The sequence below is a fragment of the Molothrus aeneus genome, chromosome 2, assembly GCF_037042795.1.
Source record: "Molothrus aeneus isolate 106 chromosome 2, BPBGC_Maene_1.0, whole genome shotgun sequence".
NCBI classification, from domain to species: domain Eukaryota; kingdom Metazoa; phylum Chordata; class Aves; order Passeriformes; family Icteridae; genus Molothrus; species Molothrus aeneus.
In genome coordinates this window covers 115,750,107-115,822,195 of record NC_089647.1, presented here as the reverse complement: position 1 = coordinate 115,822,195, position 72,089 = coordinate 115,750,107, and positions in this window count along the sequence as shown.

Sequence of the window (72,089 nt, the reverse complement as noted above, 5' to 3'; positions counted from 1 at the left end):
TCTCATCCACCCCCTTGGAGTCACTGGTTATACTGGGACAACTGGGATGAACTGTACAGCACCAAGGGAAGGATAAAAAAGGAATTTCCCTTGGGATGGGGAATGTTCCCAGGGCCAATCCCCTGCTCTGAGCTTTCCACCTGGGGAAGAAAAGCAGGAGCTGCTCCAAACCATTCCAGGATGTTCCAATCTCCCTCAAAGCTGCTCTTCAGGATAAAATCCAGCTGCTCCATGCAATGGTTTAATAATAAATTGCATTTTCTGTACCTTTATAGCCCAAACACTCTTGGGGTGGATGCTGGAATTCCTCATCCCAGTCATTCTCTACAGGGAGAAAAACACCTTGGCTTAAAACAACAGAAATGATCAGAATTAAAACAAAACAAAACAAAAAAAAAACCCAAATAAAATATTTTAGGATATAATAGTGAAGCTGTTGGTGGTTTTGTTTTCTAAATTTCGAGATGGAATTACCTGATAACTGTGGGGAATCTTTGTATATTTTGCCATGAGAAATTGGTTTTGCCGTGCTGAGACTAAAAAGCAGAAATAAGATCAAGATCAGCTTTATTTAAAGTTAAAGATCAGTTAAAGATTTCCTCCCCAGAAATATACAAAATTGCTTGTTCTGTGTTTCCTGTTAAGCAAAACCTGTTTCACCCAGAAAAATGGAATATTGGTGGTCTCACTGAGATTTATGAGCAGGATTTGTCTTTAATGTCCAGCAAAAAATGTGAAAACAAAGATTTGAGGTGTGAAAACAAAGATTTGAGGTATAAAAACAAAACCAGAAAATCACTGAAATGTAGAATGAAAATTTATTTTGAATTCTGGGAGGAAATGTTGTAAAAACCAAACAAAATCAACCAAAAGAATTTTCAATTTATATAAAGCCTCTCTGTAAGTTCAGATACTCAAAAATAAATATTCTAAAAAGAAATAAATCAACAAATCAAAATATTAATGAATATTCTTGCTGCACACTGACACTGGTATAAGTAGAAGGATATTCATGTAATAAATAAAATATTTCTAGAAGAAATTTTCCATCAATCAACAACATTTCAAAAGAAAATCATGTCTAGACCACAGAAATTTTGTCTTGTTCATTTAAAAATCCAGCTCAAACTGTGGCTGTGCTCTGGTTTAAGCTGAGTCTAGGTTTTTATGAGTTATTCATTATTCATTATTTAATTCAGACGTACAATTAGCAGGCAGGTAGGCAGAATTCCATCAGAAATTATCCTTAAATACCCAAAAATTCAGGCTGCAGCCCAAAGTTTGAATGGAGATGAGGGTGAATTTAAAGGGAGCTTTTCTTGGATTAAAGGCCATGGAATGTTTTAGCCGTGGCTTAAAGTGAGTATTAATTGCTCATCAAGCATCAAAAATTCAAATAAAATCAAATTTTATCTGGTTTCAGCTTTTAAATCTAAGGTACGTAAGAGGATACAGTAAAAAAAATGAAGAAAACAGCAAAATCCTGAATAAAAAGGTTTTTAACTTATTTAAAGATCCTAACTAGGCTTGATTATAAAATAATCATTAACAGGGATTAAATTTGCAGTTTAGGTTAGAAATCCAGATTAAACTCCAATATTATCTTGATAAATAATATCTATTATCTGAAGAAAAATTTTGGACTTTTTTTCCTAGGGGTAAAACTCCTGGGCTAAAACATTTGTTGATATTTTCATTCTCAGCCTCTTCCCTGATAAACTGAATTTTCCTGTCCAGTTTTACCTCTGAGATTTAGGGATATAAGGTGACTCTTTCCAGTGAGGACCCTCCTGTTGGAATTCTGGTTTCTCAAACAATGGACCTCCCAATAAAATTAAATTCCTAATTCCATGTTCTCTCCATTCCCTACAATTTTTCCACCCAGACCTGTCAATGTTACCATTGTTTGGCTGTAATTTCCTGCAAAAAGTAAAATGTTATAAGTCAAAATTGCTCCCTGTCCTGAAAGTTTGAGAGAATTTTGTCCAATATATTAAAAAATAAACAAAAATAAAAAATATATAATAATAAATAAAAATTAATTAAAATTATAATAAAAATTAATATAAATATAAATATTTTAATTATTTTTTAGATTCATAATTTTGAATAAAGAATTTTTGCTATTAATTATTTAAATTATTTTGTTGAATAATTCACATATTTCTCATTTTTATTATGTTACTCAGCAGAGACATCCAGAACTCTGTCTTTAGCAAAGAATTTTAATATTTTGGAAAGAATTTAGCTGAAATAAAGAAAAAAACAATAAGAGAAATGTCAAGAAATTTCATTTATTTTACAACAAAACAGCTTTTTAGGCTGAATTCTGATGAAAAAAAACCCCACAGGGTGGGACTCCACTGGAAAATAAATGATAAAAAGAGAAAAAAAAAAAGGGTTTTAATACTGATATATTTCAGTTTAATGTTATTTTTTGGCACTTGGAGGGTTTTGAAGGAGCACAAAGATGCAGCTTCATCCTGGAAACTTCGAATTCTTCCCCCAAAGCCTTTTGTTTGCCCTAATATTCCATAATGCCAGGCTTTTAGAGTCAATAACCCATTAGTAATCAAGAGCTGTATCATTTATTAATTATGCCCCGTATTAATATTTAATCCTTTGGGTTGCCGAGCATCTTTCGAAATCTACTTTTTAATTACATTTAAAAAAAGATAAATCTTGGAGGCAACCATTAGAAAAGTCATTTTTCTGGGCATTATGGCTTCAATTACTTTGGAGCAGCTGCTTGGGAACTCTGTGGGATGGAGCACTTGGTAAAAGGAGCCATCTCAGCTCCTCTGAAAGCTTCAGGGGATATTGGAGCGCAGGGAATGGTCCCAAGAATTTCCTTGGAGCGCTCCAGGAGTCTGGAATGAGCCCTGGGAAGGTGGGGCAGGAAGGAGCTGCCAGGGATGAACGGCCTCAGTGAGGATCTTTGGGGCTTCCAAGAGTTTTCTGCCCCTTGGGTTGGGAATTGTCCAGAGTTGGATTCCTCAGCTTGGAGGAGCCATGGAAGGGTCAGGCAGTGAGGGCGATCCCTTGGAAGTGCCCAGATCATGGAATGGTTTGGGTTGGAAGGACCTCAAAGCCCACCCAGTGCCACCCCTGCCATGGCAGGGACACTTTCCACTGTCCCCAGTGCCCAGCCTGGCCTTGGGCACTGCCAGGGATCCAGGGGCAGCCCCAGCTGCTCTGGGAATTCCATCCCTGTGGAAACCCAGGGCACCAGGAATATTTCTGTGTCTGCTCTGGGGTGCCCTGACCCCCAGGGCAGCACTGACTCTGACCCTCATTCATGGAGAAAGTTTCCCAGACTTCCAGATAGACCAGAATCCACAAAAGTGTGAAACAGATTTTTATAGAGAGCAGTGCAGGTGCATCACTGGGTGAGAAATTGAGGGTTTGGGGTTTTTAGTGTGCTGTGGATGGAAGCAAGATGGAAGGCACAGGGTGTTGTCCTGGGTTTCTTCTTCATCGTGCTGCTTCCTCCTTCTTCTCCATGGGTTTGGGTGGCATTTTGTAATTGGGCAGAAAAGTCCCCATTGCAGCTCTTTGGGATCAGTTATTGGGTTAAAAGGGAAAATAATCCAGGTGTCAGTTCTTCATTGGATAGTTCAGTCTTAAAAAACCTTGTACCAAGAGATTGTTGGCCATTTTGTGCCTTCTAATGGAAAGCTGCAGAACTCACAGCAGTGAGACTGTTTTACTGATAACAAATAATAAACACCTGAGTCTTAACATGTATTACTGTCTCAAGTGCCTTCAATCCAGACTCAGAAAATTCAATACATCCCAGCCCCTGCCCACCCTGCCAGGGAACAATTCCTCATTGCCAAGATCCCACCCAGCCCTGCCCTCTGGCACTGGCAGCCATTCCCTGGGTGCTGTCCCTGCAGGCCTTGTCCCCAGTCCCTCTGCAGCTCTCCTGGAGCCCCTGCAGGCCCTGCCAGGGGCTCTGAGCTCTCCCTGGAGCTGCTCCTCTCCAGGTGAACAATTCCAGCTCTCCCAGAGCTGTGGGATGGTGGTGATCCTGCTCAGCAGAGCTGGAGCCCCTCATGGATCTTCTTTCCATGGAGCTTCCTGGTGGAAGCACAGAACGGGATAAAATCCAAGATCCCGGGAAGGCAAAACTTCCCTGCATAGAGATTTTATTAATAATAGAAGCCCATGAAGATGAAGATGATGATGATGATGATGATGATGATGATGATAGTGATGATGATAATAATAATAATAATAATAATAATAATAGTTCTTGACCAGAGCAGCTGTGGCTGCCCCTGGATCCCTGGCTGTGCCCAAGGCCAGGTTGGACACTGGGGCTGGGAGCACCTGGGACAGTTCAAGGTGTCCCTGCCATGGCAGGAGGAAGAACTGGATGTTCCTTAAAATCCCTGTATTTGATAACCAAACTCTGATTATTTGGGTGCCAATAAAGCAGAAAGTTTTTTTTTTGAAAGTTGTGGATTTTTGAAGGAGATTTTCTATTTTTGCGCAAGAGTTCCAGGAAGAACTTATTGAAATTAATCTCTTCAGTCACAGAAGAAAAAAAAATGTCATTTTTTTCTGAGCACCATTTATTGGAGAATCCCAGTGAATAAGGAAAGACAACCAGAGCATTAAAGATTAATTATTTGCAGAGTTAAAAGCAGGTTCCTTAAGGAATATACATTAAATCCCAAAGGGAATATTCTTACTGGGAGCCTCATGCCCTTAACTCAATGAAATTATTCCTGCTTTATATCCCAAACCAAGACAGAACAAAGTTCTGGATGTGTTTCCATGAGGTAAAAATGCTCCTGATATAAAAAGTGCCTCAAAGCTGCAGCCTTGGATATTCCATATTCCATTATTTCATTTAATAATGACCTCAAACCCAAACAGAGACTGCAGCAAAGAAATTTAGCACCTCATTCCCTGTAAATATTTACATTCATATCCAAAGTTTGTAATGATTTCCTCTACTTCAAACATAGAATCCCTCCTTGCTCCAAATAAGGCATAATTAGCACAAAAATAAAGGGTTTTATGAAGATATTTTAGTTGGAAGTCACTTATGTCACCAAAAGATAAATATTTTCCTTTCACAAACACATTTTTGTGTCAAAATACCAGGAAAGAGGAGGAATTTGTGTCAATCTACATTAAAAAAGTCAGGAAAGAGGAGGAATTGGTGTCAATCTACACAAACATATATAAGGAAAGAAGAGGAATTTGTGTCAATCTACATTAAAAAAAATCAGGAAAGAGGAGGATCTGTTCCTCCCATTTGCATATTATTAAAACAAGTTTTAAAATTCCATATGGATTTATATGTTTGGTTTATCGATTGAATTTTTGGGAATGCAGAGCTTGTCCAAGCTGGAGCCCCTGGAAAGGGACAACCCTTGTGGAATTCCCAATTCTCCCACCCCTCTTTATTGCCTTCTCCAGCTTCTCCTTCCCTCCCTTTTCCCATTGGGCCAATTAATTTATGGAGTGCTGGGGAGTCATTTAACGATCCCAATGATGGGAAAAGTGCCATGGAAGGATCCAAGTGGGAATTTCCCTGTGGAGAGGTCAAAATGGGGCACTGGGGATGGTTTTTTGCCTGTAGTCTGGGGCAATTTTGTCCCAAGGAATGATCCTGGCAAGGTGGTGCTCAGGGAGAGCATTTTCCCAGATCCCAGTAGGGAATGAATGGATTCTCTTTGGAATGTTAACTTATCTCCTGACTGGTCCTTTCTGGTTGATGCTGCGCACACCTGAGGGAGGGAAAAATCCAATTATTTCTCCAGGAAATCCACAATTTCATCCACCTGATAAAACTGGAAGGGAATTTTTCCATCAGGCTGAGCAACAGCTGATTCCTGGAATTTTCATATTAAAGGCAAGAAGCATTATCCCAAAGACACTGTGGGACCAAATCAGTGCTGAGAACATGGGTAATAAATAATTCAGATTTGGGGAGAAACCCCTGAGATCTCCAACAGAAAACCCCAAATCCTCGTGGAGAGGAGCTGGATACAACCACGGCTGGATACAACCCTGGGGAGTTCCAGGTGAATCCCACCTTGGAGCAGCCAGAGGCAGGACAGGAGCGGCCCTGAGTGGATTCTGAGGGATAAATCACCAAGCTGATCACTTGTTGTGCATCCTGCCCTCACCACAGGTTAATTTTTAATGAGACCCAGCCCTAATGTGAGCCATAAATCCCCAGGAAAGCACTCGGGGTTGGATCGGCTCGGGGTGAGGAGATGAAACCTCGCTGCCATTAGCAGGGAATGAGGGACCTTCCCCACCCCACATCTCCTCCCTCCCTCCCTTCCAGCTGGGATGGTGGGAATGTGGGAAGCAAAGCCAGGTCCAATCAACCCCGAGGTCACTCTTGATTCTCTTAATTGAATGATGGCTGCTAATGAGGGAGGGTTTTTAGCACTTTTCTGACAGCTGAGGGACGTTTTCTGTGATTTGGGGTTAGCAAGGCAGGGCTGGGATGGGAATGGAGGGAAAGGAATGGTTATTTGACACAGAGCTAGGAAAGAAAATATTGCTGGTCTATTGTATTTTAATACCATCACATATTACTTAAAAATAATATATTATTTCTATATTATCTCTTATTTTAATATTATACATTATCTATATATCTATCTATAGCTATATTGTTTTATTATTTTATTTTATATTTATTGTGTTTCAGTATTTGTTATATTTAAATATTATATTTTATTATATTTATCACAGAATCATTGAGGTTGGAAAAGAGCTCCAAGATCATTGAGTCCAGCCTGTGATTGATCCCCACATTGAAGGGAATGGGAATGGAGGGAAAGGAATGGTTATTTGACACAGAGCTAGGAAAGGGTTAATATTGCTGGTTTATTGTATTTTAATACCATCACATATTACTTAAAAATAATATATTATTTCTATATTATCTCTTATTTTAATATTATACATTATCTATATATCTATCTATAGCTATATTGTTTTATTATTTTATTTTATATTTATTGTGTTTCAGTATTTGTTATATTTAAATATTATATTTTATTATATTTATCACAGAATCATTGAGGTTGGAAAAGAGCTCCAAGATCATTGAGTCCAGCCTGTGATTGATCCCCACATTGAAGGGAATGGGAATGGAGGGACAGGAATGGTTATTTGACACAGAGCTAGGAAAGGGTTAATATTGCTGCTTTATTGTATTTTAATATTATTATAAATTATTTTTAATTATATATTATTTATATATTATCTACTATTTTAATATTATATATTATCTATATATCAAGCTATATTTATGTTGTTTTAAATTTATTATATTTTAATATTAATTATGTTCAAATATTATATTTTATTATATTTTATTCTATTTATCACAGAATCATTGAAGTTGGAAAAGAGCTCCAAGATCATTGAGTCCAGCCTGTGATTGATCCCCTCATTGTAGGGAATGGGAATGGGAATGGAGGGACAGGAATGGTTATTTGACACAGAGCTAGGAAAGGGTTAATATTGCTGCTTTATTGTTTTTAATATTATTCTATATTATTTATAAATTATATATTATTTACAGATGATCTGTTATTTTAATATATCTATCTATTGTGCTACACTGATTTATCTTTTTATTTTATATTTATTTGTTATATTTAATATATTTAAATATTATATTTTATTCTATTTATCACAGAATCATTGAGGTTGGAAAAGAACTCCAAGATCATTGAGTCCAGCCTGTGCTTGATCCCCACATTGTCACCCAGCCCAGAGCACTGAGTGCCACATCTGTTATATTACTATTGTTATTATTATGATTATTACTATTATTATTGTTGTCATCATCATAATCTTCTTCTCCATCACCATCATTATTAATATTATTTCTATTAAATTATTAATATTTTATGCCAGGAGCTGGACTCCACGATCCTGATGGGTCCTTTCCAACTCATCGCATTCCATGAATCTCCAAGTCCGTGATCCAATCATCCCTTGGACACCTCCAGGGATGGGGACTCCAAACCTCCCTGGGCAGCCCCTTCTGAAGTCTGACCACCCTTTCCAGGAAGAAATTCCTCTTTTGAAGATATCTAAGGCAGAATATGAATTTATTATTTAAATTATTTTTTTATTCCTAGAACCAAATTGATAGGCTAAGCTGAGCTTTCCTTGCTGTTGGTCTCTTCCTTGTGCTCTGGGCCTTTAAAAGAATAACCCGGAGTATTTTAGGAGCAGATCCAGACCCCACAAGCCAAACCCTTATCAATATTTATAATTCCAGGTGATTGGAGGTGTCACAGAACAACCTTTCCTTGCTGGACTTTCTGGAAAAGTCTCTTTACAGGACATGGGACACTCTGGACACATCCAGGAATGGCCAAGATCATCTTGACCAAGCAGGAAATGATAAAAAATATTCATAAAATTATTTCTGCTCCCTGGAAAACTTCTTCCTCTAAAGCTTGGGAAGGTACCAAAGCTGAGATTATTCCTTATGCTTTTATCCAGCAGAAATGAAGGGGCTGCATTGGAATAATACAATAACTTTATTATTAAATTATTATCAACCTTAAATTATTAAATTATTATTAACAATAACTTTATTATTATTTATTATTAAATTCCAAGAATTTACATTATAATTCCTTTGACTTTCCCAAGTGTTTCCATCTCTGCTTCCAAGCAGGTCCATAATCCATGACTGCCTCTTAACCGGGCAAAATGTGATTTCTAATTACCTGTGCCTCACCACATGAAGCAATGCAGAGTTTGGATTTGCACCTGCATTCCCAACTTTCTGAGGGACTCTGAGAATGCTGGAGCAGAAACCAGCATTAAAATAAAATATAAAATAAACGAATTTCAAATAAACAAATAAATAAATAAATAAAGCCTTTCTGGGTTTGGAAAGGGAATCATGGCATGGATTTTAGAAGAAAGAACAAATGTATTCCTCTGAATACAGTCAGTATTCCAAAGTACAGAGGGAGTTCCCAAGTTTGGAATGATGGATTAGAAATCAGAATGAACAATAAATGAATATGTAATTTCTGGGTTTGGAAAGGGAATCTTAGGATTCATGTCTAGAGGAGAGAACAAATATATACCTTTAAATACAGTCAGTATTCCCTGGTACAGAGGGAATTCCCAAGTCTCTGAGGGATTTTGGGAATGCTGGATTAGAAATCAGTATGAGCAATAGAAAAATATCCAATTTCTGGGTTTGGAAAAGGAATCACAGCATTGATGTCTTGAGGAAAGGACAAATATATACATCTGGACACAGTCAGTATTCCATAGCACAGAAGGATTTCCAAAGTTTTTGGCAATGCTGAATAAGAAATCAGCGTTAGAAATAAGCAAATACAGAATTTCTGGGGTTGGAAAGGGAATCTTGGGAATCTTGTCTAGAGGAAAGAACATATTTACATGTACTGTCAGTATTCCCTCGTGGAGAGGCACCAGGAAAATATTCCATAGACATTCTCCTTGCACATATTAATTACAAAAATATCTCAATAAAACCTTGTTTTGATGCCTTGGGAATGTGTTTAACATCAGTCTGATCTAGGGAAGAGCTTCCAAGCTGAATTAAATGCAGCAGAAACTGAGGAATCTGAGGGATTTGGGATATTTAAGTATCCCAAATCCCATCTCAACCTGAGCAGTTTTCCAGCTTCTCCTGGCAGCCCAAATTCCTGCTTTTGGGAAAAGGTGTCTAACAGGAATTTTTCCTTCTGTGTGCTGTGGCAAAAAGTATAAGAGCTTTGTTAGGACATAATTATTGTGTCTTTGAGAGTTCTCTCCACCAGAACAAAACCAGCTCCATCTTTTATTTATTGTGCAAGATCTCGAGGTGTTAATTCCCAACATGAGAGAGATCTCATCCTGACATTTCTTGCAAATCTGCTCCAGACTTTCTGCTGGGTCCCAGCCTGACCAGAAAATAGAAAGGATTTTGTGGAATGGCCTCGAGTGCTGAGTTTCTGTCCCTCACAACTTGAAATGGGGAAAGGCTGAGGGAATTGGGATTGTTCACCTGGAGAAGCTCTGGGGTGGCCTCAGTGTGGCCTGGAGGAGCCCCAGGAAAGCTGGAGAGAGACAATTTCCAGGGCATGCAGGGACAGCACCCAGGGAATGGCTGCCAGTGCCAGAGGGCAGGGCTGGATGGGATCTTGGCAATGAGGAATTGTTCCTGGCAGGGTGGGCAGGGCTGGGATGGAATTCCAGCCCTGGATCCCTGGCAGTGCCCAAGGCCAGGCTGGACCCGGGGACAGTGGGAGGTGTCCCTGCCGTGGCAGGGGTGGCACTGGGTGGGATTTAAGGTCCCTCCCAAACCAAACCATCCTCGAATTCCATGAAAATGAGATTTCAAGAGTCTCAGGTGCTTGGGCTCAAATCAATCCCTGGGAAAATCTTGGATCTTCAGCTGCCCAGCCTTGTGTGGTGCCCCCACCCTTGCTCATACCCCAGACGGAGTCAGGGATTGAAGGAGTGACTTTCCCAGGCACAGCAAGCAGCTCTGGCTGCAATTTTGGTGTTATCCAGGTGCCCCTTGGAGCAGCCCCTCCCAGCCCGGCCAGGCTTTTCCTGCACTCCAGCTCCAGGCTGGCCCCATGGAGCATCCCTGAGAAGAAGGGACAGTGACAAATCCCAAAGCTGTAGAATTTTTCTTTGCCCTTTTTGGCTTGCATTTCTTTTGGTGCAGCCAAAATTTAGTCCGAAGATTAAGTGAAGTGAACTGTGAAACTCTGCCTCAGGTGTGCATAGTGATATTTTAAATGTGTTACAAAGTTATCAAACAAATAAATCTCAATTATTTTTTAGAATGTGGTCTGGAACAGAAATTAAGTTAAAATTTAAGTTATTGATTTAAATTCTAAAGAGTGCAGACGTTGCAAAAAAAACCCTCGAAAACTCCATACAAAATGGATGAAAAGTCAGATTTATTTCAATATATTTCACCTGACTCTTCTGTTAAATTTTTTAAAACAATGTTTAATATGCAGAAAAAAACAATTTTGGTAAATATCTCCCAGAACTGCCACCATTTTGAAAGAGGTTCTTTAAAAATGTATATTTTTCAAGATAATTATTTTGCAAATGATTGCAGGAAGGAAATATATCAACAATTAAATTAACACAACAAGCCATAAACTGTTTAGCACTGGGCTCCTGTGAATTAAAAGGCAGAGCAGCATTGGCCAAAAGTCAAGGTTTTGCTGACACATTTATTTCTCAGTAAATGAAGACTGTTTAGTTTTAATGCATTTGTGGTTAGCAAGAGTTTCAAAAGATCAATGTAAATTCATTTTGAAGGAGTAAATAATGTCTTAATGAGATTTCTGACAGCAGCTTTCACACCTTAGGCTTCCTTACCTTTCCAAATGCCCAAAGGTGAGCCCGTTTTTCCTGGAATTTTACAATAAACAAATAAAATCAGGCAGGATTTTATGAGCTCTGTCTGAAGTGTGTTTGGGGGAGCTGCAGTTTGGGTTTAACAGCTCCCCTCAGTCCACAGAGTGTTACTGTTCTCCTCCTCCAAGGGCTTAACTCAGGGTAAAAAAAGAAGTTAAATGATCCTTTTTTTATGTGTGTTAGGAATTGGTGTTTTAAACATTCTGTAACTCAAACCCAGCTCAGCTGGGGTGTGGAGCTGTTGAGTTCTTCCACGGGTGAAATCAGAGATCTGAAATGAGGCACAGGGAATGCACCAGGGCAGGGGTGAGGAGCTGAGGTGGCCTCGTTTCTCACCTCAGGGATGAGGCCACCAGGATGGGGGATGCTCCATAAAGTCACCCAGGTCCTGAATCAGCAGAATTTGAAGCTTGCAAGAGGGAACATCATGGAATTCCAGGATGGTTTGTTTCGAAAGGGCCTTGAAAATCCAGTGCCACCCCTGCCATGGCAGGGACCCCTCCCACTGTCCCAGGCTGCTCCAGTGTCCCCAGTGTCCAGCCTGGCCTTGGGGATCCAGGGGTGGAATTCCATGCCAGCCCTGCCCACCCTGCCAGGGAACAATTCCTCATTGCCAAGATCCCACCCAGCCCTGCCCTCTGGCACTGGCAGCCATTCCCTGGGTGCTGTCCCTGCATCCCCTGGAAATTGTCTCTCTCCAGCTTTCCTGGGGCTCCTCCAGGCCCTGCAAGGCCACCCTGAGCTCAGCCCAAAGCTTCTCCTGTGCAGGTGAACAATCCCAGCTGTGCCAGCCTTTCCTCCCAGCAGAGCCAGACCAGGTTTCTCCAAGCCCCATCCCATTGATGCCTTGTGCAGGCTGAGCTGGAGCAGAGGCTGGACAGAGCTGAAGAATAAAGCAGGGATTGATTCAAAGCATCTCCTCCATGGATGCACCCTGGGCAGCACCAGAGCCCAGCCAGGGCTGCACCCAAGATGAACCAAAATGGCCCCAAAATGCACGGCCGGGCACGGGGTCTGTCCCTGGGATCAGTTCTGCTCCATTTGCATCTTGCAGTTCATTGTCCCATTCCAGCTTTAGCCCCTGCAGTCCCACCCTGCTTGTTTTTCTCTCTCCAGCCCACGGGGTTTGTGCTCTGGGGCTGAGATTTGGATCATTTGTCCTTGGTGCCCAGCTGGAGCAGGAATTGTTTTGTCTCCCTGCTCTGTGCACAGAGCTCACCATCCCAGAATGTGAACCCAGACCCACACACTGAAGCAGCACAGAACCTGAAAAATAGAAAAGCCAAACCTGAGGCATCTGAACCTGTCCTTGAGCACTTCCAGGGGTGGAATGTTTTCCACAAGTACAGCTGATTTTAGCTTGAGCCCAGCAGCTCTCCCAAAGGTTCCAGCGAATTCCAGGGGCTGCTCACAGGACTGACAACGTCCATCTGCTTTTGGGTTCAGGGCACTGCTCTGAGCCAGCTCTGAAGGAAAAACAGGAAGCACAAATCTGTCATAAATTGTAAGAAAGTTCTAAAAATACCTTTTGAGCTTGCATGGAAGTGGTTTCCGAAGTGTGACACCCTGCAGCTTGCCAGATCTATAAAGGAGTGTTCTGGCAGTCAGATATAGAGAAATACTCTCCTTCCTAATGACATCCAGCTCCCTGATTTTATTCCTAATTAAGTGGCAGGAATAATTAACTGGATCTTAAAACTGTCATGTCCTTGTGACTGCTCCTCATCCCTGACCTCCAAGCACCGTAACTCCGAGGAAGCGATTGCTAAACCTTGGCAGGAACTCAGTATTCCTCTGGCTCTCATCTCCTGGGGAAGCACGTTGGTGTTCCATGAGCCATTTTTCAGGAAAAAAGACACATGACCTCAAAATTCCTTCACTCTTGGCTCCTTTGCTTCCCCCTCTTGTAGGCTGGGGGGAATTTGAGCTTTTCCCAAAGCACCTGCTCTGAGGGCTTCAGGAGAAGTTGTCAAAGGTTGTGACAGATATTTTGATAAGATTCTTCATCACTTGGGCAGGTTTGGGATTGGGTCCTTGCTTCTTCAGGTGATCCTTTCCAGGAAAGCTGATCCTCATGGGAAGTGACACAGAGGGAAAGTGGGGAAGGATCCAAACCCTGCACCTTAAATTCGACATCTCCCGTGGTTCCTCATGCCTGATATTGAATTTATTTCCTTGTTTTCTTCTTTTATGGTGAGGGTGGTGATACCCTGGAAAAGATTTCCTAGAGAAGCTGTGGCTGCTCCTGGATCCCTGGAAATCTCCCAGGTCAGGGTGGATGAGGCTTGGAGGAACATGGGATAATGGAAAGTGTTTAGGGTTGGAATTAAATGATCTTTAAGGTTTTTTTTCCAACCCAAACCATTCTAAATGCAGCAATTTCAAACAACTTCAGAACAATTGTAAAGGTGCAACAGTGTGAAATCAGAGAATCAGAGCCCGAAACCAATCCTCCATTAAAAGAAAAAAAAAAAAAAAAAGAAAAGCCAAAAAAAACCCCTCCCAAACTGGAAAGAAATGAATCAAACCAATCAACCTAGAACCAAGCGGGGACAATTAAAGCAGAGTCCATAAAACTTTACAAGGAACTTCTCCAACAGAGAAGAAAGTCTTGAAGAGTGATCAAATACAACCCGTGCCAGTAATTACACTGAAAGAAAACAATTATCCTTCTCCAAGCGAACCAGTCCAGGCACCACTGGGGTGTTACAATAATAAGAATGCCCAGCAATTCCAGCACTCCTGCAGGAAAAGTTAAACAGGGGAAGTGATGTGGAAATGCTGAGTTATTTACCCAAATTCATTTTATTCCAGCGATTTGCTCCCTTTGACCCTTAGCACCCTTTGTATGAAGTGAAGAATTAAACTGGTTTTAAATTCCTTTTCACAAATCCTTTGTTTCTCTTTTTATTCTGTGAAAAATCCACAACTTTTGCAGAAAAGTATTTTAAAGAAAATACATAAATACACCTCTGCTGGCCTCTGGAAATGTCTTGTGTTCATTAATTTTGCATCTTACCTGAGATTGTCCAAACCTGGGATCAAAATTACTCAGGGATTTAAGTGGTTGACAGCATAAAACCCCAAAAAGGATATTGGGCTATCAAGTGGTTTAAATGAGCACAGAAAGGTTGGAATTAATGATCCCAGAGGTATTTTCCAACCTCTGATAAGGCAGCCCAAGAAATGGCCAGACTCTGAAACAAATCACACTTTGTGGCCTTCAGAAAGCTTTGGACGCTCTTTTGTCCCTCTTAAATCTCCAGGTCTGCTGTTGATTTTAGTTCTGCATCAATGTAGGTAATCAATGAATCAATCAATTTAGTTGATCACCTGAATCTCTGGAGCGATTGATCCAATAATTCCTGTGTTTTTAGCAGTTCTGCCACTCCAGCTCCACCCTTGACTTGGATTTAGAACTGCGGACGTGCCCCTGACTGTAAAACAGATTTAACCAGTGAATTTCTTAATGAACTCACCCAGAAAGTACAAGAAAGGGTCAGCCCTGCACTTTTCCCCGAGACAAATTGACCCATAAATCTGACAAGCTTTTTTTTTTTTCGACGTTAATTGGGTTCCACTTGTGTAAGAAATTCTCCTTTCTTCGCTCATTTGTCCGGCGAGTTTGGGTGCGGTGCCAAACATTTCTGCCGTGCCACTCGCTCACCCATGTGATTTCCAGGCCCAGCAATTTCTGTGAGACACCACAGGCTGGAAGCTCACTGTGGTTTATTGCTCCACAAAAAACAAAACACCCTTCAGATATTTCACCAGGCTGACTGCTGCTCTCGGAGGGTCAAAGCCAAACTCTCGTTTCAAGGGAATTTTCTCCATTTTTTTTTTTTATGAGTCCTTTCTTCACATCTCAAACCCGCTGGGCCTTGGACAAAAGGTTCCTTTCAGAGCAGTCACTTCTGCTCAAGATTAAGGGCGGTGATTTATGACATTTATGTTGTGCTAGGCAGTGATCATTCAGATGGGAAATTAATAGACATTTCCTCAGCAGTTCCTTGCCAGTTCCTGTGGTAATGTTAATGTCCCATTTGATCCAGAATCCATGGAATAACCCCCTCAGCAGCTCTGCAAAAAATTCTCCTTTGTCACTGCTGTTAATCCCCAGGAGGCTGAATTCCACACCCAGACCTGAGGGAGTTTTGTGTCCCAAGCCTGTCACAGAAAATTCAAACACTCCTGGGAGCTGCTACAGTGCAAAAATACAAAACTTCATGGAAAAGCCAAAGAAAATGGGGATAGAAAGGTGGAAGGAGCAGAATTTGGGCTTGAGTATCCCACTGCTGCTGCAGCTAACACCACTTGGTGATGCCTCAGGTTTGAGCTTTTCTATTTTTCACATTCTGTGCTGCTTTAGTGTGTGGGGCTGGGTTCACATTATGGGATGGTGAGCTCTGTGCACAGAGCAGGGAGACAAAACAATTCCTGCTCCAGCTGGGCACCAAGGACAAATGATCCAAATCTCAGCCCCAGAGCACAAACCCCGTGGGCTGGAGAGAGAAAAACAAGCAGGGTGGGACTGCAGGGGCTAAAGCTGGAATGGGACAATGAACTGCAAGATGCAAATGGAGCAGAACTGATCCCAGGGAGAGACCCCGTGCCCGGCCGTGCATTTTGGGGCCATTTTGGTTCATCTTGGGTGCAGCCCTGGCTGGGCTCTGGTGCTGCCCAAGGTGCATCCATGGAGGAGATGCTTTGAATAAATCCCTGCTTTATTCTGTAGCTCTGCCCAGCCTCTGCTCTGGGGCAGCCTGCACAAGGCACCACTGGGATCTACAGATTCCCTCTTCAAGTTGTTGGGAAGGTGTTTCCTGCAGGAAAAGAGGTTCTGGAAGAGAGGATGGTTCCTTCACCGCAGAGCCTGAGGCATTTTAAGGAATAAATGAGAAAAATTCAGAAAGAGCAGTAAATGTCATTTTAGCTGCCGCTCTGGTGAGGGAGATCCTGCTTTATGCAGAGCCACAAATTTTCCAAAGTGTTCATGAGGAAAAGCATGAAAACCTTTTAAGGAATGTCCTGAGAGTCACTGATGATTACCTACAGGAGAAAAGTACCCCACAGAGGGGTTTTGCTGGTTTATTTTCCTTTTGATCATCTCCTTTGTCAAAACCACAGTCCCCAGACCAACGTGGCAGACTCATAAATGTGTTTGCTTTTGCCTGGAAAAGCAGTGATATTCTGCCATCCTGAAAAAAATTCTGGGTTTCCCAAACCTCTGTGATCCCTGTGCCTGTCAGGGCAGGGATCCAGGCAGAACAGTTTGGCCTGAGAAAAGATGACTGAGAGGTTTTACCGTCATGTGGGAGCTCTGTATGTGAGATTCCAGCTCAGAAGGGCGTTTGGGAGGCAGCTGGAGCTCAGGAGTGGAAACATCCAGAGACAGACAAAAGTCCATGGGCAGAAATCCACGGATCTGAATCAGAAACAGTCATAGAATGGTTTCAGTTGGAGGGGACACCAAGTTAATCTCATCCCACCCCTGCCATGGCAGGGACACCTCCCACTGTCCCAGGTGCTCCCAGCCCCAGTGTCCAACCTGGCCTTGGGCACTGCCAGGGATCCAGGGGCAGCTCCAGATGCTCTGGGAAATCATTTCCAAGGCCTACCCACCCTCATAGCCAGGAATTCCTAATTCCCAGTGTCCAAACTAAATCTATTTATGTCAGTTTGAAGCCATTCCCTGGGTGCTGTCCCTGCATCCCCTGGAAATTGTCTCTCTCCAGCTTTCCTGGGGCTCCTGCAGGCCCTGCAAGGCCACCCTGAGCTCAGCCCAAAGCTTCTCCTGTGCAGGTGAACAATCCCAGCTGTGCCAGCCTTTCCTCCCAGCAGAGCTGCTCCATCCCTCTGCCCATCCTGGAGCCTCCTCTGGGCTCTCTGCAGCAGCTCCAGCTCCTCCCTGGGCTGGGCCCAGGCCTGGGGCAGCTCTGCAGGTGGGAAATCACCTGAGGACAGGGGCTCAGGGACACAATCCCAACCCCAATCCCAATCCCAACCCCAATCCCAATCCCAATCCCTCTCTTGATCCCCAGCTGGGCACAGGGGGCTCTGGGCTGGAGCAGGTCCGTCTCTCCCCACCAGAAACCCCCGGGCTGCTCCCCCAGCCCATCCCCATCCCCACCTGGGTCAGTCCCAGGGGATCCAGGCTGGTTCCTGGCAGCAGGACGAGGCTCTGGGCTCATGCTCAGGTTTAAATGTGTGCTTCAGTCCTGCTCATGCCAATGAAATCTAAGCCTGTGCCTAAAGTCAAGCAATTGATTGAATTGTGGCAATATTTTTCACATTCTGTGCTTCTTCAGTGTGTGGGTCTGGGCTTCATATTATGAGATGCTGAGCTCTGTGCACAGAGCAGGGAGACAAAACAATTCCTGCTCCAAGGTGTCCTCCAGGGCACCAAGGACAAATGATCCAAATCTCAGCCCCAGAGCACAAACCCCGTGGGCTGGAGAGAGAAAAACAAGCAGGGTGGGACTGCAGGGGCTAAAGCTGGAATGGGACAATGAACTGCAAGATGCAAATGGAGCAGAACTGATCCCAGGGAGAGACCAATTCTAATTTGTAGAATTAATTAATGGATCTGAGCTGCTTTTTATGTCTGTGACCCACAGAGAGCTGGGCAGCTTCTGTGTGAGCTTGAAGCACACTCCCAGCTCAATCCAGGACCCAGACACAAATGGTAGCACAGGTTACATGGATTTATGGCATTCCCTGGAGGCTTCCAGGCCAATAAAACACTCCCTGGATCACAAAGAGGCCTCCAAAGCATTTGCTGGAATTTGCAATGAATGAATGAATGAATGAATGAATGAATGAATGAATGAATGAATGAATGAATGACTGTTGGGTTTATGACTGGAAAACATCTTTCTATGGAGCTGCAGCTCAGGCTGACTGACATAACCTCACTTTTGCTGTGTTCTGAACAATTGTTTTTATTGTACCCAGGCCAGAAGGCAAAAAAATTAAAGGGAAGCAGAGTGTTGTGGTGGTGCACTGCTAAAATAGTCTGGATAATAATACAGGTTTAATGTAAATGATGAATTATTATTCCACATGGTTGCTTTTCCTGCTGTAAATAAATCACAGGCTTCCTGCAGGACCTGCTCTGGAGTTACGCAGCCACTTTAGACACAAGGCAAGAAATTTGGAGCTTATTTCAAACTTATCTAAAAGTGGAGTTTCACAGAATTAATTCAGAAGTGAGCTTGCGTTTTCTAGATAACCAGAAAAACTCTGGCTGAGCCCCACATGCTGCAGGAGGTTTCATTCCCAGATGCCTGTGGAAACAACCTGAAGCAAGACACAATAAACAAGGATTAAAAATGTGAAAAATGTGAAAAATGAAGTTTCTGTGAGGTTAAAAATGTGAAAAAAATGAGGTAAAAGAATGTGAAAAAATGAGGTTAAAAAATGTGAACATCTCTGGATGTTAAAAATGTGGAAAATCGAGTTTCTGTGAGGGATGAGAGGCCAGAGGAAGAAACGTCAGCAGTGCCCAAGAGTTCCCAAAAGGTGAGAGCCATCCTTGAAGTGTGAGCTCCAGAACATCTCTGGATGTTAAAAATGTGAAAAATTAAGTTCCTGTGAGGTTACAAATGGGAAAAATGAAGTTTCTGGGAGGTTAAAAATGGGGGAAAATGAGGTTAAAAAAATGTGAACATCTCTGGATGTTAAAAATGTGAAAATTAAGTTTCTGTGAGGTTATAAATGGGAAAGATGAAGTTTCTGTGAGTAATGAGAGGCCAGAGGAAGAAACGTCAGCAGTGCCCAAGAGTTCCCAAAAGCTGAGGGCCATCCTTGAAGTGTGAGCTCCAGAACATCTCTGGATGTTAAAAATGTGAAAAATGAAGCTTCTGGGAGGTTAAAAATGGGGAAAAATGAGGTTGAAAAATGAGGTTAAAAAATGTGAACATCTCTGGATGTTAAAAATGTAGAAAAATGAAGTTTCTGTGAGGTTAAAAATGGGAAAGATTAAGCATCTGTGAGGGATGAGAGGCCAGAGGTAGAAACCTCAGCAGTGCCCAAGAGTTCCCAAAAGGTGAGAGCCATCCTTGAAGTGTGAGCTCCAGAACATCTCCGGATGTTAAAAATGTGAAAAATTAAGTTCCTGTGAGGTTACAAATGGGAAAAATGAAGTTTCTGGGAGGTTAAAAATGGGGGAAAATGAGGTTAAAAAAAATGTGAACACCTCTGGATGTTAAAAATGCAAAAAAATGAAGTTTCTGTGAGGGATGAGAGGCCAGAGGAAGAAACGTCAGCAGTGCCCAAGAGTTCCCAAAAGCTGAGGGCCATCCTTGGAGCGTGAGCTCCAGAACATGTCAGAGCCCTGTTTGCTCTTGGATCAGCTGGGATAAAGGGATTTTGCTGCCCAACAAGCTTTTGGAGCTGTTTGGGTGTCAGGATGGAGGAGCTCAAGGAGCAGGAGGGTCAGGCTGCTCCCTGGTGAGGACGCTGGTGTCACCCCCATGTCACTCCCTTGTCACCCCCTTGCCAGCGGGGATGAGCTTTGCTGCTCCCTGCCTTGGCCACCCAGAGTCACCTGGGGGTGGTAAAAGGAGAGTTCAGTCCTCTGGGATTTGCTTCCCACCAACAAAGGGAGAGCATCCAGACCTTGATTCCTGCTTGGGTCCATTCCCAGGCCCTGGCAGCAGGGATTCCTTGCTGTGGCTCCACTCTGAATTCTCGTTTTCCCACTGAATTTCCATAGGAGGGATTCCAGCAGCTTCAGCCACCCCACATCTCTCAGGAATCAGGAATGTGCTGAGCCCTGATCACACTCAGCAACCACAAGCTGTGCTCAGGGAATTGCTGCTGTCAGAGCTTGAGATCAGCCCTCAATGGCAGAGCTGTGGTAATTAATACATAATGATAATGAGGGGTTAATCAAATTAGCAATGCAATTCCTATTAATAGTTTGCAAGCCTGTCTAATCACTTGCACAGCACCCACTGGGTTGTTTTGGGGGATTTTAAAGGACATTTCTCCTCCTTCTACAGGAGAACAGGACTCTGGAGGAATTAAGGAGGGAGGGAAGAGGAAACTGGGAATAGCAGCAATAACAAATAGAAGGAGAGAGCTGAAAAATCCATGGTTTTGGTTTTATCAACTTATTTTTATCAGCAACAGCAGCAAATGGATGTTCTAGGTGACTTTACTGAATGGAAAACATCCCCCAAAGCAGCCAAATTAAGTGAAAATCGAGGCTCTACCTTGAGTTCAAATAAAGCACAGACAGTAGCAATGGCAAGTCCATTCCATTTTAATTAGCTGGTCATTAAAGTGTGCCGTTCATCTGGGATATTGCATGGCAAGGAAGGCCAAGTACAGGAGGGTCTGCCTTGATTTTCTTAATGCTCTCCTTATGCATTTCTCTCCACGATTATGATCAGTTTTTCTTAAATTTATGGAGCAATTTATTACCTCAGCAGAGTGGAAATGCCAGGGAATGCAAGGCAGGGAAAAAGTGGGTGCTGTTTTTAAGGAATCAGAGTGTCCTGTGAGCCCCTAATTACCGCAGCAATTAAACCCAACAAAACAAGGCATGGAACCATTTAATCAAAACGGACACACCCCACTCTGCTAATTCCATCAAAAACTCATGGAAATCACCAATTTAGCTCAATCTTATGTGAAGAATGAGACTTCAGACTTGCAGGAAAGGCATCTCCTGGAGCTTATTTGAAGCACCAAGAGAGGGGGTTTGTATTTCCAGTTTAATGGGCGAGGGCACAAAGCCACGCTGTGTGTTTGGGCTTGGGAGAGCTCAAAGCAGAGCTCTCCTAATTGGAACTGCTCAGATCCCCAGCGTGGAGGTTCATTCCAAGGAATATCCTTGCTGCTGGAAAATAGAGCTGCTCCAATTTAATTAGAGAGCAGCTACACTCAGGCTTTGTGATTGGGCCCGTGAATTCCTCCCCGGAGCTGAAACACCAATTTTTTAGGAGCAAAGGGAAAGGGAACTGCTTTCAATTTCCGTTTTATTATGCAGTAATGGATAATTTCCAGCCCAGGAAAAAGGAAAAAAAACCAAAAAAAAAGAAAAAAACAACCAAACCAACCCAAAAAATCCAGCCTATACCTGGGGTTAACCCAGTTCCAGCAGGTAATGGAATCTGTTTTCCTTGCTGCAGCTGGAGGGTGATTGAGCTCGACGTCTTGATTTTGGGCAAGGCAGTGGAGCAGGAAGAAAATCAGCTCCAGGAAAGTGGGGGAGGCTTTGAAGTGAGAGGGAAATGCACTTTGCTGGGGCTCTCAGGATAGGGCCAATTAAAGCCTGGATGTTTTTACATGGCACAGAAAGCCCTGTGCTCGTGCCAAGGCCTGAGGAGGGAGAAAACAGCAGGAATTTGGTGTGTCCATGTTCCTGCAGCACTGGGAGCTGAGGATCCATGAGGATGGATTCCCTGCGATGGTTTGGAGCCAGCACTGGTGTTTTCTCCTGCTCCACTTGGGAATTTATGGGCACATCCCCGAAGAGCTGAGGAAGGTGTGGTTCCTTTATAAACCTGAACTTTGTCTAGGGAAGCTGTGGAGATCCCGGGAAGTGTCCAAGGCCAGCTTGGATGGTGCTTGGACTAGTGGAAGGGGTCCCTGCCCATGTCAAGGGGGTTGGAATTAAATGATTTTTGAGCTAAAAGATCCTACAAATGCAGTTTCATTTTATAGATGATTAAAACCATTATTTACTCTTTATTTGACTTGAATGTGTTATACTGTCGGTGCCAAGAGCTTTGATAAGTGTGAGGACTCTGAGTCAATTAAATCATCTGAAAGAACAAAGTTTTAAAGTGTGAAATAAATAGGAATAGAAGACGTTTGTCATTATTTCAGATTTTGATTATTTTTTGTTAAGCATTTGGTTTTATCCAAGACCAGGGTGTAAACAAGGGAACCAATTTGTCCAGACAGGTGAGAGATGAGAGAACCAAGCTCAGAGTTCTGATCTTAAGACTTGTCAGAGGATTTATGAAAACTCTCAATTAGACAAAGCAAATTCACTTCAGTACAAAGCAAACGTGACCAGGTCATGTAAAACAACGACTGAAGGGACAATTTGCTCCTGAGCAGGTGATGAGGTCATTTCAGCAAATGAGAAAATGGAATAATTGTCCAGCCATCAAATGGCTGAACCCAACAGGAGGAACATTCAATCTCATTTTTACTGGAGGACCAACACTGAACACTCCCAAATCCATAATAAGGCAACAAATGAACTGCCCTGGTCACCCAGAAGCTTGCCCAGAGAATGTTTTAAAGGATAAATATGGGGATTTTGGAAGGAATTTTGTATTATTTAGAGACAGGACTCCTGAGTTTTTTAGATGATGTGATTTCTTGTTCTTATCTTTTACATAGACAGAAAGGGTGGGTTGAGCTCACATCTTCACTGTATAATTTAGAAGGTAACAAGACCCTTAGTTACAAGACTTTTAAAGGATTTATTGACTAATAAAACTCTACTAACAAGGATATTTATGTTTTTTGCTTAATCTTTAAATATTTTGTTTCATGGACCCCTGTTAACAGTGTGAGCTTTCTTAGCCAATCATGTTCTGACAAACAAACCTACAGTGCTGCACTCTAAACTCCTTGTTTACCTCTGGAACTGCTTTTATTTTTATATCTTAAACTCTAAACTTTCCTTTCCTTAGCTTGACCTGTCTCTGCTTTAACCCACAAATCCCCATTCTCCCTTCCAGCCCCTCAGTTTGGGAGCCTTTCCCAAGGTCTCAGATCAAATCCTGGGTTTCATTCTAAGCTTTGGAATCCAGGCCCAAAGTTCTGAGAGTTCCCTGCATTTCAGATTCCAACAGATAAAAATTCAGGATGGCTTCCTTCTGTACAAACACAGCTTTAGCCTTTCCTCTCTCCCTTCTCCCTTCTCTCCTTCCTCTAAGCAGGGCAGGCTCAGCTTGGACAGCAGCAGCAATTTGCCCATGGAAAGGGAGCTCAGGCCTTGGCAGGGGCTGCCCAGGGAGCTTTGCAGTGCCCAGCCCTGCAGGTGTCCCCTGCAGGTGGCACTGAGTGCTCTGGGCTGGGGACAAGGTGCCCATGGGGCACAGCTGGCACTGCATGGGCTGGCAGGGCTGGGCCAGCACCAGGGATTTGGGGATTCTGGGATTTTATCATTCTGGATTTTTATGATTCTGAGCTAGGTGTTGATATGTCTGATAAGGAATCAACCTCTTGTGGTTTTATCTGCTGTGTTTACCACATGAGGCTCCCACTGCCTGTTTCCTGTGACTTGAGGGGTTTTTGGGCACCACAGGTTGGGGCTCTCCCGGGTTTTATTCCTGTGTACTCAGCACCATTCAGGAGATGTGATGGAGGATGTCCTTGTTCTGCTGTGCTGCTGTCCTGCCCCTGGACAGGGGTTTGGGTGAAGATGGAAGACCCCTCTCCTAATCCACTCTGTGAATGTCCCACCCACTGGAATTCCATGGAAGCACAAGGTCCTGGGGACCTTCTGGCTGCCACCCCTGGAATTTTAGGTTGCATGTTGGCAAGGGTTGGATGGGATGTTAGGAAGAAATTCTTTACTTAAAGGTGGGGACACCCTGGCACAGGGTGCCCAGAGCAGCTGTGGCTGCCCCTGGATCCCTGGCAGTGCCCAAGGCCAGGCTGGACACTGGGGCTGGGAGCACCTGGGACAGTTCAAGGTGTCCCTGCCATGGCAGGGGTGGGGATGAGATGATCTTTAAGGTCCTTTCCAACTGAAACCATTCTGTGATTCCATAATTCCAGCCCGTTCTGTCTTTTGAACGGTGGCAGGGATCTCTCTGCATTCCCTGGGATCTCTGCATCTCCTTCACAGAATTCCAGAATCTCAGAATCCCTGGGTTGGGAGAGACCTTCAAGGCCATCGAGTCCAACCCAGCCCCAACCCCTCAACTCAACCCTGGCACCCAGTGCCACATCCAGGCTTTGTTGAACACACCCAGGCATGGGGACTCCACCACCTCCCCGGGCAGCCATTCCAGAACTTTCTCACCCTTGCTGGAAAAACCTTTTCCCTGCTCTCCAACCTAGATTTCCCTTGGTGCAGCTGGAGACTCCTTGGATCTCTCTGCATTCCCTTGCAGCTCTTGGATGCCTCAACCATCTCCCTGTGTTTTTTGGTGCCTTGTCCTGCTGGAAGCAGGGGTTTGGCCCACCCAGGCTGTTTGCAGCCCCTCTGAGGGTGTTTAGGAACAAGACAAGTTTTTTTTAAAATTTATTTTTGTTGAGCTTGGGATTGAAAGTATTTGAGACGATAATTTGTGTTCAGGTTGAGATGTTTATTTCTTCTTATTTATGTTATAGTCTCACAGCAGTGAGTTCTGTTGTTTTTTATTAATAAGGAACAAAATGGTTACTTATTTTTTATTACGAGGTTTTTAAGGTTATACTATTTAATTAAGAAATTATACTTACATTATTTTTATTTTTAACTTAATAACTAATTACTCAAAGTCTGCAATGTGGACTTTTTTGTCTAATTACAAAATACCACCCAAACCTGTGAAGAAGAAGGAAGAAGAAGAAGAAGGAAGAAGAAGAAGAAGAAGAAGAAGAAGAAGAAGAAGAAGAAGAAGAAGAAGAAGAAGAAGAAGAAGAAGAAGAAGAAGAAGAAGAAGAAGAAGAAGAAAAAGAAGAAGAAGAAGAAGAAGGAGCAGCCTCCACCCTAAACCCTCCATCTTGCTTTCTATCTATTCCTGTATTCTAAACCCTTAAACTCTCAGTTTCCCACCCTGTGATATCACACACTTCTATTCAAACTCCACACCTAAAATCTCAGTTTTATTCTTGAATTTTGGAAGCTTCTCCAGGCCCTCAGGTCAGTGCAGTGTTCTCCTGGGTGTCAATGCCTGGCAGCACAGAAAGTCTGGAATTCTCAGTATCCAGAACTCCAGCACCAGCCCAGCCAGGCAGGATCCTCCCTTCCTTTGGATCCAGGAAAGAATTGGCTCCTGACCTGCTTGCATGACTGAAAGCAATCACCCTCCACAAACAAACAAACAAACAAACAAACCAACAAACCCCTCGGTAATTAAAATAACTTTTAAGGTTTCAAAGCCAATGCTCAGAAATTGGAATTGTGCAACTTTTATTTGTGGCCTTTCTGTGCCGCCTCATGACAGCTTTCAAAGCTGGTTTTGGGCTTTTTTTCCCCCCTGAGCTGCTGTTTCCTCCAGCACAGGATGGGCTGCACACAAATAATGAGGAGTTATGAGTCCTGAAGTGTGAGTCCAGGCACTGCTTGTTGCACAACCCAGAGCCTGCTATGCAGATAGAGACTATCAGTTTCCTCATTGCCTTTCCTGTGGTAAGGTGGCCTGGAAGGGGCTCCAAAAAGAGGGATTTTTAACTCCTTGTGCCCTGCTGGAAGGAGAGGTTGCAACACCCTTGTGTTAAAACACCTGCAAGAACATCCAGTCCAGCCTTTGGCCCAGCTCCACGGTTGCAGAACATTTGAATTTTGAAATTTGAATTTTCCATTTTGAAGAGCCTGAGAGTTTTATTTTTCAGCCTTCTCATCACTGATAACCAGCATCCAAGAACAGACTGAAATCTGATTGAAATTCTGGGTTTTAACACTTTGGCAAACACCAGGCCTTCGGTTTGGCCTGTGGAAAATGAGGAATTCATGATTTGGGATAAATCCTCAGATTTATTCACCAGGCAGGGACCCTGTGGCAGAGGCAGGAGCAGAACTGAACTCACCCAAGGCAGCAGTGAGGCTTTTCTGCTCCCCTGACTCACTGGCTTCATATTTTCCAGATGTCTTCAGACTTTATCCTACCTTACCTCCCTGCCTTGCTTCATTCCCAGATTTGTTCTCTGGGCTGTTATGGAAAAGATCCAGGAATGAATTTGCTAGGTCTAGACCCCAAATTAAGCTCAAACTTCTTTTTAGACCTGGAGAGGGCCCAATCCATCCAACCTCTTGGAATTGAGCAACCTGGGTTTCTAATCCAATTTCCAACCCAGACACTCTTGCTCAGAGCGAGACACCTCTTACAAAATCCGAGATAAATCCTCTTAATTACAGCAGATAAATGGTCTTAATTACAGCAGCCCCTGTTTTCTCAATGCTTGCATTTGCAACACGGCTATTCCTGGAAGGGGATAAAAAAGGGATAATTCCCAGAGTTTTTGGGGGGCAGAGAGGGGGAGAAAGGAGCTGTTTGTGGAGGGGTTTGGGACAAATGAAATTCCAAGAGCTGATGAAAGGGGTTCCTCCAGTGGGGTTAATACAGGAAAAGCAGGGAACAGCACCTGACAGGACCAGGAGCTGGGAAAGACCAGGAAAAGCCCTTCCCTGGGGCACTCAGGGATGCTTAGGAACCACAGGGACTTCCAGCTGAGGATCTTTGAGACCTCTCAGGGATCCTGAACTGGCTGCCCCCAACCACCTCTCCTGCCCTGTTCCCCGCACACTGGGATTTTCAAAGCAATCCCAAATGATCATTGGATGGTTTGGGTTGGAGGACACCTTAAATATCCTCCAGTTCCAGCCCCTGCCATGGGAAAACAACTGGGCAGAACTGGGACTTTTGGGAAGCATCATCTTCTAAATATGGAGAATGAGCACGGGGAGGTCCAGGGAGTCACTTTTCCCCCTTGGTAAATATTTTTCATTAGTTCTAAAAATAAAACTGCTTTAGACAGCTTCCTAAGCAACCCAGACTCAACAAATCTCCTCCTTACATGAAAATAAAAGAAAATTTCCTGCCTGTGGTTTGCTTGTAGTCACTGTTATCTCTTTAATAGACACTGAGCTAAGCAAGAAAAGCAGAATAAGAAAAGCAGAATAAAAAAAGCAGATTTTTGTTCTTTTTGTATAACACTGGACAGGCATTTTCTCTTCTCCAGTGACCTTAGAAGTCCTTGTGTTTTGTTAATTGCTGGTTTGCTATTTCTCTGAGGAGAAATAAGTGGAAAATAAGTTTTTGGTGTTTAATATAAGAAAGGAAAATACTGCTTCAGATTGAAACCATGGATTCAGACCAGAGTGGCTAAACTTGCTCTCCCACAATCAGGAATTAAAAGCTGGACCTCAAATCCCATTTGTGGCCCAGGCCAGACTCCACAAGGTCGTCTGTCCCAATCCACCCCTTGCTGGTGGCCACCAAAATTTGCTCCTGAGCAAGGACCAAGGAAGTCCCTTATTTCCCTTTATAAAATCAGAAAGTATATAAAATTTTTCTGCAGGAGCAGAATCCCAAGCAGGATTAAAATCAGAAATTACATAAAATGGACCTCACATTTGTGGCCCAGGCCAGACTCCACAAGGTCAGCTGGCCTACTCCAGATCTTCCTGCTGGCCACCAAAATTTGCTGCTGAGTTTTGCAGAGCTCTTGGTGGGACCAAGGCAATCCCTTTTCACCAGGAGCAGAATCCCAAGCAGGATTTAAAATTAAAGATGGACTTCACATCCCATTTGTGGCCCAGGCCAGACTCCACAAGGTCGTCTGTCCCAACCCAGCTCTTGCTGGTGGCCACCAAAATTTGCTGCTAAACTTTGCAGAGCTCTTGACCAAACCAAGGCAATTCCTTTTCAGCAGAAGCAGAATCCCAAGCAAGATTAAATGAGGAATTACAAGATGGACTTCACATCCCATTTGTGGCCCAGGCTAGACTCCATGAGGTTGTCTGTCCCAATCCACCCCTTGCTGGTGGCCACCAAAATTTGCTCCTGAGCAAATTCAGAGCTCTTGGTGGGACCAAGGCAATCCCTTTTCAGCAGGAGCAGAATCCCAAGCAGGATTTAAATGAGGAATTAGAAGATGGACCTCACATTTGTGGCCCAGGCCAGGCTCCACAAGGTCAGCTGGCCCACTCCAGCCCACTCCAGCTCTTCCTGGTGGCCACCAAGATTTGCTCCTGACAAAATCCAGTGCAAATTTGCTCCTGAGCAAATCCAGAGCTCTTGGTGGGACCAAGGCAATGCCTTTTCAGCAGGAGCAGAATCCCAAGCCCTGCGAGCCCTCGGCTCCGTCAGTCTAAATATGGAGCAGGGCAGTTTGCTGGGAATCATTTCCAGTAAGGGAGGATGTTTCCTCAGCAGTTTTCGAGCTGGCTCTGACTCAGGCACTCTCCTGGGAGCCCACTGAAGTGGTCATTAGGGAGGCAGCAAAAAGGCAGCGAGGAATTTCGGAACAAAGCTGCTCATCCTGGAGGAAAGAGCTGCGGAGAATCCTCCTGGCCATTGGCTCCGGGCACGCTCGAGGGGTTTTATTGATGCTGCTGCAATAGCAGTGCTGAAACCATTGTGTTGTTTCTGCATGGTTTGAAAGATGCTGCATTGTGCTCGTTCCAGCGCTGGGCTTGTAAAATGCTGGGCTGAAACCAGGCCTAATTAAATGTTCTGAGTCGATTAACACCCTCGGCTGCAACGCCGTGATCGATGGGGCAAGGCTGGAGCTGCTGAAGGAGCAGCAGGAAAGCACAGCCAGAATCTGCTAAGCAAGGTCTTCTCCCAAGCTGAGAGCGGCAAAGAGTCTGGGGAACAAAGTCGAGCTTAAGAGATAAAAAATAAATATTTCTCCATCTCTGGTTTTCTCCTTTTTCTCAATACACGTTTTTGTGTCCAGCAAAGAGCATGAGGAACAAAGTCAAGCTTAAGAGACAAAATAAATATTTCTCCATTTCTGGTTTTCACCTTTTTGTGAATATAGGTGTCAAGGTAAATTTTTTTTCTGGATTAGCCATGGTGGAAAGTTTAAAGAAATCAGGATTTAATCATGTTTTGAACGCACAGATTTCTTGAGGAGTCACAGCTGGACACACTGATTTTATTGATGTTGCAGTTGAGACTGAGACAATACAAAACAAAACACTGCATTTTCAGAAGGCTTCAAACTGTTTTTATTACGGCATGCATGCTTTTTATACTTATTTTTATACTTTTTTTCTTACAAAACTCAGAAATTTACACTTTACCCATTGGTCACGAGAGACAAACAAAGTCTTTATTGGAACAGGCAGTTGCAGGTTTCTCTTATTTCTCCTTCTTTCTCTCTTGGTTTCTTTGTCAACGACCTTGGTAGGAAATTATTTCAGGGGTGGACAGGGATCCTCTGATCAAACTTCTCTCTGGCTCATAGAGGTCACTGTAAAACCTCTTTCACATATTGGGGTTATTAATACAGCTAAACCCAAGTCACAGCTTAAGAGCAGGACTGGACTGAGCCTAGAACTGGCAGAGGGTGTCACAGGCAGCTGGACTTTGGGTTTCCAGTTCCATTTATCCAAACTGTGGCTGCTCCTGACCACAAAACGCTCCAGCATGAAGGGCACGACCCAGGTGACAGGTCTGTGAAAACCCCATGGGGTTGGGATGTCCCAGAGCCTCTTCTAATCTCTACAAGTCTCAGGAGGTGCAGAGAGATGAGGATCATGTAAAATAAATTTAAATAGGGAGAAATTGTTCCCTGGCAGGGTGGGCAGGGGCTGGGATGGAATTCCCAGAGCAGCTGGGGCTGCCCCTGGATCCCTGGCAGTGCCCAAGGCCAGGCTGGACACTGGGGCTGGAGCAGCCTGGGACAGTGGGAGGTGTCCCTGCCATGGCAGGGGTGGCTCTGGGTGATTTTCAAGATCCCTTCCCACCCAAACCACTCTGGGATTTGTTGATTCTGAAGGCCTCCTTCACTGACCTCTCTGTGCAAGGCTCAGGCTCCAAGCAGGAATTTTCCTCCTCTGGAGACTGATCCTTATCATGAATTTTCAGACTCTTTGTTGGATGTTTTCTGCCCAGCCTCACTGAATCACAACTGAATAAACAAGACCTGGCACGACTGAACTCCTGTCTGAGGGCTGGATCAAATACTTTTGGGATTGCAAATTTGCTCCATGGGGGAAAAAAAAAGGCCTGGAAAAGTGGCAGGAAGGCACAGGGGGAGAAATCCCACATTGGGGAAAAGGTTGGGGAGATGTTGAATGAGTCTCATGAATTATGAACTCTATAAAAAGAGTTACCATCCAAGTGCTATGCACTGAGAAATGAAGCAGCTCCTTAGGTTTGGTCATGGAGGGTCTCAGAGTAGGGGAGGTGGAATTCCAGACAAAATGACATCAGGCAGATGTGGCAGAGTTTTCTCTGCCCTCAAAAGTGACTTTCCTTGGAAAGCTGGATGTTCCCTACAGGCCTTCATTCCAAAACCTCCTCTCTGATGATGCTCCCTGTAGTTATTGCTGATGCAACTCCCAATTTTCTTGTTCTTCATGTCCTTCTCCTTCAAACTTCACCCCAAAAACTTCTCCTGATCAAATGAAATATGCACAAAAAAGGATTTTTTTTAAGCTGATCTACCTCTCTAAACTTCTATTTTGAGCCATTAAACCCATCCTAGCCTTCCCAATAACCAATTTTTAGGCCAGCCTACCCAGTGCACCTGAAATTATCCCTGCTGCTACTTGTTTGGAAAAAAAATATCCTGCAATGAATAACACATAATTATTGACCCTGGAGTATAAATAATGAAGGTAGGAAGCTTTTAAAATGTACATTATTAAACTGGTAGAATGTTTAGTGCTAGACAGACATCAGTGATTTAGCAATTAAATGAACATTTATGAATCCCTTCCAAATAGAGATTATGAATTCAAAAATTTTAGTTTTAAGATAATTAAAAAAAAAAACAGATCCAGGGAACTAAATTGTCTTTAAGCTGTACAGTCTTTAATTTAAAATTGTATATTATATATTAAATTATATAATTTTTTTAATTATACAAAAAGAAATAACTTTAAAAATTTTAAAAATAACTTAAATAATAAAAAATAAATTAATTTAAAATAAAAGAACCCACAGACACAGCAGCTTCTTTTAGGGCCTGTTCCAAGGGAATGGAAAACCTTTCCTTTTAATGTCCTGGTGGAATTTTCAGCCAGGTAAGTTCAGCTGAAAAAGGAAAGGATAGGGATGATAGAAAAGCCTTGAAATAGTTGGGATCTTTGGCTCCAAACCAAGGAATTTTTTGGGTATCTCTGGAAAAGGGCAAGTTCGGGTAAATTTCCCAGGTTTTGTAGAGATTGTGATTCCCTCTGGGTTTTCCCTGGGGAAGATGATGATGGGAAGGAAAGAAAAGGAAAAGAAATTGTTTGAGTCTGAGCAGAGGCTTGAGCTCAACATTGGGACAATTTTAAAAACTGCCCCCTGGGAAAGGCTGGCACTGAAGGCACCCAGAGCTTCTGGGTTCAGGTGGTTCCACATTTGGGGTTTTAAATAAGGCAGGAGGTGTTGCCAGGGTGCAGAAAAAAGGATCTGGAGGTTTCTGGGGTTCTCTGGAAGCTTCTTCCCTTGGTGCCATTGAGGGACCTTCTGGGGACTCTGGATCAGAGAAGGGGACAGGATTCAGGCCTGGCTCTAAGCCTGGCTCCTCTCCAAGCTGCTCTGATCCATAGGGGTTGGAACAGATCTAAATTTCCATGGACAGTGCAAAACTTCTCACAGAGCCTGGGAAATCAATCCCTTGGCACAGGAGATCATTTCACTGAGGACCAAAGGGAATATTGAGAATCATGGAATGGTTTTGGTTGGGAGGGACCTCAGAGATCCTTTAAATCCAACCTCCTGCCATGGATAAGAACATTTTTCACTGTCCCAGGCTGCTCCAAGCTGGCCTTGGGCACTGCCAGGGATGCAGGGGCAGCCCCAGCTGCTCTGGGAATTCCATCCCAGCCCTGCCCACCCTGCCAGGGAACAATTCCTCATTCCCATAATCCCATCCAGCCCTGCCCTCTGGCAGTTAAAAACCATTTCCCCCCATTCCATCACTCCATGCCTGTATAAAATTCCCTCTCACTGTTTTATTTTATTTTATTTTATATTTTTTTACTTTATTCTATTCTATTTTATATTTTATTTTATTTTGATATTTTATTTTATTTCATTTTACTTTATTTTATTCTATTTTATTTTTATTTTAAATTTATTTTTATTTACTTTTAATTTTTATTCTATTCTATTTTGTATTTTATTTTAATTTGATATTTTATTTTGATATTTTATTTCATTTCATTTCATTTTCTTTTAATTCGTCATTTTATTTTATTTTTATTTGATATTCTATTTTATTTTGATATTTTATTTAATTTTTTATATTTTATTTTATATTTTATTTTATTTTAATTTTTATTTTAAATTTATTTTTATTTTTATTTACTTCTAATTTTTATTCTATTCTATTTTGTATTTTATTTTAATTTGATATTTTATTTTGATTTTTTTTATTTAATTTTATTTTCTTTTAATTTGTTATTTTATTTTATTTTATTTTGATATTTTATTTTAATTTTTATTTTATATTTATTTTATTTAGTTTTATTTAGTTTTATTTCATTTTAATTCTATTCTATTTTATTCTATCCTATTCTATTTTATATTTTATTTTATTTTGATATTTTATTTTATTTTATTTTAATTTGTTATTTTATTTTATTTTAATTTGATATTTTATTTTATTTTATTTTAATTTAATTTATTTTATGTTAGTCAATGCAGCTGATATTTGAAATGCCCCAAATCCCGATGTTTTCCCATATTGCTCATGTGTGAAAACACAGCCTGGTCCCTCTGAATTTCCCCTCAGTTCCAGGAGAGGGAGGCATGGCCGAGGGGATGCCCTGTCCCTGGGGAGGGAATTCTGCAGGGAGGCTGGGGAAGGGCTGGAATTGGGGTGGGGACAGCCGGGCTCCCTGTGTGGCATCACCTCATTGCCCCATCCCTGGCTGGGGATCCCGACCCGCCCGGGAGCCCGGAGGGGGGAATTCCTTCCTTCACTGGGTTAATCAGCATTTTGGGAAAGGCAATTGCAGTTCCAGGCTGCGCCTTTCCCACCCTTGGGCCAGAGCCCAGCTCTTCTTTGTGCCAGGGACACGGACCTCTCCCTGTGGCTGTGACAAACTGGGAATATTTCCTGCATGGCCCAGGTGCCAGCCCTGCACACACACACAGAGCACATTTTGGAACAGGGTTTTCCTAAGAGAATTAGGAATGCAGCTTTTCTGGCAGCCAAACTCTGTTAGGTTTCCTGTGGTCTCCAGGATGAAGGAGGAATTGATAAATCTGACTCCATGTTCTTAGAAGGCTGATTTGTTATTTTATGATATGATATTATATTAAAAATGCTATACTAAACTATACTAAAGAATACAGAAAGGACACAGACAGAAGGATAAAAAGATAATAATGAAAACTCCTGACTCTCTCCAGAGCCCTGACACAGCTTGGCCCTGATTGGCCAAAGAGTGAAAACAACTCCCAGCAGAATCCAATGGAACAATCACCTGTGGGTGAACAATCTCCAAACACATCCCACATGAGCACAACACAGGAGAAGCAAATCTGATAATTATTGTTTTCCTTTTCTCTGAGGCTTCTCAGGTTCCCAGGAGAAGAAATCCTGGCGAGGGGATTTTTCAGAAATGTGACAGTTTCTTTTTTTTGGATTTTTGGAAAATTCCTGCCTTTTTGCTCCCAGCTTTCCAGCTGAGCCTGTTCCACTCCTGGCACTGCTGCTGTGCATTACTCAGCTTTTGGGCTGCCAGACTGGAATGTCCATGGAAGTAACTCTCAGCTCCCAGGAGATGGGATTGGATGGGATGGAGAGCCCCATTCCCTCTTCCTGAGGTGAGAAATTCCAGGATACAGCTCATTTACAGGAAAGGTTATAGGATATGCTGCCTCAGGGGTTGGTCTTGCCAATCCACAATGCCCTTCCCATTCCTGAGCTCCCAAGAACAACTTGAACACTGTGGAAAAATCAGCTTTTCCCATTATATTCCTGAACTCAGTTCTATTCCTGCTGCTGTTTTCCCAGCAGTTCCCTGACTGCTTTGTCCAGTGGAAATCTTCATGATCAGAAGCCAAAATTCCCCTCCCAGCAGCTCTCAGAGGTCACTCATAGGACATTTATATCCTGACCTCAAAGCCCTGCTGCTCCAGCCTTGTTGGTGTAATTGGAATAAACCAACCCCTGCTTTTCCCAAGCTGTGGATGCTATCCCACATATTATGAATTTATATAGAAATATATATAAATTATATATAATTTTATCTAAAATATAAAATATTATATATTATATATGTAATGTATTGCATAGTTAATATAATATAATAGAGAATTATATTGTGATGTTATATATTATATTATATTATATTATATTATATTATATTATATTATATTATATTATATTATATTATATTATATTATATTATATTATATTATATTATATTAATATAAATCCACTTATTTCCATAATTCCTGAGTTGCATCCAAAGCAGGTGGGCAGCAGGAAAGGGATTGGGATTGTGCCCCTGTCTCAGGTGATTTCCCACCTGCAGAGCTGCCCCAGGCCTGGGCCCAGCCCAGGGAGGAGCTGGAGCTGCTGCAGAGAGCCCAGAGGAGGCTCCAGGATGAGCAGAGGGATGGAGCAGCTCTGCTGGGAGGAAAGGCTGGCACAGCTGGGATTGTTCACCTGCACAGGAGAAGCTTTGGGCTGAGCTCAGGGTGGCCTTGCAGGGCCTGCAGGAGCCCCAGGAAAGCTGGAGAGAGACAATTTCCAGGGCATGCAGGGACAGCACACAGGGAATGGCTTCACACTGAAAAATTACAGGTTCAGATCAGATATTAGGAACAATTTCCTCCCTGTGAGGGTGGGCAGGGGCTGGGTGGGAATTCCCAGAGCAGCTGGGGCTGCCCCTGCATCCCTGGCAGTGCCCAAGGCCAGGTTGGACACTGGGGCTGGAGCAGCCTGGGACAGTGGGAGGTGTCCCTGCCATGGCAGGGGTGGGATGAAATGATCTTTAAGATCCTTTCCAACCCAAACCATTCCATGATTCCATTATTTCCTACCCACCACAGGCTGGACTCTCCTGCTATAAGGCAAACCTTAATGGTCAGAAACGTAAATTCTATGAAATAATATGTAAGGTTTGGTCTAAGGGATAAAATATTGGAATTCTTCATCCTTTAAATAGACAGTTCAAGCAAACAAACTCCAACGAATTAAAATTTCACAGTTGGAAGTGTTCTAGTGTTCCAATCCATTTAGAAGGATCTGGGAGAAAACAGCCCCTGAGTCTGAAAAGAAACCCCAGACTGACCTCACCCAAGGAATCTGGAGGTTTTTTTGCTGTTTGACTGTGAAAATAAGGATGAATCTAAAAGAAGTGGCCAGGCCCCTGGGGATCATATCCTGCTCAGCCATTCCCCATGTCCAGCAACGCCACTTTCAGGCTTCCTTTTTCTACCTCTGTCGAGGTCAGGATTGAAGGTGCTCGAGACAACGGCTCCCACTCAGATTCAGGTGTTTATTGTTTCTTACCAGTGCTACAGCCTCACAGCAGTGATTTCTGCAGTATTTCATTAGCAAGGCACAAAATGGCCGGCTGCCTCTTGTTACAAGGCCTTTTAAGGCTGAACTGTTGCCCTGTTCTTCTAAAGTTCTTCCAAGCCTTCTGATGTTCACTTTTTTGTAATGGAGTTTCTCACGCAGCGCTTTTCATGTAAATAATGATTGTTTTGCATTCCTTTCTGGAGGAGGAGAGAATTGATGGGCTGTTGGTTTGACCAGTGTGGTTGGAGAGGTGGCAATTTCATCCTCCAGTCCATGGTGACCTGTGGAATTCTATAAATGTCGAGGTTAGGACATAAACATGCTTTTTTTTTTACCTTGGACATCTCAACCTGTGAGTGTCGTTCATTTCGTGTCATGTTGCAACACTAAACTGTCTAATTAAGAAATAACACCTTAGTTATTATTAAATTACACCTAAAAATTATTATTATTAAAATAAAAACCTCAATAATAGTATTTATTATTTTAATATTTGATATTTTATTAAATATTATAATAGTCTTTTAATGTTTACTATTAAAGATTATTATTAAATTACATCTAAATTGTTATTAAATTACACCTAAAAATTACTTATAACCCAATACCCAACCACCCATGCCCGCAATGGGGACTTTTTTATCCAATGACACAAAACCACCCAAACCCATGGAGAAATAGGAAGAAGAAGGTAAAGAAGAACAACCTGCCTTCTTCCAAACTCTCAGTTTTCCACCCTGTGATATTACAAACTTCTCACCAGCTACCCACTCCTAATCCCAGTGCTATCATCAATGGGAGAAGCCTTTTCCATGGCCTCAGGTCAAAGGCAGTGCTCCCCTGGGAGTCAGAGTCTGTCTGTACAAAACCTCTGAACTTCTCAGCATCCAGAAGTCCAGCACAGCAATGCATCCTTCTCCCAGCCCTGATCCCTGTGGATGCTGCCCCTTCCCTCCTCCCACCCCGACAGACGTTGTCCTGTGTGTCTCCAGTGCTGCCACACTTGGCCCAGCATGAGGATGAGGAAATCTTCCTCCATGAGCACCAGAAGGGCCCCGGTGGGAGCTGCCAGAGGCCCCAAAACGAGGGGATCTTGCTCACTTTGTTGGCAGAGAAACATCTTTTCCCTGACTAAACACAGCCATGAGAAAGAGCCTGATTTGGAGTTAACAACCCAAAGGTTTCGTGAGAGCACAGAAAGCTCTGGAGTCTCCTGGTCTGGGATAAAGCAGACGAGGAGCATTTCCATGAATGCTCCAGGATGTTATTTTATGCTCACGGGGTTTTTTCCTGTCTTTTCCTAAGCAAAACCCAGCACGTGCTGTGCAGAGGGAAGACGAGACAGAGCAAACCACAGAGGTCAGGACTCTGATCCTGTGGGAAGCCGCTCTCCAAACTGGAGATTTAAGGTAAATATCTGCTGTTGATAAACACTTGGTGCATATTTAAGGCCACTGCTGTTCCTTGGGTGCCCTTTGCTGGTGTAAATAAACTTCAGCTTGGTTTGTGGCAAACCTCAAATATTTGAGGCTCAGCAGACGACACAGAGTTAGGAATCTGTTCCTGTGCATGGGTTTAATGCCGCCCTGATCATGTGGGATCCCTCCTGAAATCCCAAGATTTTCCAAGGAAAACAGTGATAGAGGGTTAGAGGAGCGTCACATTCACATTCTCTGAAAAATTCCCTTCACCCAGGATTTTTCTCCTGGGAAGCTGAGAAGCCTCAGAGAAAAGGAAAACAATTTGCTCATTTGCTTCTCCTGTGTTGTGCTCATGTGGAATGTGTTTGGAGATTGTTTACCCACAGGTGATTGTTCCATTGCATTCTGCTGTGAGTTGTTTTCACTCTTTGGCCAATCAGGGCCAAGCTGTGTCAGGGCTCTGGAGAGAGTCAGGAGTTTTCATTATGATCTTTTTATCCTTCTGTCTGTATCCTTTCTGTATGTCTTAGTATAGGTTATTTTAGTATTCTTTAATATAATATAGTATCATGAAATAATAAATTAGCCTTCTGAGAACATGGAGTCAGATTCATCATTCCTCCCTTCATCAGGGGAAAACCCAAATTCGACAGAGGAGCCTCCTCTAAGGTGGTTCTGCTGAACATCCCTCCCCCTCCAAGGAAAATGCCATCACCTCCTCTCCATTCCATCAGTTTTATCCATTTCCATGATAATTCTGGGAGAGAGTGATACAACCCTACGGACACCTTTGCCTGAGGCAGGGAGAAAGGGCACATTCCTGGGATTCATCCTGAGTCCACATCCCTACAAAACCCAAGGAAGCCTCCTGGAGTGAAGTCTGAGTGTTTTCATCACCATCACCTGATTTTTGGGAGCACAAGGAGCTGCACTCAGGAGCTACACTTCTGGAAAGTTCCAAGCAAAGCTAGAGGCATCTCAGATTCCTTGGCTCTGAACTCCTGGATTGTGCAAAGCTGGTGGCTGCACTGCTGGAAAATCCTAAATTGTTCAGCACAGGGGGTTCTTTGTCTCCCCTGCTTGGAATTATGAGCAGGAAGAAAGCAGAAGTAGCAGCAGTTTCACCCTGGTCACTGCAACTTGGGGATGTTCTTGGGAGAAATCTGGCTCCCTGCAGCTGCTGAGAGGGCAGTGGAACTGGAAATGAATGGAAAAATAGTCCAGAAAAATACTTAGTGTGTGTGACAGCCACACCTGTGCTCCAAAGGACATAAAACCATGGAATTCCAGAATGGCCTGGGTTGGAAGGGACAGCAAAGGTCATCTCATCCCACCCCTGCCATGGCAGGGACACCTCCCACTGTCCCAGGTGCTCCCAGCCCCAGTGTCCAGCCTGGCCTTGGGCACTGCCAGGGATCCAGGGCCAGCCCCAACTGCTCTGGGAATTCCATCCCAGCCCCTGCCCACCCTCATAGGGAAGAATTTTTTCCCAATATCCCATCCAGCCCTGCCCTGTGTCATTTTGGAGCCATCCCCCCTTGTCCTGTCACTCCGCCCTTTTTAAAGTCTCTCTCCATATTTCTTGAGCTCTTTAGGGACTCAGCCAAAATTCCAACTATGGAAGCCCCAGGTTCAGTTCATCCGGCTCTTTCTAATCTACCATTGGAATGTGGAATTCAGGAAGTTTTCCCAACGTGTTCCTGAGGTGCTGAGGGTGCTAAGGGATGATCTTGGAGGGCTTTTCCAGCCTAAAAATCTCTGTGAGATTTTCTCTTGGTCCTTCTGCTTGGGGCCAGGCTTTATCTGCGGGGAGATGTGCCCACCTCAGCCTATAGGGCATTTTGGTGGGTGATTTCCCCTCTGGAAGTTCCTCCATGTGGCAGAAAATGCTTTAAAGACAGAGAGAGTGACCTGAAGATCAGAATTCCCAGCAGAATCCCTCAAATTAAACCTTCATTCCGTGACTCAGAGGATGCTGTTTTAACAAGGGGCAGAAATTGTCTTGAGTAACACAAAACCAAAACCTTTGGCTCGACGAGTTTTGCTGATCCCCCTTTCGTGTATTTAATTTCATGTTTTTGGCAACGCCATCCCAATAAAGCTGAACTCTCCTGTTCCCTGTGCAAAAATTCCTTGTTTGGAGCCACCTCGATGTTCCTTCCCGCCAGTCTGCTCCACGCTTCATTGCTAATTCCTGATTTCTCTCCTCCCTGGCCACTTCTGTCCGTCTGTCCCAGGTGGAATCTGCCAGCCCTGGCGGCTGGGCTGTGCCTGGTGGGGGCTGTTCCTGGCAGCGCTTGGCCGCGGTTCTTTCCGAGCTCCAGTTTCTTCCCACCCACATGGACAGGACAGGCAGTGCTGGCTGCAATTCCCACAGGGAGCCAGGAAAATGCAGAAGCCTTGGCTCGGTTTGGGGTTTTAGCAATGTCCCATCCCAGGAGCGGGACTGGGAATGGCAGAGTGGTGTGGAAATGGAAGGAAGCGCAAACCCCAGGAGCGGCCGCTACCAGAAAATCACTTTTTAAAAAAAAAAAAAAGAAACAAGCTCCTCTTTCAGCTGGTTAAAAAACCTCTTTCAAGGTTCAAATATCTGGCTCCTTCTCCAGCCTTTTATTGGGAATTCGGCCCTGGACACCTCCAGCTCTCTGTTTCTCCCTGGGAGGGATGAACAGCTGCAGTTTTTGGGAATGCTCTCCTCCCTTCTTTCCTGGCAGGTAGAGGCAGCTCTGGAGCATTCTGAGGAACCTTTGCACCACAATGGCAGCCAAAATCTTCCTGAGGATGACGAATTTTGGCCCTACTGAGTTGGGGTTTTTTGTTTGGTTGGTTTTTTTTTGGTTTTTTTTGTTTGATTTTTTTGTTTGTTTTTTTTTGTTTGTTTGTTTGTTTGGGTTTTTTTGGGGGTTTTTTGGTTTTTTTTTGTTTTTTGTTTTGTTTTATTTTGTTTTGGGGTTTTTTGTGTGTGTGGTTTTTTGGGGGTTTTTTTTGTGGGTTTTTTTTTGGTGGTTTTTTGGTGTTTTTTTCTGTTGAGGAAACAGTGCAAAATGTTCAGTAAACAACAGGTTGGACACAGAGGCGACCCCAAAATTTGTCTGCTCAGTGCAGCAGATGAGCCACCACTAAACCTGATGGAGCTACAGCAGCTTGGAGGTTGAGCCAGAGCACAAAGAAGCCCTGAATTATTTTTCTTTTTTAAAAAAAAAACAAATTTAGAGCACCACAGGAGGCAGAAAACTGCTGGAGTTCCTGATGTGATGTAACTCTGCTGGCCCAGCACATCCTGGGGTGCTCCTCTGGGATGTGCTGAACCACCAAAATTCACAGCATAAGTTCTCAGAATAGGCATAAATTATCAAAAAAAAAGCAAAATTCTAACACTGGCAAGGCAGAAAGAAACCTGCAGGTGGTCCTGGAAGAGGTGATTTGCCAGACTGGAGATTTGGGCACACCCACAGCAATGTCCTCATGGAGAACAGAGACCCAGCCCTGTAGGAAAAAACTGGATTGAAAAGCAGGGGAAGGCAACTCGTGGTTTATGAATGAATTCCAGAAAATTGCACTTCATTTGAAGAAAATGCAAAAACTCTGGTCATTAAATCTGAGTAAGAGCAGGATCGGTGTTGCCTGGCTCATGGAAGGGGCTGATGATGGATTCCAAGGAAAACAAGAGTTCCCATCACCAGGAGTGTCCTCCCAGCTTCCAGCAATGGGTGGCTCCTCAAACCCTTGAGCCACAAGTTGGATCTGCACCAGGGTGTGAAATAATATGTATTGAAGTTTTCCTTAAAATTTTTCCAGTTTGCATTTCTGATATCCAATTCAGTTCCAGAGGGTTCTGCATCTGAATATGGGGAGATTTGTCTCCTTTTTAATTTGACCTGAAGAACACAGAGGTGAACACGACCAGGAAGTGGTCATTTCCTTATCATTTCCTTATCATTTCCTTATTGACATTTTCCTTATAATTTTTCCAGTTTATTGAAGTTTTCCTTATAATTTTTGAAGGAAAAGTTTTATTGAAGTTTTCCTTATAATTTCTCCAGTTGAAGTTTTCCTTGTAATTTTTCCAATTCATGTTTCTGATCTCCAATTCAATTCCAGAGGGTTCTGCATCCGAATATGGGGGAGATTTGTCTCTTTTTTAATTTGAGCCGATGAACACAGAGGTGAACACAACCAGGAAGGACAAAGATCCTGAGTGAGTCATTCCAATTACCAATCCAGTCCAAAAAGTGCCATTCATTCCTTTGGGAGACCTTGTCTTAGCACATGAAGAACTTTGAGAACTGGAAAAGGTTTAATTAACCAGCCCTGTGTTCTTCCCTAATATTTTTTTCCATAAACAACTGTATAATTAATTAATTTGGGAATTTTAAAGCATTAATTTAAAGCATTTCAGCATTAATTTTGCTGAATTTCAGATTCAGCATTAATTTGGGAATTTTAAAGAGTTGCTTTGAAATTCAGGTTGAAGAGCATTATTTTAATGCTGCAATGAACTTAGCCTGAAGCTGGGAGCAGAGTAAAAATCAGACTTTCACAACATTTTACCTCCAAAAACCCTGAGACAATGAAGGTGTTTTCCTTACAAAATCTTCCTGTATCTTGTTGACGAATATTATAATAAATCTTTTTTGGTTTGATGATGTCACCCTATATCAAGAATAATCTTAATTATATTAAGATTATTATATTGATATATTAATTTTATTAATATAATAGCGTCAATATAATATTAATATAATATTTTATTTATATTAATATTAATGTTAGTATAATATTGTGTTGATATTATATTAATATTATAATATTAATATTATAATATAATAATATTATAGTATTAATTAATTATTACTTAAATAATATTGATTATGTTGAAAATAGTTTTATCTTCTAATCAGCTGTGTGGACTTAAATCCTTATCTTTTACACAGGGAATGGAGAAAGTCAGATTCTCCATTCTGGGCCACAGGATTTCAGATCTTTTTTTTAATGGATTTTATGATGGAGAAGAAAAGGTTGTGTGAGGATCTTACAGCTTTCAAGAGCTAAAGGAAGGGACACAGGGAAGCTGGAGAGGGACAATTCACGAGGAGCTGGAGTGATGGGACAAGAGGGAATGACTTCAAATTGACACAGGGCAGGGCTGGATGGGATCTTGGCAATGAGGAATTGTTCCCTGGCAGGGTGGGCAGGCCCTGGCACAGGGTGCCCAGAGCAGCTGGGGCTGCCCCTGGGTCCCTGGCAGTGCCCAAGGCCAGGCTGGGCACTGGGGACAGTGGGAGGTGTCCCTGCCATGGCAGGGGTGGCCCTGGCTGAGCTGTGAGGTCCCTTCCAACCCAGGCCATTCTGTGATTCCATGATTTTATTCCAACAGTCACTGTTGTATTTAGGTGCTCTTTCTCATCAGACTCATATTTAAAGTGGGAAGAATGACGTATTTCAATTTTTCCAAGGATGACATCCGCATTTCCAGTTGTTTAGAACCTCTCTGGGTCACCTGGGCTGTTTTGGCTGGAGCTCTGCGAGTGCTCCTCACATCAGGGCTTTTCTAGGAATTCCGGAGCCTCCAGAGCCTCCATTCACGGCTGGAGGTGGCAGCAGCACCTGGAGGAGCTGCAGGAGGAGTTGGGAAGCACAACCAGTGGGATTGATCAGATCTCTGTGGCTCAACCTCGGCTCCCCCTGCTCCAGGGAGGCCCCTCTGCCACCCTGCACATGTCACCGCTTCAGAGGGCAGGGGAAGCCACAGGCTGAGAAGGGACAAACCGTCACCTCAGGAGTCACACGGGAATGGGGCTTGTCCTCTGTGTCCCCCACACTCACAAATGGGGGCTGATAACTCTCAGAGATAACAGCATTTATCTCTGGGAGCTCCTGGCTGCCTCCAGCAGCCCTGCAGGGTGAAACATCTGTATTAACAAAGCTTTCCCTGCAGTGTGAATTACCAAGGCAACAACAGCATATTTTCCTGAATAAAATTCCCCCATTCAGGGCATCAGAGGTGCTTTAAATCCCCCTGTGGCCTCACACCGCTGCTGGTGGCTCATGGGGATGTGCTTTTGGCAAAGTGAACGAGCCAACATTTCCCTCTTGGGTTCAGCCTTGGAGGAGGGAGGTTTCCTGAAGGGAAAAATTGAGCAATGAGGATTCAGATGCTCTGTGCAGCAGGTTTGGGTGGGATTTCACTGGCACACATGTCCCATGGAGGGTTGGGCAGGACAGGGAAGTGGCAGAGGAGCAGCAGTAAGGGTTTAACTGTTCCCTGCTCTGGTGAGGCCAGGTTGGACAGGGCTTGGAGCAACCTGGAATAAAGGAAGGTGTCCCTGCCCATGGCAGATGGCCTTCAAGGATCTTTCTGTGAAAAATGTGCATTTTATGATTGGTTTTTCGTAAATATTAAAATAAATATGATATGTGTTATGTTAGAAAGTTATGCTGTATTAATTCTCTTAAGTAGTGTGTCAAATATAGTTTTAGGTTATAACATAATGTTAAAATAGAAACCGTGCTCACAATGGGATAGCAGCCACAGGACACCTGAATCTTTCAGAGAAAGTGAATTTATTGCTCCATTATCAGAAGAAATGAACTTCTTCCTGCCTCACTCAGCCATGATGACACCGTCAGGGTTCAGAGGAAGCAGCTGACACTGCCCAGCCAGAATCCTGAGTTTGAATGGAATTTATGCATCATGGATGAGGTGTAGGAATATGCAACAGGCTGTAGCTTTTAAGGGTTAATCCTCTGTTAACGTGGGTCCTTTTTTGGGTTTATTTTGCCCAGAAAAAGGTACACAGATGTCCGTAACTCTTTGTTCTTATTGTCTCACTTTGTCCTAATCCAAATTGTCCAAATTTTTATTACTCTGATTATATTGCTATTTTTATAACCATTTTATTCCTATTAAACTTTTAAAATTCTAAACCCAAGTGATTGGCATTTTTTCACACTTTCCAACCCAAACCATTCTAAGATTTGAGGTTTCTAATCTCCAATCTGAAGATTTGGTGTCTCTCATCTCCACAACTTCATGTTGTGCAGTGTGAACTGCCCCTGTTCTCTTCCTAAGAGAGGGGTCCTGTCACCTAAGAGCTGCCCTAAATTCATGACAAATTGGGTTCCATCACCTCTGGGGAGCTTCCCAACCCATCTGGGAAACCAGAGGAAGCTCAGCAGCTCTCCCCCATCCTGAGGGAAACCACACTGTCTTTTTTCCTGGCTTTTGCAGAAAGCCAAGGGGACTTTGAGCCTCTCAGGTGCCAAAGCCAGGCTGAAAAATGGGGATTGCGCCCTTTTAATTCTGTTCAAGCTCCTGTTCTACCCACCCAGTCCTGCTGTGCCATTACAGACAGATTTCCCAAGGGTCACCTTTCCTTCAGGAGCCAGAGGTGTCCCCCACCTGTGACCAGAAGGTCACAAAGCCCATGACTGAGGGAGTCCCCTTCTTTCACTGCTTCCCTTCCTCACATCCTCCAGAAATTTATCTGGACCCAGAGCACAAGAAAATTAAAAATTCATTTCTGTAGCTCTGTTCAAGTGGGAGAAATGAGGAATTCAACTTGGGAGAGGACAGTGGGAACCCCTCTGACTGGACTCCATCCCTCATCCAAGGCTCTCCAAACAACCCTGTGCCACATCTGCCATGAGTTCATCATCATCATCATCATCATCATCATCATCGTCACCATCATCATCATGCCCCAGTCTCATGGGGCATCCCAGGACAGGAATGTGATTCATCCATATACAGAGAAATCCCAGGGGGTGGATCCCAGTTCTTACTGGATTTGCTTGGCAAACACCCACAGATTTGAGATTTTCTAAGCAGGACAGAAATTCCCTCATCTTCGTGTGTGCTGGTGTCCAAGTTGAAGCTGTTTTAGCAGTGCCAGATGCCCTGAAGGAAATGAACTTTCTCCCTCCCAAAAAAGAAGCCCAAGGTGGAGTTTGCTGCCTCAAAATACCTGAAATCAGACAGAAATGGTCAAAGTAGTAACTTTGTAATAGTGACTTGTACTAGAACTTATTTATTTTTCTTTTTTGAAGAGCACTTCCCATTCTTTATTTTTTTTTTCATTCTTTGAAATGTTCCTATTGGATCTGGTGGCAGTTTTGTGAGGACAATGATAGAAAATTTTCACCTTTTAAATTGTGAGTCTCACAACCCAACAGTGATGAACAAACCTTTCTGTCTCAATAAACTAATCACAACAAGTAATTATGAACAGCTTTATCTTTTCACAGATTGGAATTCCTGGAACTGAGGGTGGAAGGATCCTTCTTGCAGCAAGTTGCAAAATGAGGCCCTGAGGGTGTGAGAGTCTGGATCCAGACCTCTCCCAGTCAAGGCAAAGAGCTCTCAGTTCTCCTCCTGATTTTATTAAAGCTGGGCTAATGAAGTATTAATATTCCCTACCTGGATTAATTGCCTGGAATTTATGGGACATAAATTTTCATTTCTTTTCTGTTAATGATACCCTGCAAACCCCAAAATACGAAGGGGACAGATGTTTTGCACCAAAATGAAAGCAAATGCTCCTTTCTAGAACATCAGCATTTGCTGAGGACAATCCAAGATGAACTCCAGGCCACATTTTTTTAATTCCTGTTAAAATTCATGTGGGGTGGATTGCAACAACTGGGTCTACGCAGAGGAAACTCTCAACTCCAGTCTCTTGCTAAATGACGGAATTAAGGGTAAATATGGTTATTAAAACAAGTTTTTTTAAGCAGTCTGATTCAATTTAGGTTTTTTCCCCTGTTCCAGGCTTGACACAGCACAGGAATAAGGTGAATGTGAGATATCAAAAAAAAAAAATAAAAAGGCAAATTCCAAAGAAGGCAATCGATGAAGGCAATCCATATCTCATTCACATTGTTGAATAAATAATAACAGAGGAGGTCTAAAATAAGATTTGAGAAGAAACCTGAACTAGGCTGAGCACAGGCAGATGCAGCCTCACTGCTGGACTGGGATCTCGGCTGGGAATGGGAATGGGAATGGGAATGGGAATGGGAATGGGAATGGGAATGGGAATGGGAATGGTCTGGCCCCTCCTGGCTGGGCCCCAGATCTTTGTCCCAGGGGAAGGAGGGGATGGTGCTCCTGGAAATCCATCACCTCTGGAGAAAATGGAAAGATTGAGGTGATTCAGGGGATTTTTCTGTTTGCAGAAACTGATCTTAATCCCAGACTGGTTTGGGTTGGAAGGAACCTTAAAGATCATCTCATCCACCCCCTGTCATGGACAGGGACACCTTCCACTGTCCCAGAGTGCTCAGGGCTCTCTTTGGATCCTGAGCTGAAGAAAACTGGAAAAGTTAGGATTTGAGGCCAAAAATTGGTAAAATCCCTAAAAATCATTGCTCTCCTGACAGAGGAGAAGGGTGTTGGTTATGGCACTGCAGCAAAACTGGAGCTGATCCCTGCTCCTGACTGACAGCAGGGCAGGAAATTTAATTCCCTCCCCCCTGCAGCCAGCAAGGGATGACTGATGTTTAAAATGCTTGGGAGTGTTATCTTCAAATTCTCCAAAATAACAAAGTTCACCTTTGCAACGATGTTCCCTTTATCTTCATTTGTTTGACATGATCTGCTGAGTTTGACCCCAACTTCCAAACAAATTCAGATCCAGGGAGAATGTTCAGGGTTTTTGTTTTTTTTTTTTTTTCCTGAAAATACCACCTGGTCTATATGGAATATTGAAGCCTGAAGTTATCCATGTCCCACATGTCCCACAGCCAGAGCTTTTCAAATGCTGGCCCCCATTTGGATTTTTATAAATCCTTTTATTGATATTAATCCATAATGACCAAACTTTTGGAGAAAGAGCAGTAAATACAACCATCAATCCCACTTCAATAGAATTGCCCAGAAGGTCAGATCACTTTGTCTCTGTCTGAACAAACAGGGTGGAAAAAATATCTCAGGTGGGGAAGGGAGCCCTGGAAAGGATGGAGGGATGGATTTAGAACCAGGGAATCATGGAATGGTTTGGGTTGGAAGGGACCATAAAGATCAACTCAATCCATTCCCTGCCATGGCAGGGACACCTCCCACTGTCCCCAGTGTCCAGCCTGGCCTTGGGCACTGCCAGGGATCCAGGGATGGAATTCCATGCCAGCCCCTGCCCACCCTGCCAGGGAACAATTCCCAATTCCCAATATCCATGGCCTTCCTAAGCCAGCACACCTTATCTCAGCTGAGATAATTTTTTTTTTTTATATTTTTGAATATTCTTTACAAATCCATTTCTCACAGCTGCAGTTACTGTTTTGGCCTGAATAGTAAATGTGCGTGTGCAGACAATAAAGAGGAAGATGTTGGTGTGTATATGCCTAAATATATATTTTTGTGAATCATATCTACAGGAGGAATATATGAGGCAGGATCTTTTTCTGGGAGACCACAGCAAAACCCACAAACATTTTTTGCACCTCAAACCGAATATTCTGAGGGACTTTCAGTGCCTGCTTTAATTTGCTTTTCCAGGAAGGGCAAACCCAGCAGCAATTCCTGGAGGAAAAGGAATTACTCTTCCTGCCCTGCCCTCTGGCACTGGCAGCCATTCCCTGGGTGCTGTCCCTGCATCCCCTGGAAATTGTCTCTCTCCAGCTTTCCTGGGGCTCCTGCAGGCCCTGCAAGGCCACCCTGAGCTCAGCCCAAAGCTTCTCCTGTGCAGGTGAACAATCCCAGCTGTGCCAGCCTTTCCTCCCAGCAGAGCTGCTCCATCCCTCTGCCCATCCTGGAGCCTCCTCTGGGCTCTCTGCAGCAGCTCCAGCTCCTCCCTGTGCTGGGCCCAGGTGGGAAATCACCTGAGTGATGTCCCTTGCTCTGCCTCTTCCCAAAGTCCTCAGCTTTCCCCACTTTCTGGCAGCTTTAAATCTTGCTGCTCTTTTGGCAAAACCAGCCACACTTACAAGAATTGGTAATTGCTGAGTTTCCCATAATTTGGAGATGCCAATTTGCTTCATCCTGCTTTTCCTCTGGAGTGGGAAAAGCCTCTGAGTGCTGCTGTGGAGTCAGCAGCTGGACAGAGCTCACAGGAGGGGTGGCTCCCTGGGCTCTGAGGAAATATTATCGGGAACAAGAAATTTTGGGCCAGAAATCTGGGAAAAGGATTAGGAGAAATCAAGGAAAAAGGCTGTGGTTGAGAAAGACTGAAAAAAAAAAGGAAGCAAAACCCAAAAGGAGACCTCAGAGGTTTTAATCAGTTTAGGAGCCAGACTTAATTTCTTGGTGCAAAAAAGATGGAAATTGTTCATAAGATGGAAAAAATAAAATCCTTTAGGAAGAAGAAACACCTCAAGACAAATTGTTTGGTGTCTGGACAGAAACAGGAATTGTACAAATAATCAGAGGAGCATCAGTCACACAGGGGCAGAGAGAGATGATTTCTAAGCAGGTATCTGCTTCCTCTGGCTGAAGGATTTTAGATGGCTTATAATGGATTGCTAAAATGGCACGCTCATTACTGTCAAAATGAGTGGATAACTCTCAAGCAGCACAGATATTTTATTTATGAGCGAATAAAAGAATTTTATAGCTGCCTATCACTGATCTCCAATGCTGGAATGGAGTAAAATCAATTCAAAGTTAAAACAAAACAAGAAAAAATGGAGGGAGAGGAAAGGATTCTTTTCTGTTGTTATTATTTTTGTTCTTTGATTCGTTTGTGCTTTGATTTGGAGCTTTTGACTTTGATTCCTGCTTGGATTGAAAGGCAAATTGAAGTGTAGCAGGCAGGCTTTAATAAAGAGATGTGCAGTGTCTCTGATGTATTTGAGGGAACCTTTGCTGCTTGTGGTTTTGTATATGGTTATGGTAAATAACCCTCAGGCTGATTTTTGTGGTCTGCCCTTTGCTGTGGGTACTTGACCACCAGAGACTCGTTGAACCTAAATAACCCAAAGCCATGCCCAGCCTCCAGGTGCCACCACCCCAACAAATCCTGAGCAAACAGGGATGCCCCCAGCGAGGAGGTGCCTGAATTTGGAGCTGCACTGATGGGCAACGGCCCTGATAACAAAGGGCAGCTCTGCTCTGCTATCCTGGGGGCTGTCACTGCAAAATCCCCCTTTCCCCATGGCTGCTTCCTGCCAGCAGTGCCAGTAAATGAGCCCAAGTGGGAGACAGGATGACAGGGCTGAGTGTGTCTCTGTCCCTCCTGGGGACAGCCCTGATGGGGGGCACTGAACCCGAACTGACAGAGTGTCCCCCCCTCTCGGGTTTCTGTGCTTCAGATGACCCCAAGGTATTAAAATTCTCTTTTTTTTTTTCCAGCCCCACAACCAAAGAAGAAGTGGAGATTCCTCAGTTCTGCTTTTCAAGGCTGTTTATTTTCTGTTATCTGTTCCATTCTTTCTCTGACCTGCTGAGATCTGTCCTGCAGGTCGGGTTGAGGCACAGCCACTGCCCTTGGGGTGGTGTTGGCTTTTTATACTACAAACTGCATGCCATGGTTTGGTGCAATGCTGGTGACTTCATGGAAATATGTTCTCCTTAATGTTTGCTGTGAGATGGGAGTAGAAATAGAGCAAAGCAGGCTCTAACTTAGGAATCCAGGGGAAAAACTTTATTAAATACTTACAATATGCAAAAGAAACACACAGAACTCAGAATGAAAACCTTCTAAAAACATTCCTCCTCCCCCCACCAAATTTCCAGCACAGCACAGTGAGACAAAACCTTGGATTCCCAATCAAGTGACCACTTTCAGAGCTTTCTCCTGGGAGTTCTCTACTTTTAACCCCCTGTGTTCTCAGAAGGTATCCATGCTTTCAGTAACCACACCAGGTGCTAATATTCAAATCTGAGCACTCATGAGTTTGACAACAAACCCCCAAAAAACCTCACTTCCTTTTCAAACCAAGACACTACTGTACTTTATTCACAATCATTTTCCAATACCTGTCACCTATGTTAGACAGAATGTCTTTATTCTAAACCAATCCAAAAGTGCCACCATCCCAGCAGAAGATGGAGGACAAGAAGAAGAAGGAGAAGGAGAAGGACAGGACACGCCCAGATTCCGGCATCTTGCCTCTTGAACCCCCATCCTAAATCCCCAAAACTCTACTTTTTCACCCTGTGATAAATTCACCATCATTCTACTCAAACCCTTGTGGCTTGTAACTCCTCACACAAAGCTGGGAATTGTTTCCATGGGCTAAAATCCAAGGCACAGGTGGTTTTTACTCTGTGCCAGGGTCTCTGAGCCCCCTGCCAGGGTCCTGAATCACCCAGGGCAGCCAGGGGAATGTTCTGGGTCCCCACACCCTGGGAGGCTCCTCTGAGCAGCATTTTCACTTTTCCTCCAGGAATCACTGCTGGGTTTGCCCCCCTGGAAAAGCAAATTAAAGTGAAAATCCCTCAGAATATTCGGTTTAAGGCGCAGAAAATGTTTGTGGGTTTTGCTGTGCTCTCCCAGAAAAAGATCCTGCCTCACGTATTGTGGTGACGGAGTGAAAAAAACTATTTTTTGTCTCTTTAAAAAGGAAAAAAGCCCAGAAGTTTCTCTTTTTGATTAGGTGAAAAACGCATCTCATAGGCTTGGGGGACTTCACCTGAAATGTAAGGATGGCCAATTGGACAGGGACCAAAAAGTCCCACCTGAGCAATTTACTAGCAAAAGAAGAGAACAAAGAAACCAATGGCTTCTGTGAGGTGTTTTACCTGGAGCAAGAACCTCTCGCACCTGGCTCAGTTTTTCTCTGTTAAGAGTTTTGTTCTTTTGCCTTTAATAAAACCTTTTTGTTTCCAACACTGCCACAGAAGCCATCCTGCTGATTTTATCCTCCAAAAGTAGCTGAGCTCTCTTAGGTGAAAAACAGACCTCTAAGAGCTGATGAGACCTGGCTCAAAGAAGCTCCTATTTCTGTATAATCCTCCTGTGAATATGCTTCATAAAACGATTTATTTAGGCATTTGCACACCAACATCTTCCCCTGGGTTCATGGGTATACAATCTGTGCACACACACATTTATTTTTTCAGGCCAAAACAGTAACTGCAGCTGTGAGAAATGGATTTGCAAAGAATTTTCAAAAATTTTTCCAAAAAAAAAGTTAATCTCAACCTGAGATAAGGAGAGCTGGCTTAGGAAGGCCACGGAATAGAGACGACAGTGTTGGGAGAGAGACTGGACTGGAAAAAAGTTTCAACAAGTTTCAAAATAGGGCCTTGCAAAAAGACCAGATATTTTAGAGAATTACAACTATGAGAGATGCATTGTAGCAGGACCATGTGGGGAAAAAATTATAGGTGATTGGTGTTAAAAACAGGTAAAAATATAGGTGATTTGTGTTAAATATAGGTAAAAATATGGGTGATTGGAGTTAAATATCAGTAAAAATATAAGGGATTGGTGTTAAATATAGGGAAAATATAGGGGATTGGTGTGATAGGTGATTGGTGTGAAATATATGTAAAAATGTAGGTGATTTGTGTTAAATATAGGTCAAAATATAAGTCATTGGTACTAAATATAGGTAAAATATAGGTGATTGGTATTAAATATAGGTAAAATATAAGTGATTGGTGTTAAATATAGGTGGTGTTAAATACAGGTAAAATGTAGGTGATAGGTGCTAAATATAGGTAAAAATATAGATTAAAATATAGATGATTTGTGTTAAATATAGGTAAAATATAGGTGATTGGTATTAAATATAGATAAAATGTAGGTGATTGGTGTGAAATACAGGTAAAAATATGGGTGATTGGAGTTAAATATCAGTAAAAATATAAGGGATTGGTGTTAAATATCAGTAAAAATGTAGGTGATTGGTGTTAAATATAACTAAATATGTTAGTGTTAGGTGTTATAGGTGATTGGTGTGAAATGTATGTAAAAATGTAGGTGATTGGTGTTAAATATAGGTAAAAATATAGGTGGTGTTAAATAGAGGTAAAATATAGGTGATAGGTGCTAAATATAGGTAAAAATATAGATTAAAATATAGATGATTTGTGTTAAATATAGGTAAAATATAGGTGATTGGTGTTAAATATAGGTAAAAATATAGGTTAAAATACAGATGATTTGTGTTAAATATAGGTAAATTGGTAAATTTAGGTGATTGTTATTAAATATAGATAAAATGTAGGTGATTGGTGTGAAATATAGGCAAAAATATGGGTGATTTGTGTTAAATATAGGTAAAAATATAGGTGATTGGTGTTAAATATCAGTAAAAATACAGGTGGTGTTAAATATAGGTAAAATATAGGTGATAGGTGTTAAATATAGGTAAAAATATAGGTTAAAATATAGATGATTTGTGTTAAATATAGGTAAAATATAAGAGATTGGTATTAAATATAGATAAAATGTAGGTGATTTGTGTGAAATATAGGTAAAAATATGGGTGATTGGTGTTAAATATAGGTAAAATATAGGAAAAATATAAAAAAATAGGAAAAATATTTAACACCAATATAGGTGATTGGTGTTAAATATAGGAAAAATATAGGTGATTTGTGTTAAATAATAGGTGATTTGTGTTAAATATAGGTAAAATACAGGTGATTGGTGTTAGAAATAATAGCAGCATTGTATGGCAAATCTAATAAGCTGAAAAACATTTCTAAAGAATTGTAACCAGGAAATAGGGTGGCTTCTGATGGAATGGCATCGAGTCTTACATCTCTTGTGTCTCTGTATTCAGCAATAATAATAACAGAAAATTATCATTTATAATTATTTAATAATTATAATAACAAATAATAAAATAATAAAAATAATATTTAATAGTATATTTATTAATATAGTAATAATAGTATATAATCCTATTATAATAATATTATATAATAATAGTATATAATCGTATATAATAGTAGTAATAATAGTATATAATAATAATAGTATATAATCCTATTATAATATGTAATAATATATTTGTTAATATATTAATACTATTATATTATACTATTATTATAATGTTATGATAAAATAATAATAAATAAAAGAATAAATAAATAATAATAAAAGCAAATATTTGAAATAATAATATAAAATAAATAATAATAAAAATATAAAATAAAAAATATAAAATAAATAATAATAAAATCTTTGAAAACACCTCTCAGTTACCCCATCCCTATAAAAGCCATGAAAACCAACCCAGGGAGATGATATTTTCCACCCCCAAGGTGAAAAGCCCAGCGGGAAATGCAATCAAACACAAACAACGTGCACAGGGTGGGGGAAATGTCCCCGAAATGTCCCTGAAATGTCCCTGAACTTTCCAGGGGATGTCAGTCAGGCACTGAAGCACAAAGTCAGAAGCTCGACATGAGCAGGAAAAGGAACTCTCTGGGCAGAGCTCCCTCAGAGCGTGACATTTATGATTCATCTCTCTATAAATTTGTGTCCATCTGAAGACAAGATTTTTTTTTTTTTTTTTTCTTTTCCTGTGGAAATTTCTCACATAACATTAGGGTTTTTTTGGCTTAAAACAAAGGCTGAATTTTAAACCTTTGCTTTTTGAAAGCCTGGCTCTCTGTTAAATACAGATGTTTTCCAGGAGGGCAGCTGACTGCTAGAATAAATTCACTGCAGAGAAGTTGTTTGCTGAAAACCAGAAAATCTTCTGAATCCTGTTTAATGCAAAGGAGGGGTGAGAAACAGCAAGGAAAAATCTCATTTTCTGACACTGCTTTTCTCTTTTCGTTTTCTCTTTTCAATTTCAAAGATTTTATTATTATTTATTTTATATTATTTTTTCCTCTTGCCTAAATATCATCAGGTAAATGAGAGCATCTTTTTAGGGGGTTTAATTGATATCAGAGAACACCACTTAACACTGTCCTGACTGTAAAGTGATAAATCAAAGCATGATTGTCCTTGTCCTGCAACTTCTTGTGTAGCTCCAATTGGATTTAAACAGCTAATTTTCCTTCTTCTGGGTTTTTTTTTTTTTTTCTCTTTTCTTCACTACTGATTTTTCTTTGATGGAAAAAGATACAGTTCCCCAAGCCAGGGATGTCAGGGAAGAGAAAAAATTGAGATAAATAAGGAGCAAAACACCTCTTGAAACCTCAAAAAGAAGATTTGGGAAGAGACCCCAAACAATGATTTTCTAGGACCAAAACCCCACAAAGACAGTGGGCAGGTGGAGATATGGGGATTAACACTGATAACCTCATTTTCTTGGCAGTTTTGTGGTTTGATGCTTCTTTGAGGAGCTCTCCAGAAGGATGAGAACTCTGGCAGACTCAAATCCTGTCACAACACTTTTCTATTCAATTGCCAGGGGATAAAAGCAGATCCCGGTTTGCCATCCTGAGCTGCTCCCCTTCCAAAGCTGCTCCTCTCCTGTGCTCACCTGTTTTCCTCATCCCACCCTGTGTGCTCAGCCCCTTCCAGCTGTCAGTGGGACTGGGAATGCGTGTGAGCAATTGGAGAAACCTGCTGAACTGAGGCTAAAATTCCCCCTCAGGGAGCCAGATGATATTTGGGTTTTTTTCACTTACAAGAAAGGAGAGGCAGAAGCCAGCACAGCTGGCAAAGGAGAGATTAGTCTGCTGGAAAATAGACATTTTTCCACACCTCAGCTTTATAAAACTGACCCAAAACCAAGCCAGGATATGAAATCTGAGCAAGTCAGACCGTAAGAAATAATGTTTTTTCTCAGTTCTTCTCCAGAGCTGAGCCAAAACTGAGGTGCAGAGCATCAGCCCCACAGCCACACAATGTCCCTCTGTCACTGCAGGGAGATGAGAGCTGCAGAGTGATGAGGATCCCTTCCTGTTGGGAAAGAAAACCCCAAGCAGAACGCTGGGGATTTATTTCCTATCCTTTGTTTATCTTGCATCCCACACATCTGTGCCTCGGATTTGCAGAAGTAGCTGCAAATAGCCGAGATTATCAGCGTGGGGTTCTGAGAAAACAGGGGCAGGAGGAACTGCCTTCTGTGAGACAGGACAGGGAGGAAACTCTGCTGCTGTCTGCCAGGCCTTGCTGCTGCTGCTGTGCACTGAGAAACAGCTGAGTTATTCCCTTTACAGGGGGCTATTCCACAGCAATTCCATGGCATGGATCGAATTCATACTCACAAGGAGGGATAGCTGGATGCTGAAAGGCTTCTGGGGAATTTAGACTTTTTTTTTTTTCCCTGAACACCAAATTCATCACCTGTAGCGTGAGGAAGAAGCACTGACTCCTGCCTCCCATGACAGTTTCAGGTGATTATTCCAGTTATTTGTCCAATTCCAGCAATTTGCTCCCTGACAGTCATGCACAAACTTGTCTCAGTTCAGAGAATCATTTTGGGCTGGAAGGGACCTCAAATCCCACCCAGTGCCACCCCTGCCATGGCAGGGACACCTCCCACTGTCCCAGGCTGCTCCAGCCCCAGTGTCCAACCTGGCCTTGGGCACTGCCAGGGATCCAGGGATGGAATTCCATCCCAGCCCCTGCCCACCCTGCCAGGGAACAATTCCTCATTGCCAAGATCCCACCCAGCCCTTTTCTCCTTCAGTTTAAGGCCATTCCCCCTTTTCCTGTCACTCCATGCCCTTGGGAAAAGTCCCTCTCCAGCCTTCTCTAGGTCCTGGAATGGTCTTGGGGATTAATGTAAGAAATTTTTGTAAACAAGTCTTATTTGGAATAGAATTCCCTCTTTCATTCCCTTGGAAAATGAACAAAAATAATTTTTATACAAAACAAGAAGCTTTGACCTATCGGATAAGAACCTAGGAAGCACTTTCCCAAACCAAAGCCTTTTGGTAAGAACACCTGAAAACATTTTCTTGCTCCACTTGTGTTATCTTGTAATTGAATTACCAAACCCTAAAGCCTGTCCTTCCTGATAAAGGAACAAGTTCCCCCTATCTGAGCATCAATCTGTGTATTTAAATTTAGGTCCTTTTCATGTATCTGTGACATTTCTTGGGGCCTTCCAAGAAACGATACTGTTGTTTCTAAATGAGCAAATTCAGATTCTACAGAAAGTTTTCCACTTCTGCTTCATGGTTTCTACTGATCTGATCTTTATGTGGAACATTTCTTCCTCTGCAAGATTCTGAGAAAATCAGTGGCAACTGTTCCATCTTCCCTCTAGGAAATATTTTTATCTTTTATTGATGTCATTTTTAATGTCTCAGCTCTCTGACTGGGACCAATCAGACAAATCCTATCAAGTTTGACACGATAATTCTTTTTAAGTGCCCTCCTGGTCTGAGGTGAAGCATCTGCATCTCCCCCACAGGGAATTTCTCTGATTTGTACAGCTGTGCTTTCATCTCACTGAGTCCTAGAATGGTTTGGGTTGGAGAGGAGCTTGAAGCTCATCCAGTTCCACCCCCTACGATGGGCAGGGAACTTTTCACTCTGCCTGGTTATTTAACTCACCCTATTTCTCCCACCTCACTTTTTTACTGCTCTCTTTGCCCTCACCCCCCTCCCCAGGCAATGCTGGTGGGAGAAATCCTTGCTGCTTATAAAACTGAATTTTTCCATTCAAAAATCCCACCAGACCTGGCAAAAATCTCTGTGGAGCTGCCATGGGTGAGACTGGGGGTTTTTTTCCAGCAGTTTGTTCCATGCTCCCCCTCCTTCTGCCAGGCTTTAAATCCCCCACAAAAGCTCGGTTGCAATGCCTGGTAAACAATGGACTAGCTGGGATGAATTTTTCCTCACAGGGCCTCTGAAAAATCAAAGGGGCAAATTGATCTGACAACATGCAAGTGCTCAGTGTACACGGAATTCAAATGAAATTCTTGTTCCTGTGAGGAGCAGCAGTCCGAGGAGTATCTCTGTGCTCAGTGTTTTCCTGGGGCCGTGCCAATGGTGCCTCCTTGTCTGATTTCCAAGGGCTGTAATTGAGTGATAATTGCCAGTTCCTCTTTTGAACCAACACTCTCTGATAAACTTCACCACCATTTAGCTGGAAATCTGAGAGCTCTAAACAATTTATTTACCAAAAGAGACACAGACATCTCTTAACACACTGCACCACTGCCTGCCCTGCGTGTACATCGGCATTTGGATGGCGCCAATTAACAGCAGGCTGCAGTTTGGGGTTGGTTTGGGATTTTTTTTTAATTTTAAAAATAATTTTTCTCTCTTCCACGTGGTCTCTGTGAGCCATCTGTTCAGTGCCTGCACCACTAGAGGAGTTTGGAGGTGTTGTTTTGAGTGGAGTGAAGGGAATACCTGATTCTAGCCACTTGTGCAAAGTTCAGTGAAGAAAAAACAAATCAAGATGAGGGAGAATAAAGAAATATCGTAGAAATAAAGAAAAGTTTTATTCAATTTGTGGATGGGATGATGCAGTCTGGATTTTTGCTGGCTTTCTCATTTAGCTGTTAATGTCTCATCATTCTCTGGAACCAATAGACTCAGAATTACAAACTGGTTTCTCCCTTCACCTCAAAGCTTTTTAGGGAGTATTTTTCATGGTGGAAAGGTGGATGTAGAAGTGACACCTGAATTCCTGCTGCTCTTCACGCCTACAATAGCAGAGCCCATTGGAGGTGCATTCCTGCTGCACTTGTTGGAGATGTAACCCAGTAAATTTACCCCCAGGGTGAGTTGTCAAAAGTATTATTTAAGAAAAGTCCCCAAATGGAAGAAACGTAGGGCTGGAGGGGACAAGAAATGTCAACTGCCTTAAAAAATTGTTATTCTTGAGAGGTATTTCTCCAGCCTGTTCTTAAAGTCTCCAGAGGTGATGGCACCAACATGCTCAAAAAGCATCAGAGTTTGGGAATTCGATCTATGCTGAGCCAGATCTGTTCTGCACCTGCTGTCAATTCTCCTGAAATTCCATGAAATCACAGAATATCCTGAGCTGGAAGGGACCCATCCAGTCCAAGCCCTGTCCCTGCCCAGCCTGGGCATCCCTGGCAGCGCTGGCCAAAGGCTCCTGGAGCTGTGGCAGCCTCGGGGCCGTGCCCATTCCCTGGGCAGCCTGGGCAGTGCCAGCACCCTCTGGGCAAGAACCTTGCCCTAAAACCCAACCTAAATCCCTCCTGGCCCAGCTCCAGCCTTCCCTGGGTGCTGTCCCGGTGCCAGAGCAGAGACTGGAGTCATCCCTGCATTATACATTAAATTTTATCATTTGTGTATTCTTAAATTATTCTTCTTATTATTATTCTCCTTATTCTAACTACTCTTTTTCTTCTTGTCTTCTTCTACATATTTTTAAGTTCCAATACTATTCTACTGCTATGTATTTTTTAATTATTCATTCTCTTCAGCTTCTTTGCCCAGCAGGAGCAGCAGAGCCCCAGAGCTGCTGCTCCAGGCCTGCCTGCGCTGCTCTGGGCTCTGTGGCTGCACAGCCCCGTGCAGCTGCTGCCCCAGGGATCTGTGGGAGCAGCACGGAGCTGCTGCTGCTGCTGCCCGGGCTGGGGCTGCAGCGGGGGAACCCCTCCCGCCCGGCCCGGGGCTGCTGCAGGCAGGCAGGGCTGCTGAGGAACAGCCCCGGCCGGGCTCCCGGGCCACGGGCAGCGCCCCAGCGGGGCTATGCTGGCTCCGCTGTGGCGGCTGCACAGCCCCGCTGCCAAGGGCTCTCTCCCAGCACAGCTCTCTCTCAGCCGGCCTCAACGTGCGCCTTCAGTTCGCCTGCAGAGAGCAGCGCCAGCCCTGCCCTGCCCGCCCGGCCGGCAACTCTGCCGCTGGGCTGGGGCTGAGCACTCACTGCTCACAGGGGACTCCGGGGCACTGCCTGCGAAAATACATCGGCACCGCTGAGAGACTGCAAAGGAAACCTGGGCACTCTGCTCTTGTACCTTTTTAGAAACTTTCTTAGAAAACAAAAAATGTTCTTCAAGAACGGCAACAGTCTTGGGACATGATAACGTATCCTAATGACAACATATTGCATATTCATAGACTGTAATGTAAATATATAATATGGAATAAAAGTAAACTATTAGCTACTTTTACTAATTCATTATATTTTATTTTCATTTTTGTATTCTTAAATTATTCTTATTCTTCTTCTTCTTACTATTTTTTTCTTACTACTCTTCTTTGCTTCTTCTAAGTATTTTGAAATTCTTATTTCTATTCCTATCCCTATTCTTATTACACTTCTTCTAATATCTATTTCTAAATTCCTATTCCTATTCTTCTTCTTCCTCTAAGTATTTCTAAATTCTTATTAATATTCTTCTTCTATGGATCCTTAAATAAGCCTTCTCCGTCTTGTCTTTGTCTTTTTCCTCTTTGTCGTCTTCTTCTTCAATTTTTTCATCTTCTTTGTCTTCATCCTCTTCATCTGCTATGTCATCTTCATCTTCTTCATTTTCTTCACTGTCTTTGTCTTCATCTTCTTTGTCGTTGTCTTGCAGTGGTTTGTGCTGAGAGTCCGTTCCAGGAGCCTCTGCTTTGTGCCCAAGAAATGGTTGCTGCACCTTCCAGGCCCGGGCCGGGTGTGTGTGGGGCGGGGAAGGGGGCAGCTTTGGCCTCTTTGCCTGGCCATTTTCCAAGCCTCACTGCCCAGCTGTTCCTGGCTCTGCCTGCTACGGTTTTGCTGGGCTTGCTTGGCTTTGCTGGCCCATGCCAAAGCTTTTCCCTTCCCTGCCTTGGAGGAGCTGCAGCAGCAATCTTTCAGCCCCTCCAGCCGAACCCAACAGCTGCTGCTCCCACACCAGAGCAGCGGCACCGGCCGCAGGGGTCATCTTCATCTTTTTCATCTTCCTCTCCTTCTTTATGTTCTTCATCTTTTCCTGTTTCACTCCTCGGGCCGTGGCCTGAGGCAGGGACAGCGGAACAGCCCCCGCAGCGCCCGCAGCGCCCGCCTGAAGCGGGAGGGACGTTTCCTGGCCTTGGCAACACCAGGCAACGCCTCCTCAGCAGCTCCGCCCCGGGCAGCAGCTGCCGGCTCGGCCTCCGTGGGACGGCCCGGGCCAGGAGAGGCGCTGGCCAGGGCAGGGGCTGCCAGCTGGGGCACCTCTTTGGGAGAAGAGTCTGCCCATGGCAGTGACAGCAGGGACTTGACTTCACCTTCCTCTTCCTCTCTCTCGCTGTAGATGTCCCTCTCACCGCCGGACTCACTGTCCCAAACTGAGGTCTCCTGGCTGCCTTCCAGGCACAGCTCTGGCTCTGCCACTGCCCACTCCTCTTCCTCTCTCTCGCTGTAGGCGTCCCTCTCACTGCCGGGCTCACTGTCCCAGTCCGAGCTCTCCTGGCTGCCTTCCAGACACAGCTCTGACCCTGCCAGCTCTGGCTCTGCCACTGCCCCCTCCGGCTGCTCCCCGGGGCCCGGGAATCCCAGCGGGGCAGAGCAGGGCCCGGGGGCGCTGTGCGGGGCAGGCGCCGCCCCCGCTGCCGCCTCCTCAGCAGCTCCGCACCGGGCAGCAGCTGCCGGCTCGGCCTCCGTGGGACGGCCCGGGCCAGGAGAGGCGCTGGCCAGGGCAGGGGCTGCCCCTGCTGCCACCGCTGTGCCCGCGGGGCTGCCAGAGCGGGGCCCCTCTGGGGGACAAGCCTGGCTGTCCTCCTCCTTCAGTGGGCCCACAGTGGCTCTCAAGAAGTCCCAAGAACTGGAGCTCCAATTGTCATCCTCGGACACCTCTTCGAGAGAGGAGTCTGTCCACTGGGACAGGTCTGACTCGATTTGCTCCTCCTCGTCCTCACTGGAGGCGTCCCAGTCACTCTCCCAGCCCGAGCTCTCCTGGCTGCCTTCCTGAGGCAGCTCTGGCTCTGCCACTGCCCACTGCGGCTGCTCCCCGGGGGCCGGGAATCCCAGCCGGGCAGAGCAGGGCCCGGGGGGGCTGTGCGGGGCAGGCACGGGGCTCTCTTCCCTCTCTGCTGGGCCTGTTCCTACCACTGCTGCATCCTCACTTCCCTCCCTCGGCCTCTGCTCCTGCGGCTGCTGCCCGGGTGCCTGGACCTCCAGCAGTAGCTGGCTCACGATCACACAGCTGATGAGCCATGCCAAGTCCAGCAGAGCCTGGCTGCAGCCTGGGGGGCTGACAGGGGCAGGCACTGGGCTCTGTGTCCCTGCTGATGGCAGCTCCTTCCTGGGGGCAGGAGGCTCTGCTGCCTCTTCTGCCCCAGGGGCCAGAGGCTCCAGGGGCTCCTCCTCCTCAGCAGCTCCTGCTGGGGCAGCAGCTGCCGGTTTGGCCTCCGTGGGACTCTGTAGGGAAGGAGAGGCGCTGGTTGGGGCAGGCACTGCCTCTGCTGCCTCCTCTGTGCCCACGGGGCTGCCACAGCTGGGCCCCCTGGGGGACAAGGCTCAGGCTCCTGTCACTCCCTGCTAGCAAGGATCTGTCCCACATCTCAGAGCTGATGGCATTTCTCCACGGGGACAGCTCCTGCCTGCTCACATCTTCCTCCCGCTGGGACAGCTTTCGCTCACTCCCATCGTCCCACCAGGGCAGCTCCTGAGCTGCAGCGTCTGCTCCTTGGGACAGCTCCTTGGCACTGCTGGCTCTCACCTGGGACAATTCCAGCTCTCTCCTGTCTGCCCATTGGGACATGTGACAGTGCACATCTTGTCCCCATGGTCAGAGGTCTTGGTAGCCCTCACCTTCCCCCTAAGAAAGCTCTTGGGCATTGTCCCATAGGGAATCCTCTGGGACACTCACATCTCTCTGCAGGGACAGCTCTTGGGATCTTTCATCTTCTCCCCATCCCAGCTCCTGCTGCCCTCTCATGTCTATTTCCCACTGGGATATCTCTTGGCTTGTGATACATTCTTCCCCACTCGCCCACCTCTTGCTACATCTCACTGAGGACTCTCCCCACTGCTACAGCTCCCGGACTGTGACAGTTTCTCTCTGTTCATAGAGCTCTTGGTGTGTCCCACCTCTGCACAGGGAAACTTCCCCAACTCTCACACATACCTGGCATTGGCACAGCTCTTGGCTGCTCCTGGATCTCTGCTGGGACATTTCCTGGACTCTCAGCACTTCTCTTGTGTACGTCTCTTGCAAAGCTTCCCACTGGGAAAGCTCGCGGTGCACTTGGGCAAAGGGCCTCTCCTCCTCCTCAGTCTGTGACAGGGGCAGGACTGACCTGCCCACTGTCCCCGACCACTGCCCGCTGGGGGCCTCCAGCCAGCTGGGCAAGGGGCTGGCGACCGGGAGTTGGAGTTGCCTTTATTCTTTGTTGCTTTTCTTGTCTCTCGCTGTCGGCCTCTGTCGCTGTGGGCGTCCAGCGCAGACAGACACAGGGAGCTGCTTCCTGCACAGAGAGCGGCTCTCCTGTGACTGGGCACCGCAGGGCTCTGCCCCCCTTAGACACCCTCAGCCAGGGCCGGGCTCCCTGATGTCACAAGGCTCTCTGGCCACCAGCACGTCCCACATCACAAAGGGCCCCGACACCGTGTGCCTGTGTCACAAAGGGCCACCCCCGGCAGCCCAACATCAGTGGAGCAGCCAGGAACTGGCTGGGAGCAGCCCCGCACTTGTGGCCTTTGGCCCCTGCTGTGCCCAGAGCCCTGAGAGGCTTTGGCCACGCTGCCACAGGACAGCCCCAGCCCCACAGTGCAGAGCCCTGGCTTTGCCGGCTGCGCTGCCCAGGGCACCAGGAATTGGCCGCACGGACGGGCCGGGCACTCGTGGGCAGCGGCTCCAGGAGCCACAAGAGCCCGGGGAGCAGGGGTGTCCCTCAGGCCTCTGCTGGGCACCGGGGCTCGGCCCTGCCTTCAGCAGCCACAGCCAGGGGCACCGATCGCGGCCTCGGCGCCTTTGCCGGGCACGGGAAGCCGAGCGGGGCAGGGGCAGTGCGCAAGGCCGGGGCCATGCACAGGCATCCGGCCGGGCTGCAGAAGCGGCACCACGGGAGCCTCCTGCGCTGCCACAAGGCCGGGGCCCGGCTGCTGCAGCTGCCTCGGGCCGGTGCCTGAGGCTCCGACTCCTGCAGCTCTGCCCTGGCCTCTGCGGCGCCACGGGCACAGAGGCCGGGCCGGGGCTCGCTCCCTGCTGCCCGCAGGGCGCTGCCGAGGGCTCCCCGCCCGCCGGGGCCCGGGCCGGGCGCTGAGGGAGCGGCGCCGCCATTGCTGCCGCCCTCAGGGGCTCTGAGGGGAGCGCGGATCCCGCCAGCCCCGCTCCGCCCGCACGGCCCACACAAACACGGAGCACAAAGACAGACGGCGCTGAAATTGTGTCCGTGCCCTGCCAAATGCACCCGGACAGCGGCCCCAGGGGCTGGGCTCGGCTGCGGCAGCATCGCCACACGGCTGCGCCCGGGCCAAATCCCCTGTGCTGATACCGGGGCCAGGGGTGTGCAATGGGATAAGAAACACACTTATCTTTTTAAACTTAAATTTGCTTCCTGTGCTCTTCTTTATTTTGCAAACATTGAAGCATAATTGAGCAGCATCAAGGAAAAACTCAACAGCTGAGTACAAGGCTTCACAATCAAAGTGCAACAAGTGGAGGACTCGCACTTCAGACATGTGTGCACACAGGCACAAAGCACCTCTCCTTTCTCGGGCTTCATTACAGCACACAAGGAGTAAAACCAGCCTTACTCCTGTTCTCACAATAAAAACGCCTCACCTGCAGATTCTTGCTGCAAAGCAACTTAGTATCCATGAAACAATATTGGATTCCAGAAGCTGGGAGTTGGGGTACCCTTTCTTCTTGTCCATGTTTTCATCATACATTCTTATTACTCTTCTTCTTCAATATATGGGTAGCTTTCGCCATCTTCTCACTCATCTCCTTTGTTGTCGTCTTCTTTTTCTTCATCTTTTTCCTCGTCTGTTTCACTCCTCGGGCCGTGGCCGGAGGCAGGCACAGCAGAACAGCCCCCGCAGCGCCCGCCTGAAGCGGGAGGGACGTTTCCTGGGGGCAGCCGGCTGCCCGCGGAGGGCCTGGGCTCCCAGCCGGGCAGGGCAGGGGCTGGGGGGGCTGTGCGGGGCAGGCGCCGGCCCTTGGCTGCACGGCTCCTGTGCCGGGCACTCGGCCCAGGCCTCCGGAGGGACAGGCACTGGGACTCCATCAGCTGCAGAAACTTTCTGGTTCTGGTGTTTGTCCTCTTCTGGGGGCAGCTCCAGGACGCTCACCTTGTCCCACTCATCTTCCTCTGGGCACAAGGGCTTGGGCCCAATGCTGTGCTCGATTTCATCTTCCCAGTTTTCCTGCATGAGCTCCTTGTTGCTGTCATCTTTCCAATTGGAGTGTCCTGAGGGTCTGCGGCCATTCCCTCTGGACATGTCTTGGCTAATGCAGGATTCTTCCCAGTCAGAGAGTTTTTCACAGCTGGTAGCTCCTCGGGGCAGTCCTTGCTCAATGTATTCTTCCCAGTCCGAGGGGTCTTGATAGCTGTTGACTTCTCCCTGGGACAGGTCTTTCTCCAAGTATTCTTCCCAGCTGGAGAGTTGGTGGTAACTCGTGACTTCCTCACCTTCCCACTGGGAAAGCTCTGGCTTGACATCACCTTCCCTCTCATTGTCCTCCTCACTCTCCTGCCCTGCCCGCACTGATGCTGACACTGCCCCGTCCTGCTGCTGCTCCCTGGGGGCCTGAGCTCCCAGCTGGGCAGGAGAGGCACTGGGCAGGGCAGGCACTGCCTCTGCTGCCACCTCTGTGCCCACGGGGCTGCCACAGCTGGGCCCCACTGGGGGACAAGGCTCAGGCTCCTCGCTTGCTGGGGCCAAGGATCTGTCCCAGATCTCAGAGCTGATGTCACAGCCCCACTGGGACAGCTCCTGGCTGCTCACACGTTCCTCCTGTTGGGACAGCTTTCGCTCACTCCCATCGTCCCAGCAGGGCAGCTCCTGGGCTGCAGCGTCTGCTCCTTGAGACAGCTCCTTGGCACTGCTGGCTCTCACCTGGGACAATTCCAGCTCTCTCCTGTCTTCCCACTGGGACATGTGACAGTGCACATCTTGTCCACATGGTGAGAGGTCTTGGTAGATCTCGCCTTCCGTCTGGGAAAACTCTTGGGCATCATCCCACTGGGATTCCTCTGGGACACTCACATCTCTCTCCAAGGATAGCTCCTGGGATCTCTCATCTTCTCCCCATCCCAACTCCTGCTGCTCACTCACATCTACTTCCCATTCAGACACCACTTGGGTTGTCACACATTCTTCCCATTCCCAGACCTCTTGGTACATCTCACCGGCTGATGGAGGAGACACAACTAACACCAAGAATGGCTTCAGGCATCAGCACTTTATTATTCCCCAGTACAACCTTTTATACCCTTTTGCCGTATGCATAACACCTGTGTGCCATTTACCCTCTGAGCTGGGATGGTGATTGGTCAGTGCACTTCAGCATTCTGTGCTCCTTTTCCTTTCACGATGGTCACCTGTTTTACACAGCTGCACCCTATTAGGGATAAGGCTCTGCCAGCCAGCAGCCCCATTCCTAATTTTTCACAATCTATTCTCCCACAACTGTCCTCTTCCCCAGGCCTCTCCTCTGGGCTGGAGCCTGGTGGGGCAGCTCCACCAAAAACAATTCCTTTTCCTATTGCAGGAGTCTCCTTTGGTGTGGAAAAGACAGAAAGAAAGGAGAATTCCTGCCTTTCCCTCTGTCAGGGCTGCAGAAGTCCTCAAACTTCCCTCCTGCTGCTCACACAGAGAGAACGCTGGCCTGGGGACTCTCTGATGGATTTTGGGCAAGGGAGGAGGGGGACACTTGGTTGTGCCTGTGGACAGAAGAAATGGGTGACATCCCAGCCCAAATACTCATGTGGGATTTCTTTGTCATCCTTCAGTGATTCTTACTTGGTTTTGGAAAGCAGAGAGGAGGAGCAAAGGAGAGGGCCTAAGAAAGGAACAATCCTTCTGTACCCCTGACAGGAGGGGGCAGCTGGAGGGGGTCGGGCTCTGCTCCCAGGGAACAGGGACAGGAGCAGAGGGAACGGCCTCAGGCTGGGCCAGGGCAGGCTCAGCTTGGACAGCAGCAGCAATTTGCCCATGGAAAGGGAGCTCAGGCCTTGGCAGGGGCTGCCCAGGGAGCTTTGCAGTGCCCAGCCCTGCAGGTGTCCCCTGCAGGTGGCACTGAGTGCTCTGGGCTGGGGACAAGGTGCCCATGGGGCACAGCTGGCACTGCATGGGCTGGCAGGGCTGGGCCAGCCTCAGTGATCCTGGGATTCTAATGGAGGGCTTTTAGACTAGCAGGGATTCCTCAGAAAGTTTGGTCCCAAACTCACACTGAGCACAAGCTTGGAGCACTCAGAGCTGGGGCTCAGCACCCTCCAGGACTGGTGCTGTGTCCCTGACTCTTGTCAGGATAAAGGAGCTGTTTGGTACCAGGGGAATGTAGAACCCTCTTGGCTGTCTGTCTGTAAAAGGAGGAGCTCGCTGTTGTTATTCATGCTTGCTATTCATCTTCCTGTTGTTTTCATAATAAATTATCCAGACATATAATAGGAAAAGGGATGGAAATCAGCTAAACACAGTAGCCTAGTAGCCCCTCTTTTTCATCCAAGCATTGAATTCCTGAAAAAAAAAATAGAATTTATCAGTTTAAAGTGTCTTGATGTCTTTAATCAGTTGGCATCCTTCATTTCTGCCTTACTGCAGGAAGTGTTCTTCCTTTAACCTCTGCAGCATCCTGTGGGGATGTCCCTGCAGGGTCTCAGGAGATGGCTCACTGTGGGCAGGGTTGCAGAAAGCTCAGCAGATAACAAAGATGAGTTTAAAAAGAGAAAGCTCACCCAGATACAAAGTATTTGCAGAAACTGCGTGAATTCTTTGGTAAGGGTTTGCTGGAAGAGGCGCAAGTTGTCACAGTGACACCTGCACTTGGCTGCTTGCATGGCCTGGATGCTTATCCAGGTGGCTTTGTTTAAACACAGAATATCTAGCAATCAGATATTTTAGTGCCAACCAAAATCACTTGAATGTCTTTTACTTTGGTAACTGACTTTGTCTCAGCTTCGTCTGTGGGATACTTGCAGGAAAGGAATTTCAAAAACTACCTGCTTGGTATGGAGATTGTGTTAAATTTCCCTTGAGGATGATGAGAATTTTTTTTTCAATATAGTCTGTATCTTATCAAATTGTTTTACCTTTCACTTGGTTGTTTCAAACACAACCCTGATTATGAGCAAATGAGGACATGGGATAGCAACAGAGGGATTTTATTCAACAACACGGATTTGATTCCCTAAGAAGTGTGAGGTAGGGTGAGGGAAAGAAAGAGGAAACTCCTGTCAGAGAGAGGAGACACAGAGCAGGAGAGAATCAGCTGGAACTACATGAGCTGTAAGGTCCCTGCCAGCCCCAAGCGCTGTGTCGTGGAGGAGTTGTACGGACTCCAGAAGTGACTCCACAGCTGCTTTCTGCTGAGCAGCCCTGGGCAGGGACAGGGGAGCAGAGGGGCCAAGGCTCCAGCCACAGGCTCAGCAGCAAGATCCTTCTGCTGATGTTCTGTGTGCAAACTAGAAGTGAAAATGGGGACCAGAGCCTTTGCAGCCCCTTCACAGGCACAGCAAGCCCGGCAAGGAGCAGCCCTTGCTCCTCGCCCACGCCGATCCGGCGCTGCCCTTCTGAGCCGGCCGGGCTCCCGGGCCACGGGCAGCGTCCCAGCGGGGCTGTGCTGGCTCCGCTGTGGCGGCTGCACAGCCCCGCTGCCAAGGGCTCTCTCCCAGCACAGCTCTCTCTCAGCCGGCCTCAACGGGCGCCTTCAGTTCGCCTGCAGAGAGCAGCGCCAGCCCTGCCCTGCCCGCCCGGCCGGCAACTCTGCCGCTGGGCTGGGGCTGAGCACTCACTGCTCACAGGGGACTCCGGGGCACTGCCTGCGAAAATACATCGGCACCGCTGAGAGACTGCAAAGGAAACCTGGGCACTCTGCTCTTGTGCCTTTTTAGAAACTTTATTAGTAAATAAAAATGTTCTTCAAGAACGGCAACAGTCTTGGGACATGATAACGTATCCTAATGACAACATATTGCATATTCATAGACTGTAATGTAAATATATATTATGGAATAAAAGTAAACTATTAGCTACTTTTACTAATTTATTAAATTTTCTCCTCATTTTTGTATTCTTAAATTCTTCTTCTTCTTACTATTCTTCTTTTTCTTACTACTCTTCTTTGCTTCTTCTAAGTATTTTGAAATTCTTATTTCTATTCCTACCCCTATTCCTATTACACTTCTTCTAAATATCTATTTCTAAATTCCTATTCCTATTCTTCTTCTTCCTCTAAGTATTTCTAAATTCTTATTAATATTCTTCTTCTATGGATCCTTAAATAAGCCTTCTCCGTCTTGTCTTTGTCTTTGTCTTTTTCCTCTTTGTCTCTTTTTCTTCAATTTCTTCATCTTCTTTGTCTTCATCTTCTTCACTGTCTTCATCTTCTTCATCTGCTATGTCGTCTTCATCTTCTTCATTTTCTTCACTGTCTTTGTCTTCATCTTCTTTGTCGTTGTCTTGCAGTGGTTTGTGCTGAGAGTCCGTTCCAGGAGCCTCTGCTTTGTGCCCAAGAAATGGTTGCTGCACCTTCCAGGCCCGGGGCCGGGTGTGTGTGGGTCGGGGAAGGGGGCAGCTTTGGCCTCTTTGCCTGGCCATTTTCCAAGCCTCACTGCCCAGCTGTTCCTGGCTCTGCCTGCTACGGTTTTGCTGGGCTTGCTTGGCTTTGCTGGCCCATGCCAAAGCTGTTCCCTTCCCTGCCTTGGAGGAGCTGCAGCAGCAATCTTTCAGCCCCTCCAGCCGAACCCAACAGCTGCTGCTCCCACACCAGAGCAGCGGCACCGGCGGCAGGGGTCATCTTCATCTTTTTCATCTTCCTCTCCTTCTTTTTGTTCTTCATCTTTTCCTGTTTCACTCCTCGGGCTGTGGCCTGAGGCAGGCACAGCAGAACAGCCCCCGCAGCGCCCGCAGCGCCCGCCTGAAGCGGGAGGGACGTTTCCTGGGGGCAGCCGGCTGCCCGCGGAGGGCCTGGGCTCCCAGCTGGGCAGGGCAGGGGCTGGGAGGGCTGTGCGGGGCAGGCGCCGGCCCTTGGCTGCACGGCTCCTGTGCCGGGCACTCGGCCCAGGCCTCCGGAGGGAAAGGCACCGGGAGCTCGTCTGCCCCAAAACCTTTCCATTGCTGGTCTTGGTCCTCTTCTGGGGGCAGCTCCAGGATGCTCACCTCGTCCCACTCATCCTCCTCTGGGGCCAAGGGCTTGGTCCCGATGCTGTGCTTGGTCTCATCTTCACAGTTCTGCTGCACGAGGCCCATGTCACTGTTGTTTTCCTCACTGGAGTGTCCTGAGGGTCTGTGGCCATTCCCTCTGGACACATTATGGCCAATGCCGGCTTCTCCTTGGAAAAGGTCTTGGCCAACATATTCTTCCCAAAGGGAAAATTCTGTACGCCTGATGACATCTCCTCCGGGCAGAACTTGCTTGATGGAATCTTCCCAGTCGGAGAAGTCTTGGGAGTGGCTGAATTCTCCCTGGGACAGTTCTTGGCCCAAATATTCTTCCCAGTGAGAGAGTTGGTAGTAACTCGTGATTTCCCTGTGCGGCAGATCTTCCCCCGTGCATTGTTCACAGCCAGAAACTTCCTGGGACAGCTCTGGGTCTCCAATGAGGAAAGGCTCCAGGTCATCCAAGAACTGCCAGAATTTCATTTCCTCATTGGAGCCGTTCCTCCTCTCGGGCACTGCCAGCACTGACCCCGCTGCCGCCTCCTCAGCAGCTCCGCACCGGGCAGCAGCTGCCGGCTCGGCTTCCGTGGCACGGCCCGGGGCAGGAGAGGAGCTGGGCAGGGCAGGGGCTGCCCCTGCTGCCACTGCTGTGCCCACGGGGCTGGCAGAGCTGGGCCCCTCTGGGGAAAGAGACATGGTGTCCTCTGGACCAAGCTCGATAGCCTCTTCCACTTTGGGCAGCTCCTCATCAGCCAGGTTGTCTCCTGAAACCACCACGATGTTCTCTTCCAGAGGGGACAGCTTCTCCTCACGTGTTCTGTGCCCTGGAGAGACCTCAATGTCCTCTTCCACTGAGGACAGCTCCTGGTCACTGGCGCTGTCCTCAGGAATGTCCTCGATGTCCTCCTCATCTGAGGACAGCTCCTGGTCATTTGTTCTGTCCTCTGGAGAGACCTCAATGTCCTCTTCCACTGAGGACAGCTCCTGGTCACTGGCGCTGTCCTCTGGAATGTCCTCGATGTCCTCCTCAACTGAGGACAGCTCCTGGTCATTTGTTCTGTCCTCTGGAGAGACCTCAATGTCCTCTTCCACTGAGGACAGCTCCTGGTCACTTTTGCTGTCCTCAGGAGTGTCCTCAATGTCCTCCTCCACCGAGGACAGCTCCTGGTCACTTTTGCTGTCCTCTGGAGTGTCCTTGATCTCCTCCTCAACTGAGGACAGCTCCTGGTCATTTGTGCTGTCCTCTGGAGAGCATTCAATGTCCTCTTCCACAGAGGACAGCTCCTGGTCACTTTTGCTGTCCTCTGAAATGTCCTCGATGTCCTCTTCCACAGAGGACAGCTCCTGGTCACTTCTGCTGTCCTCTGGGATGTCCTCGATGTCCTCTTCCACTGAGGACAGCTCCTGGTCGCTTTTGCTGCCCTCTGAAATGTCCTCGATGTCCTCTTCCACAGAGGACAGCTCCTGGTCACTTCTGCTGTCCTCTGGGATGTCCTCGATGTCCTCTTCCACTGAGGACAGCTCCTGGTCGCTTTTGCTGCCCTCTGAAATATCCTCGATGTCCTCTTCCACTGAGGACGGATCCTGGACACTCATGCTGTCTCCTGGAGAGAAGTCAATGTCCTCTTCCACTGAGGACAGCTCCTGCTCACTTGTGCTGTCCTCTGGAATGTCATTGATGTCCTCTTCCACTGAGGACAGCTCCTGGTCACTTCCGTTGTCTTCTGGAATATCCTCAATGGCCTCTTCCACTGAAGACAGCTCCTGATCACTCACGCTGTCCTCTGGAGAGGCCTCGCTGTCCTCTTCCACTGAGGACAGCTCCTGGTCACTTGTGCTGTCCTCTGGGATGTCCTCAATTGCCTCTTCCTCTTCGGACAGCTCTGGCTCGGTGTTGCTGTCACCTGGAGAGAGCTCGGTGGCCTCTTCTGCCTGGGACAGCTCCTCATCGCAGGATGAAGGACACAGCTGGGAGTTCTCCTCGTCCTTCCATGAGCCCTCAGGCTTCTCCTCAGAACAGGAGCTCACATCATCCTCCCCTGGCAAGAGCTCTTGGTCTCCCAAATCTTCCCCTGGGGACAGGAGAGGCTCGGGGAGCTCCTCCTCCTCAGCAGCTCTGGACAGAGCAGCAGCTGCCGGCTCGGCCTCCGTGGGACTCTGTAGGGAAGGAGAGGCGCTGGTTGGGGCAGGCACTGCCTCTGCTGCCACCTCTGTGCCCACGGGGCTGCCACAGCTGGGCCCCCTGGGGGACAAGGCTCAGGCTCCTGTCACTCCCTGCTAGCAAGGATCTGTCCCACATCTCAGAGCTGATGGCATTTCTCCCCTGGGACAGCTCCTGCCTGCTCACATCTTCCTCCCACTGGGACAGCTTTTGCTCACTCCCATTGTCCCACCAGGGCAGCTCCTGGGCTGCAGCGTCTGCTCCTTGGGACAGCTCCTTGGCACTGCTGGCTCTCACCTGGGACAATTCCAGCTCTCTCCTGTCTTCCCATGGGGACATGTGACAGTGCATATCTTGTCCCCATGGTCAGAGGTCTTGGTACCTCTCACCTTCCCCCTAAGAAAGCTCTTGGGCATCGTCCCATTGGGAATCCTCTGGGACACTCACATCTCTCTGCAGGGACAGCTCTTGGGATCTTTCGTCTTCTCCCCATCCCAGCTCCTGCTGCCCTCTCATGTCTATTTCCCACTGGGATATCTCTTGGCTTGTGACACATTCTTCCCACTCGCACACCTCTTGCTACATCTCACTGAGGACTCTCCCCACTGCTACAGCTCCCGGACTGTGACAGTTTCTCTCTGTTCCTAGAGCTCTTGGTGTGTCCCACCTCTGCACAGGGAAACTTCCCCAACTCTCACACGTACCTGGCATTGGTGCAGCTCTTGGCTGCTCCTGGATCTCTGCTGGGACATTTCCTGGAC